Here is a 72,089-nt window from a genome sequence, read left to right as displayed (position 1 = left end):
GCAAAGGCCGTTAAAGTCCAGGCAATGAAGTCAAGTGCTCTCTCCATATGTACACTCTCAAAAGCAAAAAAGAATCTGTTAAATTTAACTGAAATTCTGTTGTCTGATTTATACTAGAATGCATGTTGTTATTACAACATATTATTCTGTCATTGCAGCAGATTATTTTGTTAAATGTAGCACACATATTCTATTAATTCAACATAAAGATTGCATTACCATATATTATGTTGAATATGACACAACATCATGTTTTAATAACAAAACATATTCCTGCAGCACTCAATCAAAAGACTTTCTTTTGAAATGAACAGAATAGTTTTCAGATCTACAGGTTTGGCTGTGGCCTTACGTCCGGTATCTTTTTGTCAAGGTGGGTGTGTTTCTGCCGGGCTCATTTTTGTTTTAGGTATTACCTCAGGTATTTTCTTTTCAAGTAGCGGGTGTTTCCTCCAGGCTCATTGTCGCTCTGGGTATTACGTCAGGTATCTTCCTGTCAAGGTACGGATGTTTCTTGAAGGTTCATTTTCGTTTTAGGTATTGTGTCAGGTATCTTCTTGTCAAGGAGCAGGTGTTTCCTCCAGGCTCATTTTCACTCTTGGTATTACGTCAGGTATGTTCTTGTCAAGGTACGGGTGTTTCTTCAAGGTTCATTTTCGTTCTAGGTATTACGTCAGGTATCTTCTTGTCAAGGAGTGAGTGTTTCCTCAAGGCTCATTTTCTTTCTGGGTGTTACACCAGGTATCTTCTTGTCAAGGAGCGAGTGTTTCCTCCAGGCTCATTTTCTTTCTGGGTGTTACACCAGGTATCTTCTTGTCAAGGAGCGAGTGTTTCCTCCAGGCTCATTTTCTTTCTGGGTGTTACACCAGGTATCTTCTTGTCAAGGTGCGGGTGTTTCCTCCAGGCTCATTTTCGTTTTAGGTATTACGTCGGGTACCTTCTTGTCAAGGTGCGAATGTTTCCTTCAGGCTGATTTTCGTTCTAGGTATTACATCAGGTATCTTCTTGTCAACGTGCGAGTGTTTCCTTAAGGCTCATTTTGTTTCACGCCATTAAAATCTGACCGCTGTCATCAAGATGGAAGCGAAATCGGTTTATACACAACTTAAATATTAAAGCGTGTACAAGATTCTTCGCTAAAAAGGATTATTTTGGTCCTAAAGAAAAGACATGAAATAATATCCAGAGTTAAGAAAGACAACGGCAACAGCCGCATTTTTTCTGATGTGCTTCGTAACACTGTAAATAAACTTTTAATCTGGAATGTTACGAGACTATGGGATATGCCACCGCTTTGTTGCGTTAATAGTGTGTCATGTTAAATTGCTAAATATTATCTTTCTTTTCTTTTTCGATGAAATTCTTATTGCTGTTTTGCTGTGTTGCATGTCCTATACCTGTACCCTGTATGTTTCTATAGATATGGTACCTGTTTGTTGCTGGAAAACAGATTATTATGTTAAATGTAACACATATATTCTATTATTTCAACATAAAGATTCTATCAGTTTAACACTCTATTAGATTATTAGATTTTAAAAATCTTAATTTCAGTGCCATATGGAGACTGGTTTGAATACATGCAAGAGTGGAGTTCGGCCATTACAGAAGGAAGCCCGTGTCCAATACACGTCATGTATTATGAACAACTGAAGCAGGTGAGAAAACATCCTACATGAAGCAGGTGAGAAAACATCCTATAAACTAAAATCAGTCTTACAACCGTTGAGATGGCGATGTCCTCACGTTAAAATACCACGCCAACTCGCATGTTTTCCAATATGCGGAGTTTCTATGAACACTTCCGACATCTGCTCAGTTATTTCAAATTAGAATCACACACTTTCCTACAGTAACATTGAATTCTCTTTCTCCGAATATAATTCTACAACAAACATACAAAGATTTTTTGAATTTGTGGGCTTGAAGAAAAAAAATAACTCGAACTATTTTCCTGGATAGTGTTTAACGGTCTTCCATCTGACACATACTTCATTTTAGTGTTTCGTTTGCCTTAACACCCGCACTACCACCGCTGTACCGCTGAGATCGACTCTCATTACTTTATACATATACGTTGCTGGAATTTTGTTTTGCAGGATTTCGTACCAACCATATCTCGACTGTGTTCTTTCTTGAACTTGACCAGAACAAAGGAACTTTTGGAGAAAATGGAAAAAGTGACATCCTTTGATTCTTTCAAACGTTCTGTGGATACCACGTTCGGCGATGCTGCTAGTGCCGGATGGAAAGGGGCTCCAACGTTTATCCGTAAAGGTGGGAAATCATACAGCACATCATACTCATCACAGCCCATGTGATTTCAAATTTGATTTACTTGTTTTATTCATTTGTCTGGTGTTGTACGCAGCACTCAAGAATATTTCACTGATACGGGGGCGGCCATCCAGCATTCTGATGGGAGCAAACCGAGTAGAGCCTGGGGGGAACCCACAACCATGTGCGGGTTGCTAGCTAACATTACGACCGAGAGGAAGCGATCATGAGCTGGACTTGAAGTGACAGCGATGGCATTGGTGAGAGGTTCCTGAAATTTCATATACCTTTTTTTTATACCTGCTAGCCAGTTGCCTACCTCGAAGCATGTTGTCTACTGAAAAACGTCTGTTAACGTTATAAATGATGGAAAATTTATAATTTCATTCATCGCCATGGCTGTTGTGTTCTTTATTCGAATGTTGCATACTCGGCAATTTTCACTTCTACGACAGGACTTGACAATTGGGTGAGGGATAAAACATACCGCCATCTCATTTTTTCCTATTCAGCATACAGATTTCGTCTGGAAAAGTATTCCCTTCACTGGTAATTTCAGGACACTAATACTAGCAAGGAAGAAATTCATTCTGTTCAATATTAATACATATCGACCTTAAGTACCGTAACTTACGCTGTAGCAGAAATCATTGCAACGTGTTTCACCAAGTTTCCGTGTTATTTCTGTTACTAGGTGTTATTGGAGATTGGAAGAATTGGTTTACTGTTGCCCTGAACGAACAGTTCGACGAGCTTTATCAACAACGCATGAAAAATTCTTGTTTCAAGTTTTCTTTTGAGCCTGATTTAGCAGAGAACGTTTAGCAAAGAGAAAAAAGGTGGTGTATCCTCTTGCCATTGCACAGCTGGTTCACCGTCTTGATGGGAATCTCAATTACAGTTACGGACGATTTAAAAGCGGATGTGATATTATAAGTGCAAATACTTTGTTATTGAATCTTCAGTCTACACAAAACATGAAAATGTCTTTTTTCTTCAATCTGCGTTTTCTTCAATTCTCAAGGCGCTCAGTTGTCCAACAACCTATAATTGTGTGTGTGTGTGTTTTTTTCTTTTCTTGTTTTTTACGAAGATGTATTGCTAGGTAAGGTGACCTCCGTGGCCTGGCGGTTAGCACTCTAACGTAGCACAATGGTCCAAGAGCCTTTCACCAATGCAATCGCTCTGGGTTCAAGTCAAGCTCATGCTGGCTTTCTCTCCGGTCGAACGTGGGAATCTAGGGATGGTCATGGGTGACCCCTGCCTTCTGCCCGGTTTCCTCTCATCATAAGGCTGGGCGACATCGTGAAATATTCTTGAGGCGTTAAACACCAGTAAAAAAAAATATATTGTAAGGTAAAGGTAGAATTCTTAGGGCCCTGCCGTGGTGTGCTGTCAGGCCATACAAAAGAATTCTTTTGACGCTTTACATATTGGTGTGCTGTCAGGTCATACAACATAATTCTTAGGACGCTGTGGTGATTTGCTGTCCGGCCATAAAACAGAATTCTTAGGACGCTGTTGTGTGGGGTCAGGTCATATAATAGAATTCTTCGGACGCTGCAGTGGTGTGCTTTGAGGCCATACAACAGAATTCTTAGGACGCTTTGGTGGTGTACTGTCAGGCCATACAATAGAATTCTTAGAACGTTGTAATGGTGCACGGTCAGGCCATACAACAGAATTCTTAGGACGCTGTGGGGGTTTACTGTCAGGCGATGCAACAGAATTCTTAGGACGCTGTGGTGTGCGGTCAGGCCATACAACAGAATTCTTAGGACACTGTGGTGGTTTACTGTCAGGACATACAACAGAATTCTTAGGACGCTGTGGGGGTTTACTGTCAGGCGATGCAACAGAATTCTTAGGACGCTGTGGTGTGCGGTCAGGCCATACAACAGAATTCTTAGGACACTGTGGTGGTTTACTGTCAGGCCATATAACAGAATTCTTAGAACGTTGTAATTAGTGTGCTGTCAGGCCATGCAACCGAATTCTTAGGACGCTGTGTGGGTTTACTGTCAGGCCATGCAACAGAATTCTTAGAAAGTTGTAATTGGTGTGATGTCAGGCCATGCAACCGAATTCTTAAAACGTTGTATTGGTGTGCTGTCAGACCATACAACAGAATTATTAGGGCACAGCAATAGTTTCAACCCATACAGTAGAATTCTTTTGACGCTACAGTAGAACTCTGAGGATACCGCAAAAATTGTTTTGTTATCTTATGCTAATGATGGCCGTCAAGTCTAGGTCACCTTTCTAGGTTTCCATTCTGACCAGATCACAGGTTTTTGGCCACTGAGGTAGCGTGAATCCAAGTGTGGGTCATTCTTGAGTACCGAAACCTGCAGTCAAATATAGGATAAAGCAATTATGTCGATTCACGTGATCGCAAATCTAAACATACCTTTAAGTGAAAGACAGCACCTGTCTAACGTTTATGTCCACTGAAAGATTACCATTTAAAGTATCTTAAACCGCCATTAAATACTTTTAAAAACTTTTTTCAACCCAGTAAATATTTAGTGAAACTTCGTCCTGTCACGGCTTCAGCACGTCTCCATCATTGACCGCAAAGCGACGTCACGTTTACTCTAGCTCTCTAACGTTGAAGGTATTTCCCGTATAATTGTCTAAGAAGCCTTTGGCAGATTGAAGTTGTGGACCTCGCCGATGAACGACCAAGTGATAAATAGCTTCCTCGGAATTTGGACATGCTGGCAGGATATTTTTTCCACTGCTTGAAATGTTCATACAGTAGGCCTACTGTATCGTTTATACAGTTTAAGAGTAGCCTGCAGATGCACGGCCAGGGTATTCCTGGTCCAGGTAGTAGCCTCCGCAGGGATTGTGCTGGTACCGATAATTCTGACCCCTATTAAATGTTTACAAAATTACAAAAGGATTGTTGTACAACTGGATTCATGCTCAGTTCTGACACAAATGGAAATAAATATAAGTACCACCGAGACTCATCTAAGCATTCGACTGTCGCTGGATTTTATACTTCAATTTTGTAGTGGTGCCTTCTGCGATGAAAGCAGTGCTGACCTACTTACCGCGGACGTCAGAGAAAGCACCTTGGCTTAAGGCGTTTCGATAATTTTATTGTATTTCCTACAACAGTAACAGAACAGAAAAACACCCTTTGTATGCCAGAAAGGCAAATGGCAAAAAATAAAATCTTTAGTTCTAATAAATTCAGAGAAAAAATTATATCATAAAATTTAATTAATCTTGAGCATTGTCTGATGAGATGCCATCTTCTCAGTCACATAAACCTTCAGCATCCCTTATAAAATTTTCAGGCTCTGATGCATGTATTTGTTATTTAGCAACTGCATGCTGACTAAACGCAAACATGAGCGACAAGAAATGTATTTGTATAATTTGAACAGCGTGTCTAAGTAGGCTTAAGGTCTATTGGGGAGATGAATGCTGTTTGGGCTGAGACGGCATGCTGCTGTCTGGAATCCCACAATACTGCGTGGAATGGCCCAGCTGCTACACGTAAATAAATGTTTTATAATGTTTTATCAGCAGCTCTGTGTTATGTCACTTCATGGAGTGAATGGGTCAAGGTCACGTCTGGGCTTAGGCCATGCAATCTGAAAGCAACGGGTTTGATTGGATAAAATTCTCAAGATACCTGCCTCGATTCACACCGGCCTTTTGTGCAGTATTGTCTTTTTGTTCTTCGTGTTATTCGGTAAAATCTCATTAAAAAAATAAAGTATGATACTTTTCACCAAGCTTGATTATTCTGCTTTGGATTGAAATGTGTTGCCAGGTGCTGTCTTGTCCTTTAATTTACCCCAGTTTACTTTTAATTACCGTACATCTGGTATTGTCTGCCCTGGATATGCGGCTACATGAATGCTAACCGGATCTTCATTCTTATAAATATTACAACTCATGTGCTTGCAACAACACCATGCTAATGTGGAATAGCTTATAGCAACATGAAACCTGGGCAGTATCAAGGTCGGATTTGGATACAGGCAAAGGCATACATATAGATGTACATGTATACATGACATCATACTGATTTGGTAGTCTTTACTCCCGTATAATAAAACACAACTTGGTATATGATATAAACACACCGCTCTCCATTGTTACCATTGTAGCGCTGTCACTCCCCAAGGCTCGTGAAGCTGTCATAATGCACGACTACATCTATCGTTATAAAGGAACACGATTATCGTTACAAAAGTACACATGCAAGTGTACTTACAAAGGAAGACAATAATCGTGGGAATATTAACACATGCCCACGACCATCGTAAGACATGACCAACACCGAGGTAACACATGAGCACGCGGCTACAAAGAGCCTAAGTTATAGAAGATAGGACAGAATACATTTAACATCAAGAAGTGCTCATTCTTGCAGGCGATTTGGTGACCTACAAAGATGGTAACATGTAGTCCAGTCAATTGACCTCTGAACTTGGGTGCTTGGATCAGACTGCATGTGCTCTCAATAGGCGGCCAAGACTAAGTAGATGGCGTTGTATTCTTGGTACAAAAGTAAGCGCCCGGGGGATAACAGAACAGAGCGGTGCTTAGCTGAGGACAAGGCTGTGGTGTATAGCGTGGAGGAAGGGTCGGGTCTGGAGAACGTCCCTCTGATAGCCCAGCCCGTCAGAAATACCGTAAGTGACGGCTAAAAGGTAACGTCTTCTACTAAAGTATCGGTACCACTTCCTAAGAAAGAGTTGGTGAGTTCTTGGTGTTTAACGTCAAACTTAACAATTTTCCAGTCATGTGACGACGACCCTGGATCTACACACACACACACACACACAAAAACAATACTAAAGCCTGGACATCCGAGCATTTGCCATTTTTACTCGCATTGTTGAAACATTGAAAGTTAATATAAAACTCTGCTTCACGGTGACATAAATGCAAAATAGCGCTTTGCTGGTGTTCCTGATGTTATCAGGCAAAATTCTTTGTTTTAATACTATAATTTCCTGATATTATCAGGCGTAATTCTTTATCTTTCAATGTTCTTAATTTCCCTATGTCATATGCCTCTACTGCACTTGAGAAAAGTACACGAATGTGTGCAGTCTTGGATGGAGTTAATCAGTGGTTAAATTATTAAACTGAAAAAAAGTGCATTCATACATGTTATGAATTTTGTTGCTCTGGTGAAGGACACAAACGTGTTGATCATAATTCGTAATGCTATTAAAATATTCTGATGTTTGGCCATTTTATATTGGTTTCCACAATGTAAAAACAGACTGCGGTATGCTTAAAGATGCCACTTATACACAGAGTGGATGTCCCCTCAAATACTGCAACGATATCGTTGTACTAATTCAAATCACTTCAGATCCTAAAATTTTTCCTAGGAAGACTTTTTTTCCATTTTCCGACAATATAACAGGTCTTTGAGCTGAATTGGGTCAAAATAAGTTAAAGTTTAGGAAACAGTATGGCCGCTAGATTTCTATTATTTGTTTTTACTGAGTGATACATTGGTTAAACATGAACAGTATTTTCGGAAATTAGCACTAAACCTAAAAAGAAAAGTTCATGCTGATTTCAGAGTAGACCAGATATGGAGAAGGTGACCGTCCCAGACCGAAATGGTGACCAAATCACCCTTAACCTTAAAGCAGGTCGATTGTGGCCAATGACGATGGAGCATGTGGCTGACGTCTGTGGATTTACTGCCAGACCAGATGATGTCTTTCTTTGCTCCTATCCTAGATCAGGTATCCTGTGGCGCAAATTTGTTAACTTTCGAAAAGCACTCACATTAACGGTTAAAAGCACTTATTGTTTTACTGGCAAAACCCCATTTCTTTTCTTTTTAGGGGGGGGGGAGGAGGGTTATTCATGTAACATGTATAAAGTCTTTAAAAAGTTGGACTTCGCAGAGTACCATTATCCGGGTAACACAACTCTCTCGCATTAACAAATTGCATACAGAAATCCTTTTTCTTCGTTTGATTATGGTTTAACGCCGATTTCAACATTATTCCAGTCATACAATGACAGTGTCTCCTTGTCTCTTTGTCGGGACCAAATGCCGACTTATTTATAGGTCCTGCTTCACTGGAACGCCATGTTGCAGACACAAGATAAGACAACCCACCTAGTTAAATTATAGTCTACACTGGCACCGGACCGACCAGTACTTGATCCTTCCCTTCTGCCGTTAGCGCAAAGCGAGGCAGTGCCAAAATTACCGATGTTTAAGTCCTACGGCTCTAATTTGTATTCATCTTCGAATCTACCGATGAAGCATCAGGCCATCCGTTTTGAGATCGGACCTTTGTTAGATGAACGTTATAATATACGTTCTCTCTGACACCGGTATGGCCGTGTGGGGTTCCAATCCAGTCAGCTCCCATACTTGCCTGGCTGTCTCGTCTTTATGTGAAGACGTCCATCGGATTACTGGCTTTCACCCCAAAACTACAATATGGTCTGAAGTCTACTTTAACATTATCGGTTGGTATTTTAATGTTTTCTTCCATGGGAAGAACGTCTGCGTTGCGAGTCGTAGATCCGCGCGGTTCATTTCCGAACAGTTATAACTAACTTAATCCTAAAATCGACAGACCTAAGTACAGCCGTATGTCTTGTCTGCATGGTGTCTTCGACCTGGCGTTCCACTGAGGCAACACCACAAATATAAAAGCAATGGGTCCAGTCAGCTGTACAAGGAGACACTGTCGAGATATCACCAACGTAGGTTGAATCCCAATCAAGTAAAGTAACAAGTATTCTTGAGGCTGATTGAAGTAACATTTTCTACAGCTCTAAAATGGGGTCATTTTATACGCTAAGGCACAAAGCAAAGAATATTGAGAGAATTTCTAGACTGAACTGTTCGCTTTGTGAGCGGCAGACTCGGGTTCAATCCCGTGTTAGGGCAAGGCGGCGGCTATACAATTAGCAGTTTTGATAATTCTTCACTTGGCTATCGGCATTAAGAGACAGACCAAGTACCGCTTGGTCCACTATAAGAACGATATAAACTATGTCTGTGGTCTTGCGTCTTGCGCTGTGTACAAATATATACAGTGCTGTTTACCGTTACATTGCTGTGTATATGTCGTGATATGACTGAAATAAACTTTGAAACTGTAAGATACAAATATCTTTGATAGGAACGCATTGGGTCTCTGATCTCCTCGTGGTGCTGATAAGTAATCGGTTACAACTTCAGACGGCTCTCAAAGCTGACGCCATGTTGGAGTACGTTGGTTGTGACCACCTGGACACCAAACCGTCTCCTCGTGTAATCAACACCCACCTCAACTACCACCTGCTACCCAAAGATGTTTTCCAGAAGCAGTGTAAGATAGTCTTCGTGTATCGTAACCCCAAAGATGTGGCATTGTCGTACTACCACTTCATCAAAGAGAGAAAGCATTATGGATACAACGGAAAGTTTCCTGCATTCCTGGAGCTCTTCATGGAGGGGAAAGGTATCCAGGATGGGAGATTTTTGTCTGACTACAGTTCAAAGAAATATAGCATTCACAAAGAAAATTGAAGGCCTGAACACCCCTAAAACGATACGTTTCAGTCATACGACAAGTGAGGAAGTAGGCATGACGATTAATTAATTTATTTATTTATTTATACAAATTGGTGTTTTACACCGTACTCAAGAATATTTCACTTATACGACGGCGGCCAGAATTATGGTGGGTGGAAACCGGGCAGAGCCCGGGGGAAACCCACGACCACCCGCAGGTTGCTGGCAGACCTTCCCACGTACGGCCGGAGAGGAAGCCAGCATGAGCTGAACTCTAAGCGACCGCATTGGTGAGAGGCTCCTGGGTCATTACGCTAACGCGCCAACCGACTGAGCCACGGAGGCCCTCGGCATGACGATTAAGGAAAATCACATGACAAGTGAGGAAGTAGGTATGACAAGTGTGGATGTAGGCATGACAAGTGAGGAAGTAGGTATGACAAGTAAGGAAGTAGGTATGACAAGTGAGGAAGTGAGGATGACAAGTGAGGGAGTGAGGATGACAAGTGATGAAGTAGGCATGACAAGTGAGGAAGTAGGCATGACAAGTGAGGAAAGTAGGTATGACAGGTAAGGAAGTAGGCATGACAAGTGAGGAAAGTAGGTAAAGACAAGTACGGAAGCAGGCATGACAAATGAAGAAGTAAGCGTGATAATTAGGGAAGTAGGCATTATAAGCGAAGATACAGGCGCAGATCCAGCTTTCGCTGATTTGGTTTTGCTTTTAATGTGTTCAATGCAATGCCATTTAACGCCTTACACAAAAGCTTATCTTTACCTCAAAATAACAATACGTTTCGAGAAATAACTTTATTGAAAACAGGTGTTGTTATTGAACGGTTCAATTTAATTTCCGTCGGTAATGTTTAGCCAAGGAACCATGTCTAAACAGTTAAGTTAGCCGACCAAAAGGAAACTCGAAAATCTCCATCCAGCCTGTACAAGACGGTCTAAAGCCATGAACTTATTGGTTCTTTCCTTGAAAACTTCTTACCACGTAGACTTCAACGCGACACCTTTATCTGTAAAAACTTGGAAACAGCTGTTAGCGTAAGTGTATGCACCAACAATGTACTTACACGTAGACGGGGAAAAGTATGAAGTTAGAGGCATACTTTTTGTTAAAAAAAAATACTTAGGATTCACCAGTGTAAACAAAAGTCTGATTTTTGGTTCTATACAGATAATCATTGATAAAAGTAGTTTTTGTCGAACAGTATCATGTTTGTCAAATTGGCCTAGTTAACGGCAACATACTGTTGTATTCAGTAAAACTTTTTTCACTGCAGTGCCGTACGGAGACTGGTTTGAATACATGCAGGAGTGGAACTCAGTCATTGAAGAAGGAAGACCCTGCCAAATACATATCATGTATTACGAACAACTGAAGCAGGCAAGGAAGTCCTAAAATAGGACTAACCTTACAGCCGTCGTTAAGGAGACCCTAAGCTATATAGAAGTTTACACGCCCACCTTGCGCCACATATAATAAATCCCCTTCATAAACGCTCATTGATTCAAAATTTTGCAAAACTGCACAATTTGATTCGTCAGATCCGGACACAAATACAGCTGTTTTCCATAATGAGGGCGTTGTACTTTTTAAGGTATGGCTAAAGCCTTTTTATGAATTTGTGGCTGTGAACTCAAAAGAAATCTATCTGTAGAAAGTTATGGCCGTAAAAGTTCCTACCACCAAAAACGTGTAAGAAAATCATGGTAGGTTGCCATGGTAGACATAAAAACAAGTCATGCTTAACGATTAATTTACATATTTTGTTTTTGTCTTTTTTCATTTGCAGCACTTTTTACGAGAAATGTCTCGCCTGTGTTCTTTCTTGGACTTGACAAGATCAACGGAGTTTTTGGAGGAAATGGAAAAACTATCGTCTTTTGATTCTTTCAAACGTTCCGTGGATGCCCAGTTTGACAACTCTGCTCTCGACGAGTGGAAAGGGGCTCCACAGTTTATTCGCACAGGTCGGCAATCCGATAGTTACAAACTAACATGTAACACTCTGAATCAAGAGGCGCAGACTCGAGTTACAATGCGAAACGGGATCAAATGTGTTGTGGGATATTTTACGCGCAGCAGAACTGAAGTTTACTCTGGCACCTAGGCTAAAACGAACTATTTTGCGATAACTGTGCAGAAGTGAGTGGGATTTTACAAAATAGCGAGTAAATTTTCAGAAAAAGTAGATATTGTGCACATGCGAGCTTTTTCCTGGAGTTTGTCTTTGCTGTAAGTGCTCGAATACTATGGGCGACTACCAGTGACAGTTGTGTGGAAGAGGTCGTTGCTATCATTTGAAGATATGGCGCAACATAATGCTCCTTCGGCGACTACGACAAATTAGTAGGCGTTTCACATTGTAACTCTCGTGGCTGTGCCCTAGTTTATACATTTACAACCAGATCAGTTAACCTCTTCAAGAGAGATATGTAGCCTACTCGAACCCCTATTATATGCTAGTCCAAAATGTGTCTTCTATATCTTATATTTATTTATTTATTTATTTATTGGACTGGTGTTTTACGCAGTTCTCAAGAATATTTCATACATACGACAGCGGCCAGTATTTATTTATTTATTTGATTGGTGTTTTACGCCGTACTCAAGAATGTTTCATTTATACGACCGCGGCCAGCAGTATGGTGGGTGGAAATCGGGGAGCCCCCGGGAGGAAACCCACGCCCATCCACAGGTTGCTGGCAGAACCACAATCCTATAATATATTTCTTTAAATGCTTGGTTATTTAATGTTCACCACAAGAATGTTGCACTTTTGCGAAGGTGGTCAAGTTATGGGTAGGTGAAACAGTAGTGCTGGATAAAACCGTAGTGCCCGATGAAACCAGTGTTCTTAACAAGGTCCATACATGTATTTAGCGTCTATTTTAAGATACAGCCTTAACACAAGTGAGTCGATAAGATAAATAAAAATACATATAAAATGATAAATAAAGCGATTCTAATGTCAACAAATTTTAGTAGACTAAAAGGCGCCTCAAAATTGCTTAATTGTTACAAAGAGATTAAAAGAGATGTAAAACCCTGTGTCTTATGAAATCATAATTCACTGTTAAACTGTTTTGTTGAGGATACTTGTACATGGGAAGGTCTGCAGCTACATGCGGAGGGTCATGCATGGGAGTTCCCCTGCATGCATGGTTCCGCCCGACCTCCTTCCACCACCATGTTTGTTGCCGTCGTAGAAGCGAAATGTTCTTGAGTACGACATGAAAACAAAACCAATCAAATGAGGAAATGAAGTTTGACTATGCGTATAATAAAAGAGTTGACCTCGCGCTAAAAAGAGCGAGGGCTGGATTTGAGCCTGTGACGGGCTTTGAAAACACTCTGTAATAATATGCTTATCATCAGATTTATCATAATACATAATGTACCTACAAAAATAAAATTTACTTTCACGTGGCATTAATGGAACAAATATTTTTAACTGTGGAACTACAGGCCCTGTGTTTACAGTATCATAAAAACTGAAAATAGAAGGGTAATTTTCCTCAATCAGCGTCCAAATCTCGTCTACAAATTTCATCTTGCTTTGATCATTTAAAATATTACGGGTACACTAGGAATGACACATACACGTATACGAGAATGACTCATTTTGCTCTGTACGGTATATCCTTAGTTTTATTTTACGTATAGCAAAAGCCATGGCTACATTTTTCACAAAATTTCCGTGTTATTTCCAGGTGTCGTTGGAGATTGGAAGAATTGGTTTACTGTTGCCCTAAATGAAGAGTTCGACGAGCTTTATCAACGCCGAATGAAGGGTTCTTGTTTCAACTTTTCTTATGAAACAGATTTCACTGAAAGCGTTTAGGGAATAGAAGCTACTTGGCTTCCACATGGTATCTGTAGGAATCCTGAATCTACCGACGATTTAAGAGTGGATGTAAATAGTCAAATCTGTCAAAAAATTACTCCTCAATTCTGCGAATGATGTAGAAATTAGTTATCATGCAACCAGACCAGATTCCAAAGAAAATGCGGAAATTAAGTCAAACCAACAGAATTCCTTGCACGCCGCTGACAGGCAATGTAACAAAGTTGTGAGGATATTGCGGAAATCAGGTGTCGGTAACAACATATATATTTTTTTTTTTTTTTGATACTGTGGAGGAGACGTGTCAGATGGCATCACACCAGTTATGGTGACACTGCGGAGGAGTGGTATCAGGCAAAATCGTACGGGTTATGGTGACACTGTGGAGACTTGGTATCCGGCAATATCACACGAGTTATGGTGACACTGTGGAGGTTTGGCCTGGCGACATCGTACGAGTTATGGTGCGCTGTGGAGGTTTGGTGTCAAGCAACATCGTACGAGTTATGGTGACACTGTGGAGGTTTGGTGTCAGGCAACATCACACGAGTTATGGTGACACTGTGGAGGCTTGGTCTGGCGACATCGTACGAGTTATGGTGACACTGTGGAGGTTTGGTGTCATGCAACATCACACGAGTTATGGTGAGACTGTGGAGGCTTGGTCTGGCGACATCGTACGAGTTATGGTGACACTGTGGAGGTTTGGTGTCAGGCAACATCGTACGAGTTATGTTGACACTGTGAAGGTTTGGTGTCAGGCAACATCACACGAGTTATGGTGAGACTGTGGAGGCTTGGTCTGGCAACATCGTACGAATTATGGTGACACTGTGGAGACTTGGTGTCAGGCAACATCGTACGAGTTATGGTGACACTGTGGAGGCTTGGTGTCAGGCAACATCATACGAGTTATGGTGAGACTGTGGAGGCTTGGTGTCAGGCAATATCATACGAGTTATGGTGACACTGTGAAGGCTTGGTGTTAGGCAACATCGTATGAGTTATGGTGACACTGGAGGCTCGGTGTCAGGCAACCTCACACGAGTTATGGTGACACTGTGGAGGTTTGGTGTCAGGCCACATTGTAGAAGTCATGGTGACACTGTGGAGACTTTGTGTCAGTCAACATCACACGAGTTATGGTGACACTGTGGAGGTGTGGTGTCAGGCAACATCGTACAAGTTATGGTGACACTGTGGAGACTTGGTGTCAGGCAACATCGTACGAATTATGGTGACACTGTGGAGGCTTGGTGTCAGGCAACATCTCACGAGTTATGGTGACACTGTGGAGGTTTGGTGTCAGGCAACATCGTACGAGTTATGGTGACACTGTGGAGGCTTGGTGTCAGACAACATCATAGATTTCAATGGGGCTCTTATCAGTGAGGTCATGGTATCATTTGAGAGGCTTGTCAAGTACATGCCAAAATGTACAGATGTGTGAAATTCATGAGATGGCATACATGTATAATATCTCTCAAATAAATACAGTGATGTACTTTGATATGGGTAAGCTTGTAACGTTTAGGTGATCTTTAAATCACAACAAAGTTTCGTGTAAAACATGGCTTCATAAAATGTTTCAATATTGTTTTTATGACCATCGTTATTTTCCACTCATGTAATATTATAAGCTTTAAAATACAACAAGGATACACACTGTGTTTCTCCAGGTTTGTTTGCTTACTTTTTCATGGAGTTTAACACTGAATGGTTCAAATGCTAATTGCGCAGGTGAATGCTGACATGCTTAATTATTCTGACAACTGTGTTTGTTTACAATGTGAAGCTGGACGTATTTTAAACACAAGTCAAAGGCAGTGAGCTAACCAAATCAATGCAATGATGTCATCATTTTGAAGCCGTGCATCTTGTTGCGCCAACATTTGAAAAAGTACCATTTACCAGACGGACATGTACATGTAATTTTAAACAGCAATACTACTATGGCTACCCTTATAAGTTACTATGTTAATAATGTTAATATCTAACATGAATCCATGCAGTGTAACTTTATGGTACATAACTGAACAACTGTCTAATCCAGTACAGAATAAAGGTTTAGAAGAATTAAAGTGATGGTTCGTAGAAAGGTTCGGGGATAAGAAGATTTGTTCATGTTCACCGACAACCACACAGTGGTTATGCCACTACATACTTTGTAAAAACTGATCTGCATGACAGGACAGATTAGGTTTTGAGATGAATGACATCATCCGGTCATAATACAATGGTGCAGCCACCCGCTCAATTTGTGTTGATAACGTACTTTATGTATTGTACGTTATTTTTGTGACGCCTTGCTGTTAATCACAAATGGTGCAATCAAACATTGCGAGAGTCAGTCTCAGGTCCATCTGTGCTTTTGATAATCATCCACCATATCCTATGTATACATCTACAATCAAATATATTCAGCGTACTAGTACTAGTTTGAAATACCTGACCGACTAAAAGATGCTCATCGTGTCTCTGAACAACATGCACACCTGTGTCATTGTCATTAACGACCTTGCCTTCCCTGCGGCAGGTTTCAATACGCCGTGTCACCTCTGTACCATATGCACACCTGTGTCATTGTCATTAATGACCTTGCCTTCCCTATGGCAGGCTTCAATACGCCAGGTCATCTCTGTACCATATGCACACCTGTGTCATTGTCATTAATGACCTTGCCTTCCCTATGGCAGGCTTCATTACGCCAGGTCATCTCTGTACCATATGCACACCTGTGTCATTGTCATTAATGACCTTGCCTTCCCTATGGCAGGCTTCATTACGCCAGGTCATCTCTGTACCATATGCACACCTGTGTCATTGTCATTAATGGCCTTTCCTTCCCTATGGCAGGTTTCAATACGCTGTGTCACCTCTGTACCATATGCACACCTGTGTCATTGTCATTAATGACCTTGCCTTCCCTATGGCAGGCTTCAATACGCCAGGTCATCTCTGTACCATATGCACACCTGTGTCATTGTCATTAATGGCCTTTCCTTCCCTATGGCAGGTTTCAATACGCTGTGTCACCTCTGTACCATATGCACACCTGTGTCATTGTCATTAATGGCCTTTCCTTCCCTATGGCAGGTTTCAATACGCTGTGTCACCTCTGTACCATATGCACACCTGTGTCATTGTCATTAATGACCTTGCCTTCCCTATGGCAGGCTTCAATATGCCAGGTCATCTCTGTACCATATGCACACCTGTGTCATTGTCACGAATGGCCTCTCCTTCCCTATGGCAGTTTTCAAGACATCATGTCATCTCTGTACCATATGCACACCTATGTCACTATCATAGTAGGCCTTTCCTTCCCTATGGCAGTTTTCAAGACGAAGTGTCATCTCTGTACCATATGCACACCTGTGTCATTATCATTAATGACCTTGCCTTCCCTATGGCAGGCTTCAAGACGTTGCGTCATCTCTGTGCCATATGCACACCTGTGTCCTTGTCATTAATGGCCTTTCCTTCACTATAGCAGGCTTCAAGATGTCGTGTCATCTCTGTACCATATGCACACCTGTGTCATTGTCATTAATGACCTTTCCTTCGCTATAGCAGGCTTCAAGACATGTCATCTGTGTACCATATGCACACCTGTGTCCTTGTCATTAATGACCTTTCCTTCGCTATAGCCGGCTTCAAGACGACGTACCATTTCTGTGCAATTTCCACGCCTGTGTTACTGTCATTAATGGCCTTTCCTTGCCTACAGCGGCTTCAGGATGACATGTCATCCCTGTACCATACGCACACCTGTGTCATTGTCATGAATGGCCTCTCCTTCCCTATGGCAGGTTTCAGGACGCTGTGCCATCTCTGTACCATTTGCACACCTGTGTCATTGTCATTAATCGCCTTGCCTTCCCTATAGCAGGCTTCAGGACGAGGTGTCATCTCTGTACCATATGCACACCTGTGTCATTGTCATTAAAGGCCTTTCCTCCCCTATGGTAGGCTTCAAGACGTCGTGTCATCTCTACCATATATGCACACCTGTGTCATTATCATTAATGGGTTTTCCTTCCCTATAGCAGGCTTCAATACACCGTGTCATCTCTGTACCGTGTGCACACCTGTGTCATTATCATTAATGGCCTTTCCTTCCCTACAACAGACTTCAAGACACTGTGTCATCTCTGTACCATATGCACACCTGTGCTATTGTCATTAATGGCTTTTCTTCCCTCTAGCAGACTTCAAGACGCCGTGTCATCTCTGTAACATATGCATACCAGTGTCATTATCATAAAAGACCTTTCCTTCCCTATAGCAGGATTCATCTTCTCTGTACCAATGGTCAATGCTGAACTCAGGGAAGAAGAACGCAATTTCTTTGGCAGCAGATTCTGGTGAGTCTGTAACAATATAAAGCTCAGTTAACTACCAGTTTTTGTAAAAAATTTTATTTACTTATCTGATTGTGTTCAACACCATAATCAAGAAATAGACACTGTATATGTCGGCGGTCAGTTTCATGGGTGGGGGAAACCCATAGAAAGTAGTTATGTTTACTCCAGCGTTCAGTTTATTTTAACTTTAAAGTCAAAGAAAGCAAACCTATAAAGCAGGATCAATGGAAAGATTTAAGCAAAGTATATGGGCTATTTGAAAAACATCACAAACTTTATTCACTGAAAAAAAAAATAAGAGAAGATCCTTTCAGTGGGGATACAGTTTTCATTCAGAATCTTTCCACATTTCAGTAATTTTGTTGTCTATCACTATTAATTAATAAATGATAATATTTATTAACTGTTTACTCTCACAAATGCAATTGCTGTGAGTTAATGTTCAGCTCAGCTTGGCTTCCTTTCCGGTCATATGTTGGAAAGTCCTCCAGCAACCTGCAGATGGTTGTGTGTTTTCTCCATAATGCCAGCCCCCATTGTATAAGTGAAATATTTTTGAGTTTAAGTTCAAACTAAATATTATTACTTCACAGAGGTAGGCAGTAAATGATCTTACATTTGGCATGTCTGTTACTTTGAGTGTGGCTGAGTTGGTGGTGAGATGATAGGAGATGGTGATTACACACTCACCCCAACCACCTCCACCCAACCACCACCACCCAACCACCCAACCACCACCCCCCAACCACCCCACCACCGACACACACACCCATGTTTCATTACCTCCTACATGGATCTGTCAAGTGTCATGACCAGTCTGTAAGAACCATAATGAAGCAGGCAAGGACTTATGGGATACACCTAGTAAATCTCAGGCCAAAACCATTCTTACAGTGCAGGTTTACCTGATCCATGTGTGCAGTTCCTGGTATCTGTCAATCCGTACATTCCGCGAATACTGTCCGCATCCTCATGAATCGTTCTGCAAATATCAGAGGTTACAGCATCTTTAGGTTGAAAGACTATATGAACATGTACAGAAACTGTTCACTATAAAGGTAAGGTTCTCACTACTTCACTTGGTTCTAAGGTTCTCACTAGTTCACCTGGTTCTAAGGTTCTCACTAGTTCACTTGGTTCTAGTTTCATTTGCAGCTGATCTGCTTTGACAAATGAGGTCAGGGGCCAATTCGACAAAGCTATTTCTGACTTAAGTCAAAATTTGAAATACAAATTTAAAGCTTAGTTTTGTTCTGTAGAAATTAAAACTTTGTTCACCCCAGGAATGTTCTTCTCAGATACTTGCAATCAAATTTCAACAAAGCATTGTGAAGAAGTTTTAAATTTTGACTTAAGTCAGACATGGCTGCATGGAATCGACCCAAGGTTCAGTTCCCTCGCTCATAAATCTGAACTGCCACCGTATAAAGTTAAATTAAACATCTGAATATGGCATTAAACCTTAAACAAATAAATGAATGAATAAATAAATCTTGAAAAACTCTAGAACCAACTTTTTCCTACACCAAGAGGCTGCATACCTGTTAGTGTATGAGGTGACCATCTTCATTTACCATCTTAACCTCACTTTCAGCCATATCTCATGCACGTGACATTGATGTCACCTTGTTGGTCGTTGGCTTCAATGCTGGTCTATCCAACAAATATCTAGTGCTCCCTCACTAGAATTTCACACAAAAGACACCAGACATGATCCACACACATTAGCATACAGGCCCATAGGCAGCATTCAGGGCAGGGGAACCGATGTGAATGGAGCTTAATATTTGTAAAAAGTTGAAAACTGCAAGCTAAGTTGGAACTCAAGCTGCCTGCCTGTAAACGGGATGGCCTTGTTGCAGGTCTGGGAAAGGGCATATCCAGGTACTTCACATTCAACCAATTGTTAAGGAAAAAAGTCTAGCCTGACATTGACAGACTTTCTCACATCATCACAACAGCTAGAAAATGCCAACAGACCTGCACACATGTACAAGTTTTTTCTTCATCTTCTCCTCTTACAAAAAAAAAAATGACTTCATTTCTGACAGCATGAAGACAGTGTAAGACTTTGACAGTCAACAACAAATTAAATGATGGAGTGAGGAATTCTCCAGCTCTTCACCTCAACACTTTGGTTGGTCCCATCAGTCTTCTCCACTCCTGGACTGCATTGTCTCGAGCCAGAATGTGAGCACTCAGGGGGCCGCTGGCCATTCAGAAACAAAAACACAAAAATCAAACAAAGCAAAACCCTGATCTATCAGATCACATCATGAAATAGGCTTAATTATAGACTTGAATTGCAAGTTCTCTCCACTTAACTGTTAAATTTAAATTAAGGGAAAGAAAGCACAAAGAAGGAGATACAATGTGGCATCAATTAAAAGATAAAAACAAAATGGAAATTTTTTATGTGTGCATTATAAGGAGTATAGGAATAATATATGATGCCAATGAAGTGACAACTAACCCCACCCCCACCCCCTACCCCTACCCGGTGAAGAGTATTCATGACTGCAAGAAGCTATTTTCATATGCAATTTCACTTTGCCTACTATATGTACACTTCCCCTTCAAACCACTCATGTGGAAAGCAAATATTTTGCTGTATTTATGACAAGAAAGAACAGCTCGCGTAAGTTCTGTTTTCAAATTTCTCACTGCATATTAAAAACTCCATTTCAACTTTGTACTATAATCAATGTTACATAATTGAATGTATCCACAGATTTTTACAAATATTGCAAAGAACTGGACTCCTACCTGGACATGAAAGATACCAGTCTGTTGAGGAAGAATTTACCTGTAATATCCAAATAAAATGCGACACGTACAAATTGCAATACTATTAAGCCTGTCAATTGTCACAAACATTGTATCTAATTTTCAATGAGGATCGAAACTACTACACCTGGGATAACCATCACACCTTGGGATAACCACCACACCTGAAGATAAAAACCTCACCTGGGGATAACCACTACACCTAAGAATAACCACTTCATCTAGGGATAACCACCACACCTGGAGACAACCACCTCTCCTGAGGATAACACCACACCTGGGATAACCACCTCATCTGGGGATAACGTCCACCACCCTTGAGGATAACCACCACACCTAAGAATAACCACTTCACCTGGGGATACACACCACATCTGAGGGTAATCACTTCATCTAGGGATAACCACCACACCTAGAGATAACCACCTCTCCTGAGGATAACCATCACACCTGGGATAACCACCTTACCTGGGGATAACCACCACTCCTGGGGATAACGACCACCATCCTTGAGGTTAACCACCACACCTGGGCTAACCACCACCATCCTTGAGGATAACCACCATACCTGGGGATAACCACCACACCTGGGCTAAACCACCAAACCTGGGATAACTAGCACACCTGGGCTAACCACCACACCTGGAATAACCACCACCATCCTTGAGGATAGCCACAACACTTGAAGCTAACCACCACACCTCAGTATAACCACCACATCTTTTTATGCATCTGACACACAGAACCTGGAGGTAACCAACACACCTTTCTACGTATCTGACACACAGAATCTTGGGCTAACCACCACACCTTTTTATGCATCTGAAACACAGAACCTTGAGGTAACCACCACACCTTTTTACGTATCTGACACACAGAACCTGGAGGTAACCACCACACCTTTTTATGCATCTGACACACAGAACCTGGAGGTAACCACAACACCTTTTTACCTATCTGACACACAGAACCTGGAGGTAACCACCACACCTTTTTACCTATCTGGAACACGGAACTTGGAGGTAACCACCACACCTTTTAACGTATCTGACAAAGAGAACTTGGAGGTAACCACCACACCTTTTTATGCATCTGACACACAGAACCTGGAGGTAACCACCACACCTTTTTTACCTATCTGGAACACGGAACTTGGAGGTAACCACCCACACCTTTTAACGTATCTGACAAAGAGAACTTGGAGGTAACCACCACACCTTTTAACGTATCTGACAAAGAGAACTTGGAGGTAACCACCACACCTTTTTATGCATCTAACACACAGAACCTGGAGGTAATCACACACCTTTTTTTCACAGATCTAACCCACAGAACCTGGAGGTAACCACCACACCTTTTTTTCACAGATCTAACCCACAGAACCTGGAGGTAACCACCACACCTTTTTACCTATCTGACACACAGAACCTGAAGGTAACCACCACACTTTTTTATGCATCTGACACACAGAACCTGAAGGTAACCACACCTTTTTATGCATTCAACACACAGAACCTGGAGGTAACCACCACACCTTTTTTTCACAGATCTAACCCACAGAACCTGGAGGTAACCACCACACCTTTTTTTCACAGATCTAACCCACAGAACCTGGAGGTAACCACCACACCTTTTTTTCACAGATCTAACCCACAGAACCTGGAGGTAACCACCACACCTTTTTTCACAGATCTAACCCACAGAACCTGGAGGTAACCACCACAACCTTTTTTTCACAGATCTAACCCACAGAACCTGGAGGTAACCACCACACCTTTTACATATATGAATTACGAATACTGACGCACGAATGTGGTCGCTGTGAGTTCAAGTCCAGCTCATCCTGGCTTCCTCTTCGGCCACATGTGGGAAGCTCTGCCAGCAACCTGCGGATGGACATGGGTTTCCCCCAGGTTATGCTCACCTTCCTTCCACCATAATGCTAGCCGCTTATATTCTTATTGTAAAATATTCTTAAGTTTAACAACCCCACATTTTCCTAAGTATCTGAAAGAGAACACCAGAGACTCCGACATAGTTATCACACCAACCTTTTATCTTTCAGCAACAAGATGAAACACAGACAATGCCTTTAAAGTCCATGTACTAACAACGTACATGCACTTATTAAAGTACCTGAACTTAAAAAATTAAGTGTAGCAACAAATGTAATTTTACACTTTGAGAAATATCATTTTGAGATTCATCTTTGAAGGATTTGTTTATTTCATTGGTGTTTTATGCCGTGCTCATGAATATTTCACTGATACGACGGCGACCGCCATTATGTTGGGAGGAAACCAGATAGATCCCAGGTGAAACCTACGACCATCCGCAGGTTGCAAGCTAACCTTCCCTAGTACGGCCAGAGAGGAAGCCAGCATCAGCTGGACTTGAACTCACACCGACCACACTGGTGGGGGCATCTGGGTCATTACGCTGCGTTTGCGTGCTAACCAACTGAGCCACGGAAGCCCCTATCTTTTTATCTATCAGGAAATACTGATATTTCATGTCAATAACTTATAAATAGTTACTATATACCTTTATGCTCTTGATAAAATTCCTCTGCCCGCTGCCTTGACAACCTCAGCTCCTTTGACCGAATGAAGTAAAACTTGTGTTGCAGAAGCATGGACCTCACTTCCTGCAGGATTAAAATGGAAAAAGAAATGGTAACAAGTGCAGCAAAAATTGACAGTAAAACACAGGCAAATGTCCTTGACCTTGTACTATACCTGTCCCATAGAAAGGAAAACAAGAGTAGACATTCACTAAATGAGGAAGAAAACAGAAAACATATGCATGTACATATGTAAATACATGAATAACATTGAAAACTAGGCCACCATACAGGCACATGTACATCTGGAGATTATTCCAAGGATAAGTTATTTTGGACATCCTATCTTATTATCTTTATATAACATCAATTAGCTCTTTTCATGACACTTTTCTAGCATTCAGTATTTGACAGGTGAATCTTATTTATTTATTTATTTGATCGCTGTTTTACGCTGTATATATTTACACTGAACGTTTCACTTATACGATGATGGCCAGCATTATGGTGGGAGGAAACCAAACAGAGCCTTGGGGAAACCAAAAGATGCTGCCAGGCCTTCCAGGTACAACCGGAGAGGGCACAAGCAGGAGGTGACCTTGAACTCACAGTGACCACATTGGTTAGAGGCTACTAGGTCATTGTGCCACTTTGGCACGCTAACCGCCTTGGCCACATTTGAATTTTATGAAAATATACATTATCATATTAGCCCATACAATATCTTTACAACCAGTGCTTTTAAAATAGTTTGGATGAAGTACATCTCACTCTGTTCAGACTAAATTTCTGCATTACAAACATAGACGAGAAAATATAACGAATATGTAGATTACCTTAATAATATGAGGTTGGGCTGTAATGTCAGGCTTAAAAATAGCTAGTGTCAACTGTAATCTCTTCAAAGACATTCTTCACCCACACAATGTCAGTCTGGAATGTTGGAAATATTCTGAAAAATTCATCAAAATGCAATATGTGACACACATTATATACTATGGCCTCATGCATCCAAGGTGCCAGCTGTACATAATAGTCATATTTCATAGGCCTACATGAATTTGTATAATCATTGCACATATACGTTTGTAAAATTGAGGTTCAAATTTATGGGATTAAATTGTGGGAAATTTTAAAATCATCATCTTTGTTGCAAACTGACATACAAGTCAACTGATTAATTCATATTAATGTAGAGATATAGGCATAAAATTCATTTATTTATTTATTTATTTGACTGGTGTTTTACACCGTACTCAAGAATATTTCACTTATATGACGGCGGACAGCAGTACGGTGGGTGGAAACTGGGCAGAGCCTGGGGGAAACCCACAACCATCCGCAGGTTGCTGCAGACCTTGACATAAAAAGCTTGATGATTAATGTACCTATATAGTGTTACACTGATCAATATTAATAAAGAGCCCATTGCAGCTAGATATGAAATCATCCAACTTGCTTGAATATGAAGCACAATTACTGAAGAACACATGGCTTGAAACTGTTGTGTCGAATAGGATAATGAGTTCGATTCCTATAACTGCATACTTTTCTTTTTTAAAGTGCCAAACAAAGTGAGGTTATAGAGGGGGGGAGGGGGGTGATAATTTGAACCACACAAGGAAATTCTCATAATATTTCATCACATACCGCCAAGTTATATGTCAGATAAGTTTAAAAATATTACTGTAAATCTATACAGATTGTATACAGTACTTTTCCAATGAAAGCTCAACGCTATTTACAGCAGCTAACAGCATATCGTACAATTACGCTGAGAAAGTAAATATATTCACGATACAATTCGTAAGACAAACCTTGTTTCAAATACCACTATTAGACGGGAAAAGATATTATCCTATGCATTTAACCGCCTACAGTTGGCTAATGGTTAGCGACGAATATTTCAGCCTGACCTATACTATCTGCTACGTTGCACGTTGAATAACAACTTCAACCGCATAGCGGGGAAACCCATGCGTCGTTTTGCAGACGATCTGTCACTATGAACAGTTTGGCAATCGATCTGAGAGACAGACGGACGTTTCCCCATTTAGTTGCAAGGGTAGAGATCCTTTCCAGCAATTTTTTTACATTGAAAGATTTGATTTGATGCCATTAGGGCCTACTTCATTAATAAAATCTACCGGCGCATGAAAGTCGTTAGGCCTACGTAGTCCTACAGTGTAGAGTAGATGAACCGATAAACAAATGTACATGGTATGACCACAGACAGCCTATCTCATTTCAAGAGTAAATGTGTTTCACTGGTTGTCAAATGATGAAGTAAAATTATGATTTGCATAAGTTCCTGTTATGTCTCATTTCATCTACACGCAGAAAAGCCTGGAATCGCGCGTCTACAGCCGCGAATTAAACATGTCATACAAAAACCAATACCATGGACATAGCCGAAAACGGACTTCTTCAAATAATAACAAAAAAAATCTAAATCCATCTTAATTTGGATCGTTTGGACATCATAATGAAGTTACACACCGCAAAACTTTGCCCCAAACACATATCGATGACGATCGTCGGGGTCCATCGAAAAGTACGATTATATAGGTAAACTTTTCATAAATTAAGACTGTATTTATAAATTTATCATAATGTGACATGGTGTATCTGGGTCTAACACAACAATCCCAGATAACAGACAGATCTATACAGTCCAACATGCCTGTTATTATTTTCCCTTTAAAACTCTACTTAAGATATCTCACTTTTATGAAAATTCAGAATACATAATATGACGTCGCTAACAAACCAGTCAAGGACGCTGTAAAGGCTAACAGAAAAAAATAATTTATGAGGACTATGACGTCATGCCAGTGTCACTTTGCCCTTGTTGCTAGCTGTCAGTCAATAGGGCAGCGGTTTGTCACGTAGCCTCTGATTGGTCAGATATGGGGGTTTGTCCGGGGTGTGTACGGAACACGTTGGTAATGTGGGGTTTTTTTTCTCATGGCGAGCATGGCGTGATAGTGTTTGACTGCCAGCTGACGACCTAGAAGCCGTGCAGGGGGTACGATCGGGACTAAAGTGACTCTACCAGACTCGTCTTACTCTCGCCCTCAGGTAGGAATAGCTTCATACTTATATGGATCCACGATCAGTTTGATTTTGATAAAACCACGGTTTCATGTTGTAACCATGGAGGTAGAAGGGGGAGGAGTACAAAGAGTGGTGGTGGTGGGGGGGTTGTGGTGGGGGGGGGGGGGGGGTGGCACAATTATGAGGCTTCTTAGTGCTCAATGTACGTTACCTACTGCACGGGGGAGATTAGAGCTGTCTGACTTGGCCAGGCCTAGGCGATATATGCACTCGCGCGAGGTTGTCGCAGGCAAACAGCCGGGACACGTGTTTTGATAAAGACTTACGTCAAGGTCGCGGACGTTTGCCGATAACGCCTGTAAGTTTGTGTACTTTAGTTTATACTTTGGGGTTGAAATTAAAATACATGTATATATATGTTTTGGACACCGATCGCAGATGGAAGTTGGATGGAACCCAATAACATCATTGCAAATGTCAAGTTGTGAGAACTTCTCAAAGTCACGCTGATATTTTCCCTTGTTGGCGATTCGGATTTTTCCGCAAGTAATTTTTAGTAATATTCCCCTTTTACCACCATGACAGTATTCGGATAGCTTTTCTGCGTGAATATCCATTCTCGAGAGTCTCGATCAAAGACAGGCAAAATTCTCCCTGAGAAAATTGAGGCTTAATGCTTCATGTTTTTCATTTGTATTGATACAGGGAAGTGTCATTTGTCCATAGGGAAATGAAAGCAAATAATTTGCTATTGTATATAAATCTATGGGAAATTAGGTTCACGTAGAGGGATTACTTCCAAAAACCTGGAATTTGCGCTTCCGACTCCCAAATAATGTATTATGTATACACATTTCATTTTGCTCGTTTGGGTGGCGTGATTTTTTTTTTTTTTATTAAAGCTGATCGGTAAGTATATCAATACTCTGTCAAAGACAGGCAATATTCTGATTTTCTCACTTATTCTAACGTTAATCAAATGGGCCTTTCTTGGATTTTTGAACACCGACTTTCTCTGGCAATATACTTTCGTCTTCCAATTCACTTAAGCAATCAATAACTTGATATGTTATCTACGTTCACACGAAATTGTATTTTTCTCAGTTGAAAAGTATCAGATTTTAATAAGTGTTTTCAGATTCCTTATGTCTAAATCTAGGTCTAAGCAACTATCTGCACCTGAATTAATCAAAAACATTGAAAATAAATATGAACTATTTACTCACGTATTAGCTAATGAATATTAAGTTATTCAACATGGCGGCGCCCACCAAAGTCGGCATGAAAAGGGTAGTGTTAAGATTCCAACACTTACTCTAGGTAGGGGTGGCTGAAACAATAGTCAGGAATATTAACGAGTACGATGTACCCATGAAAAGAGAGTTCGAAGAAGTAATCGCGTATGCCAAAGCAAATGGTAGCGTTTCTGTAGTTTAATCAGCTTACCGAAAGACAAAGCAGATCATCGCTTTTCGTGCGACATGCGAGAAGAGATGTCGTTGCAGTGTAATCGACTGGATATGGCAAAAGTCTTGTATATCAGCCTATGCCTCGGGTCATCCATGGTCGAGAACACAGTGAAGAACTCACGATAACTATTGTCATAGCCCACTGCTCAACAGTTCGGTACGTTCCACACGGCGCGCAGTTGTTTACAAAAGGCGAAGGTAGCCATCTCAGATCAGATGACGTAATGCACGAGCCTAGCTTTCGACATCGTTGTTGTAAAAAGTATGGCGCCCAAGTCTGTTAAAGATGTAATCACAACGGAAGCAGTAGGTACATCTCTATTTTAGCATGGTAACGTGCAGTGTACATCAAAGGGGGACAAGACTGCATAAAGCCGTTGCATAACTCAATAGACCAGCATGCAGACGGCGTATCGGTCAACCGTGATCATGCCGAGTAGTGCCTCCTTCTATTCTACCACCATGTTGTAACTAAATAATTCTAGGTAGACGTGAAATATTAGCGTGGAACAACATTCGGCTGAAGTACTAGGGATATGGTGAAAGTAGGCTTATAGTAGCAAAACACAACATCTGTCACGTTCGTGTTCGTCGTTATCGGGGAGTTACGACTACTGCCACGCTGTCCGGTAACTTATTTATCAACACTATGGTAATTAAGTGTAAGTTATAGGCCTATGGTATGTGCCAATAGATGTTGAACAGTGACCTAGTTGGCTACTTTATACGGTACCGGAGTATTACAGATTCAGTTGTGTATCCTAATGAGTTAGCTTGTAAGTCATCCACGCCAAATATTGCTTGGTAGTTTAACGATAGACCCAGAGTTCCCTTTACTTGATCAATCACCATATAGGCCATCTATATGTATAGTTTCGGTGCTGTTTGTGGGTATAGGGTTAAATGTAGAGGCTATATAATGTGAAAAATTGATGTCACGTGGTGTTTGAAATATATATTTGTTGCATAGTCTGTTGTGTTGCGCTACATAGTCAATAAAGCAAGGCTAATTACGTGAAGCGTGACATTGTATAAGATACGTCCTGTTCAAAAGCTCTGACCGTCAGGCATGAATGAGTTAAATGTAACAAATATTGTCAACAGTACGTCGCACACTTATTATGCGGGAGTGATGGAAAGTGATGTAAGCGAAATGTACCCAGCCATCGTGCATGACCCGAGGGCGTCCTGAAAATCATCTGCATTAACCCACTTTCCCGTTTAAAACGTTCTTATTTCGGCTGCTGTAATACGTGCAAAGTGAGATTACACAATGTGTGGAGCCTAGACGATTTTTAGGTCAATATTTCTGTCTTCGTTGCTCTGTACAGTTTTTACTCCTGATATCAGCAGGGGCCGGTTTCATGAGACATACTTAGTGCTAAGTAGCCTTTAGCTAAGTGCACTTTATATCTCTAGCATACGTCGTCATGGTATTTAAGGGCAAACTCAGCTATAGTGAGCATGAAACCGGCCCTTGGACTATTATAAGGCTAGCCCTAGAATATCATCGAGATGTGGAGCTACAGGAATACGAGTAGGGATTAAAAGGGGTGACCCCAGATTGCTGGCCTGTAGAACTGTGTGTCTTTCAGTAGCTCGATTTTACTTTTAACCACTGTAATGTTGTAACAGTTGATAGTGAACACATGCTTTGTTTATATTGGTATTACATTAACCTTCCTCCAACAACAGAGGGCTCTCCCTGTGCAGTAGTCATACTGCGTAACGATTGGATAACAGTAGACAAATCCGGGACTGCACTGTAATACTACCTCTGCATTCTCCTTTATTCCACCTCTGTCAACGTTCGCTTCACATCACAGTTTATCTAAAGTAAGCTCAGTGCAATTCTGTCGGACATCTGAAAAAAATATTGGTGCATGCAGATTATTCTGTAAGACGGGTCGGAAGTTGGGGGTCACGTGACCACCTTTTCGTGTCTAAAACAAAATGGCCGCCTACTGTTAAAGCATGGGAAAAAGGTCACTAGCGACCAGTGAGGCCTAGTTGTACAAAATAACGTCATGAACGCTCTGTAGATTTATACAGATTTCACACAAATTATACAAATCCAACGGATACAAGATCGCTCACAGCGATTCAGAAATAGACATTTCCCTATGCAGTGACGTTGGGAGGACCGTTTTCTTCACCCACGCCGTTTGTTACTAAGGAGATAACTTGGTCTCTAGCTTCCGATCCGTCTTACAGAATAGGACCGCGTGAAGATATTAGTGGTAAGGTGCGTTACACAAACTCCAGAGGTGAAACTAGTATAGTTGTGACGGTGATGTAAAGCGAACGTGGTGAGCGGCTCATCCGCCTCGAAATAAGGATGTCAGATTTGTATAAGTGTGGTCTGTTGATTACTCCATTCACGTCAATAGACGCGACACGAATCTTTAAAGCCACATAAACACTACACGGGCTCATTTCAGAACAAACGTACTTTTTCGTTCAAATTTCAGAGTGTTTTTGCCCTTGTTGAAATCGTAATAATTTCGGCCTTCACTCAATTTTTGATGCTTTTTATCCCTCGACTCGACTGAGGAGCAAACAGTGGTGAATGCCATCTTTATAGAGAATCGAACCAGCACATTAACAGCTGGCCTTTACGAAGTAAAGCAGGGTGTAGGTCGACTTGCGATCGTTAGCAACTGGGTACAACTAGACGCAATCTACCTACGCGTAGCGCTTATGTCGAAAAGTTTGACAAAACCAGATCGTCAGTAACTGGCAGTGTCTGACCAGATTCATTTTCGGTGCGCGTAGGAAGCTGTGACTGGCGGCAAATATAAGCATACTTAGCAATTTGAATGCCACGTGTCCCTGTTCATGATGGCTGGGCCCTTGTACATGGTGTGTGGATATACTTGACCTTGTACTTTATACTTTTTTTTCTCAAGCACGCGTAGATCAACTAAAACCAGCGCTCGATCGTATGCTCCCAGCTGCTCCCGGTTGCTCCCAGTTGCTCCCGGTTGCTCCCAGTTGCTTCCAGTTGCCTCCAGTTGCCAAAAGCCCATATGCTCCCTGTCGCAAGATTGATCTACGCCCGGCGTAATGAGAGGTATTGTGAGAGGGGGATCAAATGGTCCCAGTATTCTCTGAATGCCTTGTTTGATATGTTGTAGATAAAAGTGCCGTCGACCTTATGTTGGTTCACGTTTAACTCCACGTCACAGGCTCGCTCGACTTAACTGGGCCGCAGGTCATGGGAACTGGCGCAATAGGCAATGGCAGAATATCGTCTTTTCGGATGAAAGTCGATTTTGCATCGACGCAGTGGACGGTCGAGTGAGGGTATGGCGACGTAGAGGTGAAAGGTTCAGTGATCCATGGGTATTTGAGAATGACCGTTGGGGACGGCCTTGGGTCATGCTTTTGGGGGCAATCATTTCACTTTGGTACGTCACACTCCGCCTGTGATTTTCCAAAACATTGGAGAGGGGCGTGGTAGAGGCGTCACGGCGCAGCGCTACGTCGATGAAGTGTTGAGGCCTGTAGTCGTTCCATTTTTTGTTCGAAGACGCAATCCTGTTCTATTGCAAGATAATGCAAGAGCACACACCACAGGATTGTCACAGACATTTCCACTGAACAACTGCATCAAGACGATGGATTGGCCAGCTTTAAGCCCGGATTTAAATCCTATCGAGCACCTATGGGATGAAATTGAAGGCCGCATTTGCCATCAACTCATGCAGCCAGTTATCTTGCAACAACACGCAGCAAAGCGCTGTTGATACTTGCAATAACATTCCTCGGAGGTTCATCCGAAATGTCTTCAACAGCAAGGGTAGAAGATGTGCTGTTGTTGTTGATGCTGATGGGGGTCACACTCGTCATTGATGTTAATTTTAATTTCATCAGAAAAAACATCTCAAAAGGCGTGGCTGTTGAGCCAAATTAAATGAGTTCTCAAATTTCCATTCATTCAGAAGAATCAGCACGATATGAGCTTTTACTTGAGTTATTGTCTTGTGTAAGAGAAGTACGTTTTAATAAAGTCAACCGGCTCTTACTCATTTGCAGATTATACTATTTCTCCCATTTCCCATTCAGTACATTCTTGAGATTGAAGTTGACACATTTCCTACATAAAGAGTCCAAAATCAACGCGCTCGTGTAAAATTTTCAAAATCTGACCGATAATGCATTTACGCATGCTTATTGGAGTACATCTGTATCTACAGGGTAATCCTTTCCACAGTGTGTTGACTTGATTACTGAAATACTGTGTGCAAAATTTCAAAACGATTGAGCAAATATCTTGGCACACGTCACTTAGAGTTTTAAGAGGAACTTACTTTTGATGGACTGTTTAATTGAAATGATGCAGATTAATAGGACCAGAAACAAGCATTGTTGCGGAACAAAAACTTGTTTAGGGGAATGGAAAACTGAAAATGGAATGACTAGTTAGAAAATCACTAGAAAATATCAGAACTGAAACATGTTTCGGATATTGATCAATATCCGCAGGTCCCGTGTTAAGTAATAGTTTGCCCCCCCCCCCCCCTAAAAAAAGACCCTTCGTATTTGAAGAAATGAGTTTTTATGAAAAATGGGTAGTTAATATGGGCGCATACCATAATGGCCTGGTCTAACCTGGCGCATCCGACCATTGCAATTGTGGTGAGTTACGCGAGGTGCATGCAGCACGCTCTTTTTTAAAAACGCGATTTTGCACTTGTAAAAGGGCATGTATCTGAGCACCAAGACGTGTGTAGAATTTACTGGTGATCAGAAGAAAAAAAAAACAATACTCTAACAATCCCTGAGAGATAATCAATTCTCTTGGTACGCCTTACAAATGTTAAACGTGAACGTGCAGTTGATATGCTCCAGGCTAACCAGTCTACCGTGACTGTTGCACATGGAATGAGCTGCAGTAGACGGACAATTCCCAGCTTGAGGATTTTTTTTTTTTTTTTCATTGGTGTTTTATGCCGTACTCAAGAATATTTCACTTATACGACGGTGGGTGGAAACCGGGCAGAGCCCGGGGGAAACCCACGACCATCCGCAGGTTGCTGGCAGACCTTCCCACGTACGGCCGGAGAGGGAGCCAGCATAAGCTGGACTTGAACTCACAGCGACCGCATTGGTGAGAGGCTTCTGGGTCATTACGCTGCGCTAGCGCGCTAACCGACTGAGCCACGGAGGCCCCCCCAGCTTGAGGACACGTGTGCATTAAACGTGTCCACGTCAATGACAATCAGATTGGGCTTCGTCGTTTGTGTAATCGTTTAACTGCCGCAACGTCAACCAGTAGCGCACTGCTTAGGGATCGCATAACTGCCCATACCATAAGCGCCTGCGCGCTGCTCATATTCTTACCCGGCGTCCTTCATATGTTGGACCAACGTCTACGCTGGGCACAATTTCCCCTGCGCTGGAACTAGAGACAATGGAGTAGGGTCGAGCTTAGTAACGAGTCACGTTTTATGCTGTGATTTGTCAGCGGAAGGGTGCGAACGTGGCGTCCGAACGGTGAACGCCACGCCCAGTGCAGCGTACAGGAAGTTGTTACATTTCGTGGCGGTAGCATATTGGTTTGGGGGGCTTTTTGCCGGAAGTGCGCTCACGTCTTCTCGAAACTCGTGGGAACCTCAATGCAGCGGGATATGGTGAAAATGGGCCAATTCCACGAAGCCATTTTTGACTTAAGTTAAATTTAAAATTCGATCTGAAAGCTTATTTTTAAGCATCAGAAATTAAAATTTCGCCGACCTCATCAAAGTTATCTTAGGACAAATGTGTCTGAATTTCATCTTCAGTACCAAAAAAGTAAGCAGAGGGTTACTAAATTTTGACTAAAGTCAGAAACGGCTTTGTGGAATCGCCCTCAGGTTCTTGTCCCGGTGTTGGGGCCGTTCATGGCTGCTCGTGGCCCAGACCTCCCATTCTAACATGACAATGTGACACCACACACAGCTGTTTTGACACCAACTTTCTTGCAAAATACAGGTATTGACCGCATGGAGTGGCCATCGAGATTGCCTGACCTCAGTCCCATGGAACGCGTATGAGGGATGCTCTTGGAACGTCAACCCCGGAATGCTTAAGAGCTGGGCACCATCTTGGTCCAGCAATGATGTGTTCACGGGTGTTAGTCGATGAAACAGCGCTGTCTTGCTGTTGTGAATGTTGGGCATACGTGGTATTGAACAGAGTTTTTTTCACCACCAATAAGGTAGACACACCATTCAATGTTGGATGACAATGTGGCGGGAAATTAAACCAATATGGCTTGAGTTATCCCTGATATTATGTCCAAGGAATTACTTGATTGATCATTTTATATGCTTGGTGAAATAGATACGAAAACATTTTTGTATATGTACCTATCTATGTAGCAAAGACGTGATCAAAACAAAGAACATGAAAAGCGAAGCTATGATATTCAGCGTGCTACTACTGCTTAAGTAAAAATACTTTTTAGGCCATATTTAAAAGTGGACATTGATCATGTTAGTTTAAGGTTTATGGGTAGCTTATTCCATACATCAGGGCCTTTAATCTTTGGACTATGCAGGGACAATGAAGATCCATAGAAAGATCTATACAAATTTAACGTGCTTTCTCAGATCTGAAAACAGTCACATTTGAAACCTTCTTGAAATACCCTTTAAATAATTCCGGTATTTCACAATGTTACACATAAATTTTTGGCACATTTGCAAGCACAGAAAATCATTTACCCGAGCAGGAGCTAGTATCTCAAAACTGTTTAGCTAACAAAGATGAACTGTGGCAACGGTCGGAAAAATTAATAATCTGATAGCTCTTTTTTTAAGAGTAAAAATAGATCTAAAATGGATGGAGAAAGTAATTACCCAAACGATGTTAGCACAGAAGAGATTTGGATCCACAAGTAATTCAGGATAAGTATTTTCATATTAAGACATTATTTTAACAACAGACCAATATTGCGTGACAGCTTGTTTGACAAGACATTGATATGCACTGTCCAATTTGACTGATCATACATGATAACACCAAGGAACTTAATACTGCTTACTTGCTCAGTTTCAATGTTTTTTATAGTAAGTTCAGATTTCTGTTATTTCTGAATGGTTTTATAAACATAAATTTGGTCTTCCTTACATTAAGCAAGAGCTTATTTGCAGAGAACCAAATAAACAGTTCAAGTTTCTCGGTAACAGTCGTCATAAGTTTGATGGGGTCATCGTTCAGATAACACTAGTGTCGTCAGCAAACAGTAATACATGTAACAATGTGGTCACATTCTTAAGTAATTGATCTATAAGATGAATAGTGGTGCCTCCGTGGTTGAGGGGGGTTGCAGATTAGCTCCCACCAATTCGGTCGCTGTTAGTTCAAGTCCAGCTCATGCTTGCTTCCTCTCCGGCCCTACGTGAGATTGGTTGGTTTCCCCTTGGCTTTGCCCTGTTTCCTCCCACCATAATGCTGGCCGCCATCGTATAAGTGAAATATTCTCGAGTACAGATCAAACACCAATACTTGTAGCTCGCCTGATTGAGCAGTTTGTAAAACTGCTCGCCTGAACTGAGAAGAACTGACACTGTATTTTCGTCCATAAAGCTAAGGCTTCAAGTGGATACTGCTTTTTCAAGAATTTTGTTGAAATACGGAAGAATGAAAATGGGCCGATTGTTTTCAATGTGAAATACACTGCCGGATTTAAGTATTTCTTATGTCGCTTTTGATTGTTAAGTTCATTCGTTACCTTCCATGTTTGTTTGATATCAGAATAACAGTCTTAAAACTTTTTTCACAGTATTTGTTTTGGCTAGTCTTATTGTATGATTTAATCGGTTTCGAAAATTTTTGTATTATTTAGTTTATTGAAAATTTTTGATGCTTACATGTAATGCAAAAAAAATTTTTTTTAATTGAAGGAAGAATGCCACGATTAATCCATGATTTTAATATTGTTAAACCCCCTGTTTTGGCACTTATTATAACTTTTAGAAAGCAGGGCATTGAATAACTGATTGGACTCGTTTTGGTCAGAGTTATTTATAACATCGCTCCAATCAGCCTTACGGGTTTTTGTATCAATATTCAGCTTATTTTCTGCCGATATTTTCTTGTCTATGAATGTGGAGCGCTCGGAGGTATATTCCCGTGATATGTTATGTATATAGAACACCAGGAAGTGGGCGCTGATATCAGATAGAATAATTCCACTTAGGCGACTCTGTTCATGAAAATTCATGAATACATTATCTATTAAGGTAGCTCAGTTAGATTTCACTCTGGTGGGCTTGATTATCTTTGGGAAGAAGTAGTGTGATCTCATCACATCAATAAATTCTTGCGTAAGGCCATGTTTGCTAGCTTTAAATAATATTTCTATTCTGTAGTAAAATCGCCTATGAGCAAGCAATGCTTCTTTCAGAGGCATTTAGGAATTGGGATGGTATAGATTGACAGAGGCATTACTTATGGATAACAACTCCTGGATTTATTGTGTTGGTGACGTTTCGATGTAGGTTCTTACATCGTTACCAAACCATATGAACATACAGAGATACAAGACAACATATATACAGTAAGAGAGTGAGTGGTGTCAAAAACAGGCTACAAAGTAACATTTCCGTTGCCTTGTCTGTAAAAAATCCCAACAATATACTTATTATTTTCTTTCCATATCTGGACAAAAATGGATTCACATTCATTGGATGTACCTGACAGATGATCTCTGACTATAAGCTGGTTTGGCCGGCCGGCGACATGGTTCCTCGATTTTAGTTTATGAGCAACTTCAGTTGATTTTACGATTTCTTCACTGGAACCGATTTTATTGGTAAACAACATTTCAGCAGTTTTGTCCACACACGATTTGTCGTCAGCAACACGCAAACCATCCACACGAATATTGTACGCACGGGAACGTCTTTCATTTTCCATTCAGATTTGTCAGCAGCTTAACCCCTAACTCTGACGGAGCAGCTTTCTCCCTGGCAAACTCTGATCGAAGAGACCGAATTTCTGAATCAATCTTATCAACCCGATTAGAGACTGCCACTGTCTATCAGTCTATCGACGACTATCAGTTATGGATTCCATAACATAAATTTAAAATTGTTGAGGGCAAGGGTAAATCGATGGCTGAAATCTTTCATAGGTCTGATAATACTGGCTTAATTGGGTGTTTGCGAGGGGGTTGATCTCTTCATGCTGAGCAGGTATTAAGTCCGCCGATCGGCCATGTTGTTTTTAGAAGACATGTCGACTGAACTTTTACCACTGAAGTGTGTGGCTCGAATACCTGAGCTCGGGATAAAGTAGCCAGTAATTCCTCTTAAAATTTAACTCGCAATAACACTGTATAAGAATAGATTGCTCTCCGAAATGAACAAACGTCTTCACTACTCGACCATAACCGGATGTTCATAAGAGGCACCAATGCAGATGGCTAGTTTGTGTAAAATAAAAAAGTGACCCCATCATGCTACTGTTAACTGTAGAGGGTGCACCTAAATGCCTAGAGCTGTTTTATTGTACTTTCATTACGACCATAAATCAGATATATCCACTAGCTATACACACTTTGTTCTGTATGGTCATATTTGGATCATATGTGATTTTTTTTTTTAATTTAGTGGGGAGGTGGGTCAGTATATTAATATTTAGCGAATCTGAGCAGCAAATACAGTTGTATAAAGGCCAAATATAACAGCGGCAGATTTAGTTTATATTTAATGTAGGCCTACTGTTGCACTATATAAATTTTGACAAAAAGTTTTGGCTTTCAGTTAAATCTGGTATGAAGTCTCAAGACACATTTGGACAACCTGTCCCTAGTTGGTTACATCTACGTAACGGTAACACATAAATGAAAAAGTATTCACTCTGGGGTGGAGGATGGGAGTTGTATTCTGTTATTTTGCAGCAGATTATTCTGTTAAATATAACACACATATTCTATTAATTCAACATAAATGCCCGATTAGACCGACAGTAGACAAATACAGGTTTTAAGAACCAGAGTATCCGGTGTAAACCACTGGCTTTTTATACTGGCGAACTTTTCCTCGTGTGACATATTTTATATTGGTGCAGTCTTCAGCGAACTTTATGTCAGACTACAAAGCTGAGCATCAAGGGCAAGAGAACAAACAATGGAAGCCAATTTTCCTGGGGCCTCGGACAGCAGCAGTTGTAGCGGGTGTTGATTATAAGTACCATGGCAACACACGTTTTTAACATGTCTTGCCGGAGTAGTCACAGTCACAGTTGTGAAGCGGACCCAGGGATAGTAGGCTTAGCGACCATAGATTACTATACAGACATAAATTTAACACAGCCATCAAAGGTTGGGCCATCGAGACGAGGGGTTTACCCCAGATTGCCTACAGACGAGTTTTCAGCCCTTCAAAGTTAACTGGTGCCCCGAGATGTATGGTTTAAAAGAGTGAGGAACTTTTTAAAACGTTTTTAAAAGCAGGGCATCGCGTTTTAAAACATTTAAAGTGAGTGCCCAGAGTCAAGGTGTTGCGACTCCAAGTGAAACGTTGGGACACCTAGTATTAGTATTATCTTTATTCACCATATTTATAAGGATATACCGATGTAATCTTTTAGATATGACAATCGTATGGCGGGAGTAAAGTGTGGTGAGAGACTTTTTGTGTCCCATACAATGTATTGTTGAGAAATAGGCCATGAGTATATGGTGATTAAATGAATCTAACATATAACATAACACAGAACATAATTACACTTGAAAATGCATTGAGAAATATCAAGGAGGAAGCTTATATACAGAAGGCGAGAGTGGTGGAGTGGTTTGCTATGAAACCAAATTGTGAATCGGATAGTATATTGTTCGCCGCGATGAAGTCTGTTATCACATTGGCTGCTAGCCGTTCATAAATTTTACTATATGGAGGTAGAACACAAATTGGGTTCGTCGCTTTGTTTGTAAACAGGTGTAACTTTAGCTATTTTTAGATTACCCGGGGTGGTGAGATATTGTCGGATGCTTATTTCAGTATAGACATACTTATTCCATCAAAACCAGGGACAGAAGACTTCAAGAGAATGTATTATTGTAGGAATGTCACTTGCTTTAACTGTTTTCGAGGAAAACTTTTCCGATTGGGGATTCTTTACAAAATCTTGAGGGCTACAATCTGTTGCAGCAATTTCAGATTTCAACGTTTGGAGCACAGAACCAAAATAATAGCCATATTTATTAGCGATTGAAGGCGATATCAGATATTTTCATGCCATTACAAATGAAACTGTTTGGAAGTGAAGACATTTTAATAACTTCCACGTTCCTTTAATATCATGATTACATTTGTTAAATTTGCCTTCAAAGTAGGATTTCCTGGCTGTGGATAGACGTATTTTATAGTTATTGTAGACTGCAGGGTCATCGGTTTTCAAATACTCGCGATAAAGTCTATTTTTATGTTATATTGAATTTAGTAGTCCGTAAGTTACCCAGGGTTTAATTATATGCTGCTGTTTTGGTTCCACCTCTGTTAAAGCAAATATATCATTATATACTGAGCCCAAAGTACTATTGAACATGTCGAAAGCATGTCGAGACGTTTCGCAGTGCAGTAGGTTTTCCACATTCATTCCGGTAATACTCTCAGTAAAGTTGCGCGTTTGTTCTTCAGTTATTCTGCGATGTTGGAGTGATTTCAGTGGTGGCTTATGGCCGGAATTACTTTTGTGAACATAGAAGTTAGGAAAAAGGTCAGTTATGTCTGTTAAATATATTCCGGAAAGTATACTATCTTTATGAAAAATTGTGAAAATATTGTCAATTAGGGTAGCAAATCAAAAAGAGACACGAATAGGTTTAGTTATAAAAGAGAAAAAATAGTTCAGATTTGCCCAGATTTAGAAACTCTGTTGTAGGGTGATATTGATCCGCCTTGAAGACATCTGTATTGTACTCACCAATAGGTATACATTTCCTGGATATGCTAGTAATTTTTGGTGGGAGTAATTCGTTGAAATGTGAAATATCTTTGCCCGGGGCGCGATAAATGATTCCAACTGAATAACAGCAGTTGTGAATTTCAACGTCAACAAAGAATGATTCATCATTTGGTTGGGAAGCTGATAGGGTTTTATTAACTGTGCAGGATTGCACTTTGTTACTGATATAAAGAATAACACCCCAACCTTGCCTATGACTTCGTGACGATGAGTAAGTAGTGTGACCTGGAATTGAATATAAACCGTCAGGTGAAGGATTCAGCCAGCTTTCTGTAAACCCCAAACCGGTGAACTCAGAGTTTGTGTCGTGAATTAACGCCAGTTATTTCATCAGAATACTTTTTCATGCTACGAGCCTATAAGTATAAAACAGACAAGTTATCTCGATCCGTACATCTGAAAATCTTAATCTGATGGGGGGAAAAAGCTGTTCCGGTGGAATAAGTGGACTGTCGAGAATTGATTTCAATCCGGTGAGCTATTTCATACTCATTGTCTTGTGTGGCTGTTTTGTGGTTCTCAGTAGTTTTCACGATTCACTCTTCACGATTAAAGCACATATTGGCAATGAGCTCAAAACTTACAGTTTCGGCAAGAGGAGAAGGTGTGACAGAGGGGTAATGGTCCTGACGAAATGGTAACTGTCTAAGGGCATTAGGGAACGGGGCATTTCAGCAGTGGAAGTTATAGTAGAATTGTATCTTTGTCATTCGGCGTGAGGAATTTTGAATAGTAAAAGAACTGTGGATGCACTCTCCATGCACAGGATTAGAGCAAAACATAACAAATATTCTCTCAGCATAAATGTACATATGTAAACACGATAATGTGAAAACCAGAAAACAAGACAGATATGTACACCAACTGTGGTGGGCTGTGGTTTAGCGACTCCACATTATTTATGAATAAAACATGGTATGGTGGAAGCCCGATTCCGTCATCTCAAATATAAGTGATGTTATTCACAGGGGTCATTGAAGAAGTAATAATGTAAGGATGCCTATTCCAGGGTTTGGAAAATTGTCAGTATAATAAAAATATACCTATATATAATCACACAAACATACGTACACATCCACACCCACGTATCTATACACTATTGTGGTAGTGGTGCATCCAGGAGGGAATACATGTGAATACCAAGCATACATATATTTTCGATGTACCGAAATGTATCCACATGAAAATGCAAAAAATAAACATAAATAAGGATATAATATATAAGATATACGTACTTGTACGTACTGGGTCAGCAGTCAGTTCATGGTACTATCTATGTTGTGGGCGATCAATTGACAGTACTTAATGCAGCATATATTACACGGAGTGGGCGGAGAATGAAAAACGCTCATGTAGGAAATGTTACCAACATGGCAGTGTCGCGGCCAGTAGACAGTAGTTACATATTGCCCAGGTTTGGAGGTCAGTGAGTAGAATTGTATATAGAGCAGGCTTCATGTTATTTAGATACCTATACATTATATTCCACAATACTGTGTTAACCATTGACTAGGTTTGGGTTGTCTTTCTGGCCAAGTTCCAGAGGTTGACCAGTGGTGCACGATATCCTCCAGTGCTTCTGGTCTGACACGTTTCAGTCATATCTCCGTGGGATTTAAAAGATCGGACTTCGACTTTAATAAGACAGCCACAGATAGGGGTCTTTGATGGGCGAATTTTGTTGACTATGTCCATTTAAAAGATTTGGTAAAAAAGCCTTAATTGATCTCAAGGATATAAACAATTTCGAAATTCTAAATATGATTTTGAATACTTTCTTACTTGGCATTATTTGTGAAAACAAAATAGAATCCAGCTCAGAGGCAGTTGTAGATAAATAAGAATCATTCATGTCAGCAGTTATTATAAATCTGTTTGATGTTAGGAGCACTGATTTTAATTTATCTATAATCTTTGTTGATCACTTCAGTACAGTAAATGTGAAAGGATTGAAATTTTAGAACGAGACCCTGCAATATACACTTTGCATTTTCTGCTCGATCAAATTTTGCACGTAAAATTGGACAAGGATCAAATATATATAACTGAAACCCGCGCTATGTTATATCCTTGTTTTAGATTTGACTATAGACTATTCTCACTGTGGCTGTCCATCGGTCAACATATAAAAAAGGAGACGTAGTTCTGTATTCAGTAATGACAGCTACTTGGAAACCGTGAAGCTGCATGCAGCTCCAGTCTAACGTGTTGTCTTTATTATGTTACAGACTCCGACTAAGACCCCAAACACACTAAAGAAGCACTGGGAGTGACAAAAGTTGGTCAGCTACAACCAGGACATCATTTGGGACTTAAGACACCGGTTTGTGTTGTCATGGTTATCTGTATATTTTATTTCAATTCTTTTCATTCGTATAAGTGAAACGTTCTTGAATATGTCGTAAAACACCAAGCAAATAAATAATAAATAAATAAATAAACAAATAAATATTTTCCGTATAATTATAAGAGAAATATACATACACATATATGTTAGCTTCTAGCGAGAGTATAGTTCCCAAAAACTTCGTCCCAAAATCATTAAACATTGAACAATGGAATGCAACAGCTATATACAAAGTGAATAATTCCGATGTGTAACAATAAGGTAGAGTAAAGCACGGGAAGCAAACCGTTAGTTATCAAGTAAATGATCTGTCAGTTTAGATTTAAAGAGTGATATAGAATTGATAATTTCATTGATGTTTTATACCGCACTCAAGAATATTTCACTGATACGACGGTGGCCAGCATTTTGGTGGGAGGAAACCAGACAGAATAGCGGAGGAAATTCACGACTATCCGGAGGTTGCTGTCAAAACTAATTCGCACGTATACGACATGCACCTTTGATATCTTGATTTATGGCTGTAGATTGGCGTACGCAGTATGGTTTTCGTGATAAAGATAGCAATGTTTTAAGCTTCTTACGGTAAGTTCTGTATTGATTAGCAGTATGAGGATGATTTGATTAGCATTTGATTGGCAGTGTTAGGATCGTCAGATTGGCAGTATTAGGATCTTTTGGTTAGCAGTATTCGGAACTTTTGATTAGCAGTATTAGGATCATTTGATTCGCAGTATTAGGATCGTTTCATTAGCATTATTAGGATCGTTTGATTCTCAGTATTAGGATCGTTTGATTCGCAGTATTAGGATTGTTTCATTAGCAGTATTAGGATCGTTTGATTAGCAGTATTAGGATCGTTTGATTAGCAGTATTAGGATCGTTCGATTGGCAGTATTAGGATCGTTCCATTAGCAGTATTCGGATCGGTTGATTGGCAGTATTAGGATCGTTTGATTGGCAGTATTAGGATCATTTGATTCGCGGTATTAGGATTGTTTCATTAGCAGTATTAGGATCATTTGATTCGCAGTAATAGGATCGTTTGATTCGCAGTAATAGGATCGTTTGATTCGCCGTATTAGGATCGTTTGATTAGACGTATTAGGATCGTTTTATTCCCAGTAATATGGTCGTTTGATTAGCAGTATTAGGATCCTTTTGATTCCCAGTATTATGGTCGTTTGATTCGCAGTATTAGGATCGTTTGATTCGCTGTATTAGGATCGCTTGATTCGCTGTATTAGGATCGTTGGATTAGCCGTATTAGGATCGTTTGATTCCCAGTAATATGGTCGTTTGATTAGCAGTATTAGGATCCTTTTGATTCGCGGTATTATGGTCGTTTGATTCGCAGTATTAGGATCGTTTGATCGTTTGATTCGCAGTATTAGGATCGTTTGATTTGCAGTATTATCATCGTTTGATTCGCAGTAGTAGGATAATTTGATTAGCAGTATTAAGATCATTTGATTTGAGTTTCTTTCGATGGTTTTGATTATACAACGTGCATTTGGTTCTTATCTCATAAGAGGAAAGGATCTGTCAAATGGTTCATGAACAGTTTCGTTAAATGCATCAAGAGCTTCCTAGGCGGATAGTTTACATGTACTATAGATGTAATCCTAATTAATGATAGATATTTGTTGTGTCAGTTTTAATTTTCTGTGACTTTTATGTATATGGAAGATGGGAAACTGATGAATGATATCAGAAAGATTAAGCCCGCATAAAAGATGACTTTCATGGAAATCAGTAAATATGGTGTCAATTAACGAAGCGGTTCTATTATATGCACGGGGCCTCCGTGGCTCTGTTGGTTAGCGCGCAAGCGCAGCGTAATGACTCAGGAGCCTCTCACACCAATGCGGTCGCTGTGAATTCAAGTCCAGCTCATGCTGGCTTCCTCTCAGGTCATACGTGGGAAGGTCTGCGAGCAACCTGTGGATGGTCGCGGTTCCACCCGGGCTCTGCTCAGTTTCCTTCCACCAAAATGCTGGCCGCTGTCGTATAAGTGAAATACTCCTGTGTACGCCATAAAACACCAATCGAATAAATAAATAAATAAATAAATAAATATTATAGGCGAGGCTCTATTTGATAATTAGTGGAAGAAATATTTTCAATCATCTGATCTAAACACTCCCTTGATGGTATATGGCTGGAAGTCTTAAATATATCACCATTGAAATCTCGTAATAATATGCATTTCTTATGTTTGGATATTTTGAGAAAAAATAGTGTCAAGAGGTGAGCACTTTGTCAGGAGGCCGATAAATGATACCAACAAATTACCCCAATGGAAACTGAAGTAAACAAACAGTGACACAGAAGAACCATAATTAAATTATATTGAAAGACATACTAAAGTATATATTTGCTGACGTCATCTTGATTCGACGCAGGCGTATATACCAGCATGATCCGTAGGCTGTGCAGACGAGTGGCTCCGATGGCATTGGGACAATCAAACGGACTGAAAATGTGGAGGGGGACAGGAGTTGTCGGGTCTTTCCACCAACCAAGCACGAGAAACGGCACGCTGGAGACAAAGAAACACCTGAGCTCCCAGCCACCCGAGTCTCAGTTCAGAGACCCACCTAGGGTACTGATTACAGGTGAGTCGGGTGTAATCTATCTATTGTAAAACCTTCTTCTCATACGGACCTTGGTGTCTGAAATAAAGCATTATTATATTATAGTATATAATATTTGATATGTACAAATAGTGTATATATAATAGGGTACAACCCTCAGACACCGCTGATAAAGGATTTGACATAAGTTTTTGTCGTCCTTTAAATACCCTACATAAATCTATGGAAACTAACCGACAAGGGTAAATGTAGATATCGAAATGCACCCCCCAACAGATTCACAGCTAGTTGTCCGCCTTACCAGAAGCTTTGCGGTGTACAACCGAGACAAAGATTACATTTTCACACCTTTCTATCAACTAACATTACACGCATTTTAACTCTCGTTAGTTTCATTCAAAAGGAAGATATTCTTACGGTTAATTTCAGCTGTCATTTGTTTTTGAATTCAGCCATTTACCCTATTTAATATTTGCTGGTCATCAAAATCATTGTATGGGGAAACTTGCCTCACACGTGTGCAAACATTTCGACCATTAATGTGTACAATCATCTGGGCCTCTAACCCGTACTTTGTTGGGAAAATAAGGGTTCACGTTACTGGGCCTCAGTCCGCAACTTTCACCTAGCTTTCACCTTATAAAAAACATCATATGTGTTTTGCCAACACTTCTGTCACAATACAAAATTAACGCAAGACAAAAACAAGGATATTATAGAAATCACCCGCCACCTTACGCACACCTCTTCCACCCTCCACCGTGCCTATAAGTTTGACATGTAGGTTTAATATATAATATAAATATAAATATTAATATATATATATATATATATATATATATATATATATATATATATATATAATGTTGTTGTTTTTATTACCTCTCGGCCAATATTGGCCAAAGTTTTTTGTCGTAATGGGCGGCGTTCGTCCGTCCGTCCATGTCCTCGTAAACGCTCTAATTACCGTTTTCTTCAACGTAAATAGGGTCATTTAAGTAAAATATTATAAAAGGCTTGTGAACGCTCTATCTCTAGAACTGTTTAGCCCAACTTCACCAAACTCACACCACACTCACACCATGGCATGAGGAAAAACACTACTGATTTTCAGCGACCTTGACCTTTTTCTTCAAGGTCTAGAGGTCATTCAAGTTAAATTTTAAGAAGTTGTTATCCTAAAGGGTATTCTCCTGCTTCATGTTTCACAATTTTCTAAACGCCACTCGAAGAAAGAATGAACGACTATGGCTAAATGCTACACTGGCAAGCTACTCGAAGAAGATCTACACATTATTACAAACCAGCGTTAAGTTGGATCTCTTCGTTACATTGTACACGCACTCAAGACTGAGGGGTTTTAAGTGCATTGCACGTTGTTTTTAACATCGTCTGTTCACAGGAAGCCTGGGTCAACTTGGAACCGGACTAGCAAAATTACTCAGGTAAGCGCAAAATAATCAGAATCATCACTCATCATGATCTGTCACCTGTCCTCAGCCCTCAAGTAATAACCACCCCAAGCAATAGCAGTACCGTGATTTACGAAAAATCTGGTGCCGCCCAAATGTTTTAATTTGTACCTAAATGTGTTTTTGTGAAATGTTTGTCCAGTATGTCTTCTTTTTCTCAATATGCTTATATGAATATACACATATAACAGACGAAATAGCAAACGTAAGTTGCGTTGAAGTGTTTTATCTATATTACTAGAAGGAGTAAATGAATGAGTGAATGAATGATTATGGTTTAACGCCATATTGGCAATATTTCGGCCATGTCGTGGCGAGAACAAGGTGAAACACGAGGCTCTTGAGTTTTTTCATATTGTAATGAGAACATCAAAAAGGGAACAAAAATTTCGGACATATTTAAAATCAGATAAGAGATTACCAAAACAGCTAAAACACGAAAACCAGCATATTTTAAAAATAGTATGTCTCAAAATCTATGTGTATATAACTTTGTAACTATAAATATTTATGACAATTAAAATTTATATTTACTCCAATTTACTCTGGGGCAGAGGCCCCAATTACTAGTATCTGAAAGAGTGAATAAAAAAATTAATGTATGAAACCCTTGTTAAATCGGTGTGCTTGTCAGATGCCTGGTGAAAGGCGGTGGTTTTATGGGCACACCGGCTTACTAAAGGAATTCCGATTTATCCGGCCATTCCGGTTTATTCTGGGCATTCCGGTTCATTCCCGACATTCCAGGTATAAACCGGAGCTCTGTTGTATAAGGGAACATGAAAGTAAGAGTATGTCTTTAAATGCTATTGAAATAAATGACCAAATGAAAAAACTTCAAAACCCTAAAATCACCTTGATATAACCGCCTTCTATTATGATGACCTGGTGGTGCGAGAAATTTGGAGTGCTTTTACTCATAATATCTGGTGCTTCATTGTTCGTAGAACGACATGGGCGTGATAACGTCATCAGGTCTGATGCTTCATTGTTTCAGAACGCAGTATTGCTGTGAAAATGTCATTATATGTAACACATCGTCGTTTCAGAACGCGGTGTTGCAGTGAAAACGTCAATATGGCTGATGCTTCATTGTTTCAGAACACGGTATGGCCACGAAGACGTCATTGTATGTGATGCTTCGTCGTTTCAGAGAATTGTATTGTAGTGAGAAGGATATTGCAGTGAACACGTCGTTATGTCTGATGCTTCATCGTTTCATAGAACTGTATTGCAGTGAACACGTCATTTTGTCTGATGTTTCGAATCGTTATTTCAGAGAACGGTATTGCAGGTAACACGTCATTATGTCTGATGCTTCATCGTTTCAGAGAACTTATTGCTGTGAAAACGTCATTATGTCTGATGTTTCATCGTTTCAGAACCCGTTATGGCCTCGAAAACGTCATTATGCCTGAAGCATCTGATATTTCATCGTTTTAGAGAACTTATTGCTATGAAAACGTCATTATACCTGATGCTTCATTGTTTTAGAGAAAGGTATGGTCGTGAAAACGTGATTATGTCAGATATCGTCAAGGCACCACGGGAAATCGCTGAAAGTGGTGAGTATGTCTTAGGACGTTTCGTCCCACGCATTTTTGCAAGATTCTAATGCTTCATTTGTTTTCCGGCTCGTGGAGAAGAGACCGCTTGCCTTTTCCAAGATGGCTTACGTCAGACGTGGAAATTAAAGTTCCCATGTAACTTGTAATAAATTGGTGGTTTATTCCGGGCACTCCGGTTTCCTCGGGTTTTCTCCGCCCATAACACTGGTCGCCATCATATGAGGGGCAACTTCTTGAGTAAGGCATTAAGAACAGGGGTCAGATCAATAATCAAATCAGATATCTGACATATGAACATGTACTGTTGCTCTTGTCTGTTTCTAGGACCTTATTTGTACGCCGATGTTCTCGATTTCAAGAATCTGCAGGAGATTGTCGTCAATCATCGAATTGATTGGATAGTCCACTACAGTGCCCTCTTGAGTGCTGTTGGCGAGAGTAACGTCCCCTTGGCCATGAGGGTTAATATTGAAGGTCTGCATAATGTCCTGGAATTAGCCAAGCAGTATCGACTCAAAATATTTGTTCCTAGTACCATAGGTAAGAGTACAAAATATCGTTTTCGAAGAATGCTGAAATCAACTTTCTCCAGTGTACTTTCGTAGTTTACAGTGTCATCCATCCATTTTCAGCTTATTCATTCATGGATTCATAAATTTAGATTTGTGTTTTACATACTGTACAGAGTATAAATCTGGATGACTTACACATAGTTTGCCTAGCCTAGTTATGTTCATCGAGCCATGTGTTGTACAAATAGACCTGTCAGGCCAAGCATAAGTCAGTTTATATACATAATATGTAACTGTGAAATGTTTCAGCTGAAGTTGATTATGTTTTTGAAATGTTCTTAAATAAGGGTGTTGGAGGAAGGCATGTTTTTGCCATATGTTTAAAAAATTAAATCAATTCATGCTTTCATTAGGTTTAGTTAAGTCATCTTGGTTAACTTTTCAAATTTCAAAAAATATTGAAAATATTGATTTATTTATTTATTTCATTGGTGTTTTACGCCATACTCAAGAATATTTCATGTATATGACGGCGGTCATCATTATGGTGGGAGGAAACCGGGCAGAGCCCTGGAGAAACCCATGACCATCCGCAGGTTGTTGGCAGACCTTTCCACCTATATTGAAAATGAAGCGTCCAACAGACGCGTTAGGTATGTATGGCAACTCCGGTGGTTATTTTCTAGTGGGAACGTTTCTATGCCGTGCAAAACCTATACAATAGTCGAGTAAAACATGTCACACACAGACATGCCACAACTTTACTGGATTCCAAAAATGCATAAATCTCTATGTAAAGCTCGCTTTATTGCTGGGTCAGGAAGCTGTAACACCAAATTTGTAGCTACTCTCTTAACAATGGCACTACAAGAAGTAGAGTCATTTTGGAAAAAGTGCTGTCATGTAGCTGAAAAGAATTCTGACCTTAACTGCATGTGAATCCTTAAAAAATCAAACTCTCAGTCTCAGTGAAGGACTCGGCGTACAGTATAAAGACATCTCTCCTTGGAGTTTCTCCACTCTGTATGCTACAAATTCCTGACAGATTTAATTGAGAGAATTCCATCACTAATTGTATCGGTGTTTAATAAAACTTGTCTCCGCTACAATAACAAGGGTTACCATTCATGGGATGTTTCGTTGCTCATCTAGTTGCTTGAATTTCTCATTAATGACATCTATGTGAAATTCGGAAAAAACATACATCAACAGGCCACAGGTATTCCGATGGGTACAAAGCGTGCCCCACTTTTGGCTGACCTATACTTGTTCTCTTATGAATATGGCTGTATGCAGAAACTATGCGTCGAAACAAACATTCATATATCAGCCGTCAAACAGTAAGACTGTTAAATATATATATCCACCTTCGCTGGTTATAAAGGAAGTCTTTTACAGACTGTACGAAAAGAGGGATAGTTTCAGTTTTGACATTCTAAATTATCCTTACTTGGACAGAAATATACGGCTGGGTCCTGAGCATGGCATGTACATGTCTCGTCTTTTAGCATTTGTTCTATCCTTTGAGTTATGTGAAGATTTCAATCTTCGTCACAGAATCTCTGGCATCAGATAATTATTTTCATAATAACTCCCGTTCAGGTACTTACTTAGTGCAGTAATGGATTTTCATGTACACAGATTCTGTCGGTCCAACTCCTGCTAAAATACAGCACCAGTTTCCATGGAACTTTGTGTATATCTTTTATATCATCTAAACATCTACATGCTTAGTAATAATGACAATCTGAATATTATTTTATATTCTTCGAAATGTTGGGGAATGAAACGGGGAGAGTATTTCTGACATCCGCATGCTAGTTCTAGATGTTGGGTAAATTCTTTAATAGCAGCAAATTACACAGCCCCTAGCAGCATTGCTTAGGCAGAATTGGGTACAAACAAATGCAGTGATGTTAATGGCAGTTTATTAGACGATTGGTTTTTACGGCACCTGATGTTTCACAATATTTGACGTGTTTCCTGATTGATAGGTGCATTCGGCCCTGACTCACCTCGAAACCCCGCCCCGGATATCTGTGTGCAGCGCCCTCGAACAATCTATGGGGTGTCCAAGGTTCATGCTGAGCTCATGGGAGAGGTACATGCATACAGTTGTTCTGGCAATCCAAGTGGACAGCGTGGGAAATGTGTCCATGCAGATAATAACCAGAAGATGTTATCCATATACACACGCTGAGAAACGTGTCCATGTAGATTATCAGATGTTGGTATCCATACACAAGCCTTGAGAAATGTACCCATCTAGATAATCAGAAATTAGTATCCATGTACAAACCCTGAGAAATGTGCCCATGTAAATAATCAGAAGTTGGTATCCGTACGCAAGTCTTGAGAAATTTACCCATGTAGATAATCAGAAGTTGGTATCCATATGCAAACCCTGAGAAATGTGCCCATGTAGATCCTATTCAGCAGTTGGTATCCATATACAAATTCTGAGAAATGTACCCACGTAAATAATCAGAAGTTGGTATCCATACACAAGCTTTGAGAAAATTACCCATGTAGATTATCAGAAGTTGGTATCCATATGCAAACCCTGAGAAATGTGCCCATGTAGATCCTATTCAGCAGTTGGTATCCATATACAAATCCCAAGGAATGTACCCACATAAATAATCAGAAGTTGGTATCCATACACAAGCTTTGAGAAAATTACCCATGTAGATAATCAGAAGTTGGTATCCATATGCAAACCCTGAGAAATGTGCCCATGTAGATCCTATTCAGCTGTTAGTATCCATATACAAATCCTGAGAAATGTACCCACGTAAATAATCAGAAGTTGGTATCCATACACAAACTTTGAGAAATTTACCCATGTAGATAATCAGAAGTTGGTATCCATATGCAAACCCTGAGAAATGTGCCCATGTAGATCGTATTCAGAAGTTGGTTACCATATACAAACGCTGTGAAATGTGCCCATACAGATCGCAATCAGAAGTTATCACGATATAGCCGCAATGGTGCCAATTTTGGCGTAAAACCGTAATCATTAGTGAAATGTTGATCTCCTGTTAGACCTTTTTAAGATCAAGTAGACTGCATTGTTCTTACTTGTGGTACAATAATACCAACAGAACTTCGCTATACCGGAAACCAAACTTTTTTCTGCTATTTTTTTTATATATGTTAAGTATAAGTTGAATAATATGTATTATATAGCATTTCTCGCCTCAGAGTGTATAGATAAGAAATAAATCCAGTACATGAAAACAATTTCTTAAAAATAATGTAGTTTCCTTGTACACCTACATGAAAGGTTGTTGAAGCCGTTTTAATATATACGTTTGTGATTTTTTTATATTACAGTACTATTATCACAAATTCGACTTGGACTTCAGGTGTCTACGATACCCAGGCGTAATTTCGGCGGACACAAATCCTGGGGGTGGAACAACAGGTAAGCCTTTAAATATAGATCCGCGAAAGTCTCACTTCACTGACAGGAAAGGTTTAATCCTCTGTGCCTATTTTGTTCACCTTTCTTTACAGTTATTGTGGCTTTCAACGTTATATTTCCATCACATCTTTTTGTGGTTTGTCACTATAATGCTGCCTTACTGGAATTTCATGTTGATGACACCAGATATTACACCCGACTCAGTCACATTATACTGAGACGAAGCCAGCTATAGTTTGTCCTTTGTTCTATCTTAAGCGCAATGCAGTAAAGGAAAATACCAAGTTTGTCCCCTCTGGTTCGAGTTTTGAGATGACGGACGCTGTTCGACATCTCAAAACTCGAACCAGAGGGGACAAACTTGGTATTATTTTATCATTGAGAAGAGGTTTGTAATTTTGGCTGAAGTCAGAAATGGCTTTGTGGAATCGGCCAGTGCAGTAACACAAGTTCTCCGTCAGACCGACGGCCATGGAATAGCACCAATCAGAATCTTCGTTTCAATACACAAATTGAAGTGTGAAAAGCACGGATTTCACTTCACAAAATACAGAAGGAACATTCCGACTGGACCATTAATCGTACAGATAAAGTACATGGGTGTCTTCTGGGAACTGGTCAGCAAGTCAGCAAAGGGACTGGCGACTATATCTAACAAGCGACTCTGTGGTATTTTCTTGACGCATTTTTTTTAAATTTACACTGTGGTGCATGGAGAAATAAATAGATCATGACGGACGCTGTTCGACATGATCTAATTATTTACCTGTTTTTGCTGGTAACTGATCTCTCATTATTTGGTAACATCTTGGTTACAGTTTTGTTTTGAACTCGTTTTTAAGCCTAGATTAACCATCTAGTTACCATTGGGTTATAACTTGAGAAACTGATTTGGTACTATGCTTGAGCTGGGTGGAGTGGCTTGTAGTATCACTCAGTTCGTGGCCATTTGGTAACCAACCTGTTATCATTTGGTATGCGTTGATCAGAGTTTGCCTCTATCGTTGTGCTCAAAAAGCAAAGATGTAGTTCACAAGCGCTGCAGTGTAATAGCAGAGAGGGATGTGCTTTACACAGCTTGGAACCGACTTTGGGCGGGAAAGTTCCCCATTGTCTCAGGGGTATAGTTTCAACTCACATTTCTCACTACAAAAGGAATTATGTATCCTCTGCGGATGCTTGAGGGTTTCCCCCAGAGCTCTGTCCGGTTTCTTCCCAGCCCAGTGAAATATTTTTGAGTACGGCGTAAAACACCAGTCTAATAAATAATAATATAAATGTTATCTTTTCACAAGACTACGCCGTTCACATATTCCACGACGCCGTCAGAGGCGGCGTATTTAACTGTTTCCTGAGACCGGACACCCGCCTTCCCATGATGTTCATTGATGACTGTCTGGAATCGACCGTCAAGTTCCTGGAACAGCCGAACGAGTCTCTGACTCAGAGGACTTATAACGTGAGTGCCATGAGCTTTACACCTGAGGAACTCGTGAATGAGGTGCGGAAGTTCGTTCCCAATCTACAAGTGAACTACAACGTGGACTCCAGACAAGAAATAGGTAAGATATTGTTGTCATGTTTTCCTGACACTTCTGTTTTTAAAACGAGTCATCTTATTGAATTAGAACTTGGTGCATAGCTCTACGGTGACATGTTAGACCAAGTTTGGGTTTCGGGCTGTTTTGTCTATTTTCGTCAAAAATGTTGGCTTTTCTCTTCTTTTATGGACTTGGAAATAGTCATTATTCTCTAAGAGCTAAAGCAAGTGGTGTACGTGTATTGCGAATACTTTTAGAACGCTTGTTTCTATTCTCACAAATCATAGAACGTGGTACATCAGTGAGAGCACATTCGTTTTCACAGTGGCCATCTTTGTTATTTCAGTTGGTTAACATTGTAGTAACTCCAGAACGGTTTGGCTTAATGGTAAGATATCATTAAGCAAGGGTGCGGTTAGGATTTGTCTTCAGCTGTGTGCATGAAACGGTATATAGCCGCTCCGAGCATCTTTGTTTTCCTTTCCTTAAAATATGTTCAAACTAACTTGAGCACTTTAACAGATGGGATTCAAACATGGAGCGTGGTACATATGTATCATCACTCAGGCAACAGCTGTAATTGCGCATCAGTCTTGCGCAGAATGGCTGGTACAGCCATCTTCTATTTCTATACCTTAATATCGTCAGCATTGTTATCAAATACCGGCATGGGATATGCTCATCCAGTTGGCCCTCTCCATCATGCACATGCATTTTGATAAGGATGACATTTTGGCGACTGTCCAGGATTCAACTTATCTCTAAATTCTTAAGTGTGTGTGTTTTTTTTTTTAAGTTTTCGACTTGAGTCGAAGTAAGGCTTCAGGTGTCTCAAAGATAAAGGCATTAAATGTACCAAATGGCTTGTGTCTGCCTATGTTTACACTGCTTTAACATGGACACTAAGCAGCAACGTGGGTTTGTTTTGCCGGCTGCGAAATCCCGGTCATGCGCACTGCGATCGGCTATCCGACTTACTAGTATCAGTCAGAAACCAAAGTGTATGTGAATGACGACTTATTTTCTCCGTCGGGTTTATAACTCATGGCTGTAGGTATTGGCATGAATTTACGTATATGTAAAAGTTACGCGGGGTACAGGGACTGCGGTGGGTTTTTTTTTTCCTTCAGTGAATGTTGTATCGTATATATGTACTAACCGATGTCAAGAGTTGTGTTTAGACATCTTGACCCTAAGACCATTAAGGTTAAACCCTTGCTGGTTGCGACAGTGAGGCCTTTGAACAATTAGATGGAATCTTAGGGTCGAGCTCCCGCCTTTTTGGAAGATGATTTAAGTCAAGTGGTTTGTCAGGGTGGCGGTTTTCATAGGCACTCAGTACGGGAGAGAATTTCCTTAGAGTGGCTGCCAAAAAGTAGGTCTTACGAGAGCATGACTCATCAGTTTATAATAATAATGATTATTCTTTTAAGTAAAAATGTCGTATGAAACTTTCTAACCATCTGGTAGCAAACGGTCGAAGATTTTGTGTTTTATGACGTCATCACGTATGTATATGTGTGCTACTTCTTCAGCGGATTCGTGGCCGGAAGTGTTGGATGACAGCGGTGCACGCCGGGATTGGAACTGGTGTCACAAGTACGACATCGAGGATTTATGCCGTGTCATGTTTGAGGCCTTGAACTTCGAATCTGCACAGCCCGGCCAAATTCAGGCGAAAGGAATGTAATTTTAAATCCGTCACGCATATATTATTGGTATGTATAGAGACAACGACATGAGTGGTTAATATTCCCTTCTAGTGTGAAACTAGAAACATGAAATTTCCACTCTGGAGTCACCAAGAGATTTCAGTCGGCTGTGTATTCTCCAGTTACATATTTGAGAATGGGGAGAATAGGGATACAGTGGTTACGGTAATATCATCTATACGCTACGGGATCGCGTAAATTAGAGATACATGGGTTACGTCAGTGCTATCTATACGCTACGGGATTGCGGAATATAGAGATACCGTGGTTACGGCAATGTTATCTATAGGCTACGGGATCTTGTTTGATGTAAAAATATATAGTTTTATGAAGCGGAATCACGTTATTTATTTAATAATAAGAAGGCTTAGGAAAAGCCATAAGAAAAGTTGAATTGTGAATCAAAATACTCAAGATACACGGAAGAAGGGGGGTTTTTTAACAGTTTTGCCTCTTGGCGTTATCATTGTTCTTGCTTAATATACATTCAACATTTTTCTTGTTTTATCATTTAACATGGAGAATCTCACTTTAAAGAATGATGTCATTTTTATTCCATTTTAATCCTGAATAAGAGAAAAGAACGTTTCTTTTCTCTAACTACATGCAGTACATCCACATACATGGTGGTCATCTGTTCTGCATGTAGTAAATATCGTTGTGCCATCTTAATGTTTTCAGTATGAAAAACTGTTGGATTTCCTTGTCTTTGGAAGTTATTCATAAATTTATTCATAGTATATGCTTTTCGTTAAATGAACTCATTGAATACGTGAATCTCAGTGAATTGATCTGAATTCATTCCATTTTACACAGATGTTTTCCTTATTATCTAGGGCCAGAATCGTGAATTTTAAACAGGGTATGCTAAATACTTTCATGAAACGTACATTCCCTAACTTTTTTTTTCTCTATATTTTTGAGCTATTTTTACCTGTGTTGAATTTTTGGATTGCAGCGCTTCACTTTTCTTTGTTGATATTTTATAGGCCTTTATCTATTGTTTGGTGTATAAGCTTATTGATTTTACGGTTTCTTTGAAATGTGTTTCAGTTTTTGTAACTTCATTGACAGAACTCTTTCTTTTTTTTTTAAATGTTCTTTCTGTTAAATGTAACTACATGTATCAACAGGTCAGATGCTGCAACCATCTTTATATACAGCCTTGAAAGAAGGGAAAAAGTTTATTCTTAGTATACATTTTGTTAATTGTTGTATATACTTTTTGGTTTGTGATAGCATCAACATTCCTTCTCAACAGCAATACTATTGTTGGAGACAAATGTAGTGTTTCTTGCGGTGATCTGTGTTTAAGGAAGTGAAATGCCATCTGATGTGACTTGTAAATGAATGCTTGAGAAATCTTTGAAGATGACTTAAGAAATGGCACTGTTGTGTAAATATGCATGGAAAATAAACCAGTAGCAAAAGTGTCATTACCGTATTTTTGTTTTAATAAGGCAACGTGGAATTTTGTATCACTTTAAGTTAATGTAAGATCTTATAATATAGAAACTTTAAGACTACAAAATACCACAGTAAAACAATAGCAGCGACTTGGTTTACTCAGTACTGTTACTCTGTTCACAACCAAGCTATAAATGGTCGTCTGAGTTACGTACAATATACATAACTGATCTTAACGTTGGAAAAAGTTTAATACGGGGAGTTGTCCACGCCACGGGGCCTGTGGCATTCCGGAGCTACCAGGAAACGCGTCTGTTGGCACACACTTGTTCGTCGGAGTTTAGATATGTGTACACCTGCATGTAATTAGTCTATTACATCAAAAGAAACCATATAACAAGTGCAGAGAATAAAGGCGGTAATTCCAGGAGAGACCAGTGTTCAGGTATGAAAAGCTCAATTTTGTTTTTTGTACCGGTATTTGTTTAACACGTGTGTGTTTTACCTTATTTCCAAGGACAACTTTTCATGTAGCTCAAACGTATACGCCCCCTAATATCATGGCTTACATGCAGAATCAGAGCCGCGTCTCCCTTACCTGTGACTACCGTTACACAATACTACTCGCGCCCCTTACCTGTCTCTCTGCATGCTGTCTCTACCATTACACAATTCTGCCAGGGTCCTTATATGTCACTACCCTTACCAGATACTACTGGTGTCCCTTACCTGTCACTACCGTTACACAATACAGCGGGTATGCCTCACCTGTGGCTACAGTTGCACAATACGGCTGGTGTGCTTTACCTGTTTCTACCGTTACACAATACTACTGGAGTGCTTTACCTGTGGCTACCGTTACACAATACTACTGGATGCTTTACCTGTGTCTACCGTTACACAAACTACTGGAGTGCTTTAACTGTGGCTATCGTTACACAATACTACAGGAGTGCTTTACCTGTGTCTACCGTTACACAATACTACTCGAGTGCTTTAACTGTGGCTACCGTTACACAATACTACTGGAGTGCTTTACCTGTGGCTACCGTTACACAATACTACTGGAGTGCTTTAACTGTGTCTACCGTTACACAATACTACAGGAGTGCTTTAACTGTGGCTACCGTTACACAATACTAATGATGTTCCTTACCAGTTACACAATACTTCTGGAGTGCCTTACCTGTGACTATCGCCACACTATACTCCGGGTGTGCCATACCATGACTACCTTCTCACAACACTACCGACGTCCCATACCTGTGACTTACACAATATTAAAGGGTCGTTCAGCTGTGACTACCTTTACACAACGTTTGTGGCGTCCCATACCTATCACTTGCACAATAATACTGACATTCCTTACATGTGATTACCGTTACACAATACTAGTTGTGTGCCTTACCTGTGACTACCGTTACACAATACTACTGGAGTGCCTTACCTGTGACTACCGTTACACAATACTAGTGGTGTGCCTTACCTGTTACTACTGTTACACAATACTACTGGAGTGCCTTACCTGTGACTACCGTTACATAATACTACAGGCGCCCCTTACCTGTGACTACCGTTACACAGTACTATCGGCGTGCCACACCTGCCACTACAGTTACACAATGCTCTTATCTGTCGCAATATAAATAAGTTTACACAACGACATTTATTTCAATGGACTGTTCGATGTCCGACATCAGCGACTCTCCTTTATGGGCACAAAGACGGCATCTCCCAATGACTTTGGTTCCCAACACAACTGCCTGAGAACCCGACTGCTGAGAACTAAAAGTACTTTTACGGCTAATTAAAGGATTAGTGTCCAAATTTAGGTACTGGTCCTAACTGTCAAGATTATAACCTGTTTAAACAGTATGTAACCGGCTTCTGAGAAACATAATAATGACTTCAAATCCACACAAAAAATAGACTTATTGTACAGCTGAGCGGGTGACGTTAGATATGGCCAACCCAAGTCTAGCTGGCCTAAATGACCTGGGAATTCGTATCAAAACGATATTTTCGAGATGGATTCTAGCTACACAGAAGCAAATATACTGACATATCCACTATAATGGACAACGTTGAAGTTCCTATGTATCACATTGACATCTCTGGCCAGACTTCAGATTCCCATTTTTCAGACGTTGAATTTGATCTTTGTCCAGACATTTCCAACCGCAATACGGACTAGTAAGCTATAGCTTTATCCTATGTCACACTATACATGTCGTGTGTTTATCTTAATGTTTAATATTTATTTACTTCTCTTTCCCTCTGTCCGCTTCACAACAAATATCATTCTTTTCCCCCCAGTGATTTTAAAATTCATACATGCAGGCGATGACAACGGCACGTGATTGTCTGCATTCCGAAAAGCCTATGTCAATACGGGCTTATAGTCGTGTATAGTATAAATATATGCACACGAACGATGTGGACGTCGGTGTTACTATCTATCAGTTTTCAGTTCTGTTAAAAGTATTATACAACTACTATGTGCAGGTGCCCTTGTGGAAATTCAACACTATTCCTCTCGCAGAACACGGCTGTGTTTGGTGGGTACAAAATCCTTCTGTCTTGTGCTGTCAATCCCCGCCTTCCCAGGGGCCATATCGACTGGAAACTTGAAAAAACAAACTGGCTCCAGGGCTCTTGGACGACCTGCCTTTACAACCGTATGCAGAAGACTAAATCATTAAGTGGATAAATTCGATATGGCTGTTGTCGTTGTTGTAACTTTTTTTTAACCCTGTTCTAAATAGGGATGCTCTATAACTTGTAAAGATTGGACTTATATGACGTAATTCGGTGGAGACTACCGAGTATTGGCGGAAAATGCATAAAACCGGCCTCATTATGTGATGATTTTAAATGTCATATTACTTCGATTAATGTGCCTTTTTCAATATTTTTTTCACTCAGTTTAACAATGTGTACAGGGGTAGCTAATTAAGAATAACTAACCAATCTGGACACTAATCATTTCAAAAAGCTATGACTGGCCCTGAATGCACATGCCCGGCATTTTTCTCGCTGCGGGACAAGTGTACCCAAGTGGCAGATCAGCATTTACGTTAAGGCATTGTGACCCACATCAGTCAAACAATCATTTTCGGCCAATTCCATGCATTTGAATATATCTTTGTGGCACCTGAAACTTCACTTGGACTCAAGCATAACTTCATGTCATAACTTTAGAGAAAATACACATAAGAATGTAGAGATGAGTTGAATGCCGGCCTGTAGTCCAAGGTTTGTAGTAATGTTATAGTAATGACAGGGTGCTGTGATGTCAAACTTTAACATGTAAGTAAATGAACAGTTGTGGACTGTGGCCATGCGCATTGTTTTTCTCGTGTATGACTTCTTCTGCCCATGCGTTCTGATGCACAACTGAGAGGAGGTGTGTATTGCCCACTCTTTTGCCATAACGATACCTTAAGAGTAAATCGATGTAAAAACGGCCAATGAAAATGTGGGTATGGCATCACGATACGAGATCTGTTAAGCGGCAATGTTCGAACAAATTGTGAAGGGTGCTTAATCAGTTATATTGATTAAATTATGACCACAACCAACTATAATACTTGCCACTGGCCATGTTCACATAGACTGCCTGCAAATGCGCACAGCAGGAGGAGAATTTTGCTTATGACAGATGCAGTCATAAGTCTAGTACTGCCTTCGGGTTTTCGTCCACTCTGTTGGGTTCTTAAAATTTTGTCTTTCCTTCTTATATTTTTCGCTTTTTTTCTACCCAAATTTCAACGACTGCATTTAGGGCAGGCATTAACCAAAATGTACGATCCAGTTGCATGCGTGGAGAACTTACAGTGGCGTGTGGAAGAAACTAGACGGGGTGAATTGTGGAGAACGGACAGCGCATTGAGGAAACTAAAACCGCGTGAATGTGTGGAAAAAGGACACCGAATGAAGGAAACTATAGACGGCGTGAATGTATGGAGAACTAACAGTGGCGTATTCAAGAAACTAGACGGCGTGAATGTATGGAGAACAGACAGCCAATGAAGGAAACTATAGACGGCGTGGATGTGTGGAGAACTTACAGTGGCGTGTGGGAAAAATAGACGGCGTGAATGTGCGGAGAACGGACAACGTGTGGAGGAAACAATATACGGCGTGAATGTGTAGAGAACGGACAGCGCGTTGAGGAAACTGTATACGGCATGAATCAGTAGAAAACTTCCAACGTGTGGGGGAAACTAGACGGCGTGAACGTGTAGAGAACTTACAGTGGCGTGTGGAGGAAAATAGACGGCGTGAATGTGTGGAGAACGGACAACGTGTGGATGAAAGAATACACAGCGCGGATGTGTGGAGAACGGACAGCGCATTGAGGAAACTGTATACGGCATGAGTCAGTAGAAAACTTCCAACGTGTGGGGGAAACTAGACGGCGTGAACGTGTGGAGAACTTACAGTGGCGTGTGGAGGAAAATAGATGGCGTGAATGTGTGGAGAACGCACAGCGCGTTGAGGAAACTGTATACGACGTGAATGTGAGGAGAAACGCAGACGGAAACACAATGAGACATGGACACACACACACACACACACACACACATACACACACACACACATATGTATATATAATCTTGATACGATGCCCATTCTGTCACACCAAAATTCCCCTATAACTATGTATGCCTACATTTCCCTCCAGATGCATTAATGGCATCCACCACACAAGCGTTTTGGCTAGGCCGTTGAATACCGTAAGGCTCCACGTATTCCGGGGTATGCTGTATCTATGCTATTGAAAGATATCGATCGGTGTTTTGGTAGCGGAAAGGAGGAGGAGAGAGGCCAAGGAAGTGAGGAATTGCCTTGCAACAAGACGTCATAAACTGGTGGCTACACGGAGTTGCTCCTATAAACAATGGTACGCTCTCTGTACAGGGTATTCCCAGACTGAGTAGTGGGGAGTCCTCTGTGAACAGACGTACACTGGTATGTGTATCCGACAATAGGCTTGGGCAAGATGAACCACAGTTACATACAGGTTCTGATGGGAAGCTTCGCCTGGAAGATTGTTACATCATCGTAGGTATACGCGTGTGTATTGCGAGACGGACATCACAGTAAGGCAGTCCGTAGCTCGCCATTAGCCAACAGTATAGTGCCATTTCGCATGCAATATCCCAGTATGATCTCCAAAAAGACATCTATATTGAGCTCTTCCAATGTATATAGACAGTATATGGGCAGTCGCTACAGCAAAAAGCGAATACAAGCTTGTAATTATTTACTTGATTGGAGTTTTACGCCGCACTCAAGAATGTTCACTTATACGACAGCAGCTAGCATTATGTGGGGAGGAAATTGGACAGAGCGGAAAACCATGACCATCCCTAGTTTGCTGACAGATCGGAGAGGATGCTAGCATGAGCTGACTTACGAATTTTTATTTTGATTGCCTCCAGTAAGCTGACATGTTACTCACCCAAGGATATCCCATCAATTAAACGCGTTCACTGCAAGTTTACAATTCTGAAGTGAGTATAACACTTGTGTTGGTCAATATAGACATAGTTTTTAGGACATCTTCGATTTGTATCAAAGTTTTCATAACTGTATCTAATTCTTTTTAACCCAGGGCCTCCGTGGTTGAGAGGTTAGCAAGCCAGCACTGCGTAATGACCTATGCGGTCGCTATGAGTCCAAGTCCAGCTCATGCTAGCTTCCTCTCCGCCGTAAGTGGGAAGGTCTGTAAGAAACCTGCGGATGGTCGTGGTTTTCCCCAGAATTCAGCCCGGTTTTTTTCCACACGGTTTCCTTCCTCCATAATGCTGGCCGCCATTGTATGTCAACTATTTTTGAGTACGGCGTAAAACACCAATCAAGTCAAATCAAAAAAAAAAAAAAATCGGTTTAACCCGGGTCTAGAGCTGTATAAATACCCACGGTGTATTAGGCTTTGTTAACAGTTGAAATGAAAGCTCGAAAGAGATACCGATATTTGTATTCGACCTGGAAATTATCCACGGACCAAAAATGATTTGGATTGCGGAGAATATCGACTGTCTACCATTACTGATTATTTCTTCTGTTTTACGTATTACCAGCCTTATTTCATGTACCTTTGGGACCCAATGTTTAAGGTTTTCTTGGAAATGGGTCTTGCTACTATCAACTTGGAAACGCTCCGTGTGTTGTGTGACAATTTCAATCAACGTCACAAGTTTTACTCCAAAAACTAGTGTGTCAAGGTTATTCCATCAAACCACCTGTACAGTTGCAATCAAAGCGCATCTGAGATACATATTTTGTTATCGACAACTGATATTCTAGCATGGTACAAGATTTAAGCACTGATTTCACTCAGTCGCCTAGACCATACCTTGCGTCTTTCCTGCATCAATGAAAACTGTTGACCGCTTCTCTTTGTATAATTCTGTCTTATTTTCCTACTTTATATACTTTCTTAGTTCTTTGGTTATTTGTGTTAAACGTCGTTTGGAATTGACCTTGCGATCAGTGACCCGCAACGTCCTTTTTGGTTGACAGCTGGTATACGAATGTCTGTTTCGGCGCATAAATCCTTCTATGATTTAAGAGTGACACACGAACGTAGCCTACGCTTAGACTGGTATATATACCTTTTGTATTAGCAAAACAGAAGACTACAGCATGGAGAGTAACACCAGAGAAGCAAAAACTGTGTGAAAGTTGACAAATGGTCAGAAATAAACGATGAAATGGCTTAACTGGAATTATAAGCAGCTATATGGTATTCCTGAGTAAACAACGAAGAGCAAATGTACGAGTTTCTACAGTATTATTGTTATATTTGGGGTTGCACTTTCTGCCGGGTATAGTATAGATTCTAGTGCTAGCTTCCTCTCCGGACGTAAGGGAGAAGATCTGCCAGTAACCTGCAGATGGTATTGGGTTTTCCCCGGGCTCTGTCCGGTTTCCTCCCACCATAATATGAACTGATCACTAACGTACTTCATGACGGTGACGCAAAAAGTACATTTCATTTGTCGTTGTACCTACAGTCCACGAGGTGAATCCTCCTATATACATGTATACATTACAATTCACGAACAGTCTTATCTTATTTTGTGATTTGTACTTACACTACGCTAAATTACCCAAATGACCCAAAATCTGTACATCTATAATGATCATTGATAACCACAGCATAATTACTTATGAACTTCCGCAAAAAGCAGACGTGCTGTGCCAAGGCTAAACCTACAGGGTCTGTAGGGTTGTGATTTTACCATGTGCACATACTGAGCGCTTTGGTACAAGAGGCTTTCATTGTAGTAATGTTTTATTATTTTTTTTTTTTTTTGTTTTTGACATGAACAAATCGTGAGGGGCAGGATACGAACATCATTCTTCAATGAATATATAGGTTTCATCTAAGGCAATCTAGACCATGCATCAACCGGCTTTGTTTTAATCCCCCTTTGAATTTTAATTGTACCAGCTTTAATTATTTGCTTTGATTTCGGTATTTGCTGAATACAGTGTTTTTTTCCTTGTTTTATTTTTGTAGCTGAAGTTACATGAATGACAGCGACCGGCCCCGCACTATGGAGAGAGGGACGGTCCCTTTGCGTCACTCGTCCTCCGTCCCATTCATGGTGCGCTTACCCCGACGGTACGAGGTCTATCAACAACAGCCCCTGAGGAGGGCGATCCAGTTTGCAAGCAGATCCCCGGGGTAGAGATGGAGACCACGTGGAACAGAGACGATCCAGTTTACAGCTGAATCCGGTGAGCGATGACGACAACGTCAGAGTCCATGACCTCAACATGGCTATACAGTGGCTGACACAGGAGCTGGTGAGTCAGAAAGACGCAAAGTTTTGCCGCAGTAACAAAAAACAAAGGGTGACAGAAAAGCAAAGGTTTGACGCAGTGGTTAAAATAGGAGCTAATGAGTTAGAAAGAAGCAAAACTTTAACTCAGTAGCTATAACAAAGGAATTAGTTCGTGGGTGACAAAAACGCAAAGGTTGCCACCGTGGCTAACACAGGAGCTGGTGAGTTAGCAAGAAGCAAAGCTTTAACTCAGTAGCGATAACAAAGGGGCGAGATCATAGGTTAAAGAAAGAAGCAAAGGTTTGTCACAGTTGCTAACAGCGGTGCTGGTGAGTCAGTAGCTATAACAAAGGGGTGAGATCATGGGTTAAAGAAAGAAGCAAAGGTTTTGGTCACAGTTGCTAACACCGGTGCTGGTGAGTCAGTAGCTATAACAAAGGGGTGAGATCATGGTTAAAGAAAGAAGCAAAGGTTTGTCACAGTTGCTAACACCGGTGCTGGTGAGTCAGTAGCTATTAACAAAGGGTTGAGATCATGGGTTAAAGAAAGAAGCAAAGGTATGCCACAGTTGCTGACAGAGGTGCTGATGAGTTAGCAAGAAGCAAAGTTTTGCCTCAGTAGCTATAACAAAGGGGTGAGATCATGGGTTTAAAAAAAGAAGCAAAGGTTTACCACAATTGCTGACAGAGGTGCTGGTGAGTTGGCAAAAAGCGAAGCTTTGCCTTAGTAGCTAAAATAGGAGTAAGCTAATGGGTAACAAACAGCAATTATTTGCCACAGTGGCTGACACAGGCACTGGTGAGTTAGCAAACAGCATAGCTTTGCCCTAGTAGCTAACAAAAGAGTCAGCTCATGGGTGACTGTGGCAAAACGCAAAGGTTTGCCACAGTGGTTGACACGGGAGCTAGTGTCGAGTTAGCAAGAAGCAAAGCCTTGCCTTAGTTTGTAACAAAGGAGTCAGGCCATAGGTGACAAAAAGCAAAGGTTTGCCTCAGTAGGTAACAAATGAGTCAGGCCATGGGTGACAAAAAGCAAAGGATTGCCAGGTTACAGCTTAACTGGAACTACACAGTTACTGCTTTGTGCAGGTTGGTTCGCTTTTGCGGTAATAATGAATGATACATTTCGGTCCTTGTTCTTACTCTATCCTATTAAATTCAGTTGTCATCAGATTGTTTTTACTGAAATGTTAACAACGATATTATTCTTTTAAATAAATGAAAGGCACTACGCTTTATCGTTGAAATTGAAATATCAGTGTATGCTGTACGTTGTTAAAAGCTAAATGAGTCAGTATTCAAGAAAGTATTACGTACTGAACAGTTCTTTTGCCGGCTTCTTTTAGCGTCCATACTGGCACAATTGAGCTATTTCAACCAATGTTAATATTACTCCAATATGGCTGACTAACTAATTTCCTACTTTGTAGATGATTATATTGAAATATTTGGTATGTATGACATGCAACAAAATTCCTTGTCTCTCATAGTAAGCTATTAACTATACCTATTGCCTTTCAGATATTTATACGTCAACATGACGTGTTGCTAAGACGTCTGTTTCACCAGATCAGGAGGACTTTGACAAATCTAACGAGAAGCAAGGATTTAAGCAGTTCCTCTGACAAAACATCTACGGACTGTTCCGGAGAAAGCCCAGACTTTGACGATGACGATTCCCCGATTAGGACGTGTCTGTTACGATCCGCTTCCAGCAACACGCTCTACGATTCGGATGACTCGGATGATTCCGATGAGTTCCGTAATCGCTCGTGTTCTTCCGTGACTCACGAGAAATGGCCGCAGCAGCTAGAAGGAGAGGGAGTAAGGACTTGTATGTCTGATATTATGTAAATTAGCTCAAACAGGATGATAACCACTGAGGATATATATCCGTCGCAACTATGCATAATGTGGGGGTCAAGAGAAGAAAGATATGTATATACGTACAGTTATGGTGTGCCAATTTTTCAGTATAGTCTTATATAGTACAGCACAGTCTCGTTTATGACGACCCATACATATCCTATGCATTAGCTAACAATAAAGAAAAAAAATATACTATAGTACCTTATGACAGTTATAGATAATCAGGTATAAGGAAATTAGGGGAGAACGAGGGAGGTGCTAGGGTAGCTATGTAAAGCTTAACACAACTCGAGTCCTAAGCGCTCATGTGTGCGAAATGACGGCGTGACATGGCTGGAATTGTACTCCAATCTTTGCGTGTATGCGGTCAAGTTAATGTCGTAAAAACTATCCGAGACTGGGGCAAACGCCATGTGACCAGCTGAGTTGAGTTGCGTGACTCTAGTGTATGCCGAGCTTAAGACTACCACTCAGCCTACCGTGCTGGACATACAACTCGAACACCAGGTGTTCTGGGGCCAAATGTCTTTTCAGTTTATCCATTAGTGTGTTGAGTTTTGCGTGGTATGTATTAATAAACTGTGTTATTTCCTGAACAATCTGAAAAAGATTCATTCGAAATCTCTCAGAACGCCTCTCCGGCAATTTAAGGGTGTAGAACTTCCGGTGTCAAGGTGACCACTTGATCCCCACCTGTTGGAGGATCCCTAGCTGCATCATTCGTCTAAAGCAACGCCTCGCTGAAGACCATATACAGGCACCTGGCTAATAAGGTCGACCGTTGGTGTCCGCTTCCCAATGGCTCGGCTGTGATTTATGTCAGGATCTCTAATATAGAAGTAAACACAACAGTTTTTAAATTGAATTGTTCAATTTAACCAAAATTGTTGGGCTGGGATGGAGTAACCAAATCCCCTCCCCCCCTCTCCCCCACCATCCGCGCCTAACAATCATCAATTGCTTCTGCCTGCCCTGAGATAATACCATTATACTATAGATGTAATAAGCGCACAGATGTCAATTAGCTCAACCAACAGTGTTCTCGGGGGTAATATGTCAGCATGTCGGCTATTATTGTAGACATGATAACCGGAATCGAATTTGTTTATGTCAGATGAGAAATGAATAAAAACCATTAACAATGTTGGTATTTGAGATTCCCATGACTATATGCAGTGTATCCTTTCATGGAACATGAGGAAATATGCAAGCTTTTTTTTTTTCAAATCATGGAAAAAAGTTACTTCATAGCCTGAGTAGCAAGTAATGTGGTGTTGAATCGAAGGGTGAAGGCCTATGCCGAAAGTCCACTTACACAAGTACAGGTTCCAATCCAGTTTTCACTCGTTCGGGCAAAGATCTGAGTCAGGAAGTTTGACAGACACCTGGACAGAAGTTGTGGTTGTCCCCCGGGATCTAGCAATACTGGTACCAAATAAACAGAGACACAGGGAGACAGATGGACAAAGCGAGTGAGTGCTTGGGGTTTAACGTCGTACTCACAATTTTTCTGTCATATGACGACGAAGGAATCCTTATGGTGTGTGTAATGTGCCTCCTTGTCGCAGGACGGATTCCCATCGCTCTTTTATGTAGTGCTGCTTCCACTTGGACGACTTACCAAAGGCAAGTAAGCCGCCCCCGCCCAAGCCATTATACTGATACGGGTCAACCAGTTGTTGCACTATCCCCTTCGTGCTGAACACAAGCGAGGAAGTTACAACTTTTTTAAAGTCTTAGGTGTGACTCGACCCAGGATTGATCCTGGATCTACCGCTCCCGAAGCGGACGCTCTACCAACTGTGCTATCGGGGCGGTCAGATGGACAGAGAGACAGATTGATAAACAAATAGAGAGTAAGATGGACACACAGACAGTCCCTTTCTTCTGTATAAAGCAACCGCCCTCGCTGAAGACCACACTAATGATGTCGCATGTTCGTATCTACTTCTCTCAAGCAAATATAAGTAAACAAGACAGTTTTAAATTTGTTAATTTCTTTTTTCATGTTGTTCATTTTAACCAGAATTATTCACTGAGAGAAAAGCTTGGGTCAAATGAATCAAAAATATGCAATTATTTAGTTTCACAATTGAGCTAATTCAGAAAAGTGGGTGAGTTTTCATGACTCACTTGATCTGGTCATATGACTCAGTTTTCGGAGTTGAATTAGCTGAATTATAAAACTCAGATTTTTGAGTCAAACCCACCAAAACTTTTCTCTCACATGGAGTTCCAAATCAAACAAGTTAAAACGAAACTTGAATCGTTTCTTTTGGACGACAGTATAATATATACGGTACAATAGTCAACAAGTGTTGAAGTTTTTTATTAACTGGAAATTTCTCAATGCATTCTTTGTCGGTATAATAATGGATCAATGAGAAAATGTTACAGAACGTTGGAGGTCACATTTCCAGTGTGTTTCAGTTATACCATAACTATAATATGACTTTTTTGAATTTTCGTTACACCGTAAATCAGATTTTCATCTGAGCATCAGACGTTTTAACATGAGTCAGTTTTCATTTAAGCTCGATGTAGTCCTCAAGAATCTTTCACCTACATAGCGCCAGTTAATGTAATGGGTGGGTTTATTTATTTTATTGATGTTTTACGCCGAATTCAAGAATATTTCACTTCTACGACGGCGGCCAACATTATCACGTAATTGTATGTTCAATCCAGACACCCGCCAATAAATCTGCTAAATTCGCAGAGTAGAAAATTGTCTTTAAAATCAACATCCTAAATCAAAAATCACTGGGGAAAAAATCAGATATTCATTAAAATAGTTTATTATTCTCCAACACAGAAAAACACTTCGATAAAAGTTGGCTGGTGGCTAGTTTCAGATGTAATACAATTAAATGAAGGATTATAGAAAACAGCGGCCATTCTGAAAAAGATACATGAATGTAGCCAAAGTCGTTTAAGAGAATGCATACATTATATATTTGAGACGACGACGAAGATGACCTAGACACCAGTGACGTGGATATGTCTTTTCTTTGAATGCTCTAATCCGATATAAGAAGGATCATGAAGCTATAACAATGTAGTTACCAAAATTAAATAGTCCACATTAAAATTCTTGAATTATCGAAAACTAAATCAAAGTGATAACAACAGGTCCCAGGGAAGAGTATGCTACCATTCTGTCCCAAAGGCTCGTAGCGTCACAGCTACCGTACTTGTCCTAAACACTTGTCCAAAAGAGGAAAATAAAGGTCATGAAATATTACTGGCTGAAACTTAAACATTCCCTGGTATCATTCCACCTCCCAAATACAACTGAAAACGTCCAAATGTTTCAGGTCAATAGACCTCTCAGGCTAAGGCAAAATGAGGAGAAAGCCATGGTCGAAATTTTAGGTATGGGCGAAGTACTGAAATATTTACAGATGTGTAGAGAAAACCTTTTAGTTGTATGCTTCCTATGCAACATTGTTTTATTGCGCGAAAACAAATACACATTTGGCAATATCTGTTTGTTCACATGGTCTGTTTTACATAAAGTTACATTTTAGTTTTGAAACAGTATGACACGTAAAAATCTTGCATTTCTGTTTCACTGAGTTAGAATAATAACACTAAAACTTCGCCCATTCTTAGAAAAGGTGTTTTGACGTTTGCTTGGAAGGTAGGATGATATTTTTCTAAAAAAATGTTTCAGCACTAAAGGTAGCATTTTGTGACATTTATTTTCGCCTAAAAATACACATGACATTAGTTGCTACAGTTGACTAGACAATACTCCATAGAATTGTCCCATCAATCTACACCAATAATGATATAAACTTGACTCAGTGCATATTCTTTACAGTGAAATAGTAAATTTTACTGTCCAAGCAACAATAATGTTCAACAGTAATTAAACAATTGAAAAAACAAAAACAAAAAAAAAAAAAAAACAAACCAAAAAAAACAACAAAAAACACAACAATGAAGTACGTAATAAAATACAGGAATATATTTAATATACCTGCATATCATCTTAAGGGTATGTCCGAATAAGACAACTCTCATGCAAATCTTGTTCACTTTTCATTCAATGAACTTTCAGAAAGGCAAAAAAATCAATCAAAAATATTGCTTATATGCATATACGCCAACTTTAACCCTTGAAAATTCATACCCATTTTAAATTAAACGCCAACTCGGAGGGGTTGTTCCGTTTGCCTCCCTTCTGTAGAGGGGGTGAAATGGAACAGGTTGCTTGTCTCTGACTCTGTCTTAACATACAGAGCCGAGACTCTGCTCTGGCTTATTACATACCGTACAGTAAATGGCGCCCTTGCAAGCTCTTTGAGCAGCTTCTCTGTAACTATTAAGATAAAAAAAAACATAACATGTAATAAACTTATTTTTAAATACCAACCCTTTACAGTTCCAATGTACAAAAAACTTGATAATTAATTTCCCTGTGTTATCTAAACAGAAGGCTCACATAATTATAAACTGAGATCAACTGACGGTATACAACAAACAATACACTGGTACGTGTACTATTATTGCTGACTCCAAGCTCACTAACCCCTTACGGTGTGGACTTATAATAGCTCGTGGTATAAAAGTGATATACAAATAAATGTAAATGTACTCTTGTAATGTAAATACCTTGTAATATCCAACATTCCATTGGATTTCACCAAATTCCCTTAATGTGAGTGCCAATCTTTATTTGAAGCAGTTTGCATTTTGCGAAGACTCTTGTTTGTATCTATTCCTCACCTTTTACAACTAACGGCTGTTTTCCGACTAAATAACTAATATACTGCTTTCAGATATTGTATTTATCTTTCAAATCATTTCAATATTAAGTAATGGTAAGTATTAACAAGAAACATGGGTTTTTGGTCGTCAACATTCCACACTTATGTCTAACTCTGCTCAATGGGTGTATGGGTGTGATCAGTCACTGTGGACGGATCACCGGCCTTGCCTGTGATTTACCTGAGCTCTCCATAAGATGTCTACCAAACCTCTAATAAGCTTTCCTGCCTGCTTTGACTGTTAGTGCTGTACCGTGAAGTCATCTTTTGTGTCATGCGCCCTCCGCACAGTGGTGTTGCTACAGTAATTACCTGATTGGGCTGTTACAAGGACATAATGCTAGAAACTGATCTCAGAATAGTAGAACCTTTAAAAGCATGCAGAAGATTAGCTCTGAGATTGGTTGGTTGGCCCTGTTCCCAACTCAGCTTCAATATTATTTCTGAAGGCTAAGCCGAGAAGAATGACACAAATATGATATTTAGAACAATATGTACATTTCAGGAATGATGTACCAGCATTATTTATATCCACACGTCACACTTGTTTGATAGCAATCATGAACTTGCAATAGCTACGACATCCTCCAGTATAGACTTCTGTGTGGTATTGCAGCCAGGTTAAAAGATACCATAACAAACCATGGTATAATCCACCAACCACCCACCAAACAGACAGACAAACAGTATAACCTACTGTCACTACAGCAATAAGCTAAAAAAAAAGGGCAAAATCCTTTGTGTTCTAACACAACAAAATATACAGAAATATTTTTTTTTCTGATCAAACAATATTATATTGGTCTATTCAAAACGTAACACCCTTGATGATGAATGATATTACTGGCATATTTAACAAGTGCAGTATCGCAGTGGTTCATGACCTTGGTTTCGACATGCACATACACTTCTACCCAGAGTACTGGCATTGCTCATCTCTGATGCATACATGTGCACAATGTCATGGACATCAATATAACCGATTTATCCGTAAAATATTATTTACATGACAATAAAAACCTAGTATTTATTTACATACTTGTAGGCAAGTCAAATTTTTGGAGGATATTCAAATAAGTCAACACTGGTACTACAAACATTTAATTTTCCACAATTTTCAGTAGCAGTTCTTGAGATCTGAATCTTCTTTTCAGGTTCAGATCCATGAACTTATCGATGGTATCAATGTCATGGAATACATGTA

At 40.3% G+C, this 72,089-nt stretch overlaps 5 protein-coding genes across 8 annotated transcripts in view; 4 read left to right on the top strand and 1 right to left on the bottom strand.

The window, feature by feature from the left end:
* The window catches only part of LOC135470601 (sulfotransferase 1E1-like), a 4,490-nt gene extending 1,388 nt beyond the window's left edge, over nucleotides 1-3,102 (top strand). The window contains exons 2-4 of the mRNA XM_064749637.1: nucleotides 1,555-1,658; nucleotides 2,100-2,277; nucleotides 2,972-3,102. Coding sequence (XP_064605707.1) covers nucleotides 1,555-1,658; nucleotides 2,100-2,277; nucleotides 2,972-3,102 — 413 coding nt within the window. The remainder of the gene's footprint in view (nucleotides 1-1,554; nucleotides 1,659-2,099; nucleotides 2,278-2,971) is intronic.
* Nucleotides 3,103-6,788: 3,686 nt separating this feature from the next.
* LOC135470599 (sulfotransferase 1E1-like) lies at nucleotides 6,789-13,649 on the top strand. The gene is made up of 6 exons (XM_064749636.1): nucleotides 6,789-6,938; nucleotides 7,847-8,015; nucleotides 9,420-9,740; nucleotides 11,083-11,186; nucleotides 11,596-11,773; nucleotides 13,517-13,649. Exons 1-6 carry the CDS (start codon nucleotides 6,789-6,791, stop codon nucleotides 13,645-13,647), a joined length of 1,053 nt encoding a protein of 350 aa, XP_064605706.1. The 3' UTR covers nucleotides 13,648-13,649.
* A 4,228-nt stretch (nucleotides 13,650-17,877) lies between these two features.
* Nucleotides 17,878-28,421, bottom strand: LOC135470456 (nucleoside diphosphate kinase 6-like). Of its 4 annotated transcripts, none has more exons than XM_064749417.1 (7): nucleotides 27,871-28,421; nucleotides 24,204-24,319; nucleotides 23,349-23,451; nucleotides 20,784-20,823; nucleotides 20,143-20,226; nucleotides 18,923-18,999; nucleotides 17,878-18,023 (listed from the first exon to the last, which is right to left on the bottom strand). In XM_064749417.1, exons 2-7 carry the CDS (start codon nucleotides 24,276-24,278, stop codon nucleotides 17,878-17,880), a joined length of 525 nt encoding a protein of 174 aa, XP_064605487.1. In that variant the 5' UTR covers nucleotides 24,279-24,319; nucleotides 27,871-28,421. The 4 variants fall into 4 exon arrangements, with proteins under 4 accessions (XP_064605487.1, XP_064605488.1, XP_064605485.1 ...); XM_064749418.1 differs by lacking the exon at nucleotides 27,871-28,421 and adding an exon at nucleotides 25,585-25,697; XM_064749415.1 differs by lacking the exon at nucleotides 27,871-28,421 and adding an exon at nucleotides 25,497-25,685.
* Nucleotides 28,422-42,087: 13,666 nt separating this feature from the next.
* On the top strand, nucleotides 42,088-56,469 carry LOC135470009 (L-threonine 3-dehydrogenase, mitochondrial-like). The gene is made up of 9 exons (XM_064748690.1): nucleotides 42,088-42,177; nucleotides 44,607-44,819; nucleotides 46,201-46,243; nucleotides 47,765-47,835; nucleotides 48,163-48,378; nucleotides 50,345-50,451; nucleotides 51,690-51,780; nucleotides 53,076-53,342; nucleotides 54,857-56,469. Exons 2-9 carry the CDS (start codon nucleotides 44,621-44,623, stop codon nucleotides 55,009-55,011), a joined length of 1,149 nt encoding a protein of 382 aa, XP_064604760.1. The 5' UTR covers nucleotides 42,088-42,177; nucleotides 44,607-44,620; the 3' UTR covers nucleotides 55,012-56,469.
* An 81-nt stretch (nucleotides 56,470-56,550) lies between these two features.
* On the top strand, nucleotides 56,551-67,027 carry LOC135471729 (uncharacterized). The gene is given in 5 exon segments (XM_064751052.1): nucleotides 56,551-56,885; nucleotides 63,975-64,113; nucleotides 64,169-64,264; nucleotides 65,763-66,018; nucleotides 66,021-67,027. Coding segments are annotated over 4 exon segments (546 nt in total). The 5' UTR covers nucleotides 56,551-56,885; nucleotides 63,975-63,984; the 3' UTR covers nucleotides 66,086-67,027.
* The last annotated feature ends 5,062 nt before the right edge of the window (nucleotides 67,028-72,089 follow it).

Source organism: Liolophura sinensis, chromosome 7 (assembly GCF_032854445.1).
Source record: "Liolophura sinensis isolate JHLJ2023 chromosome 7, CUHK_Ljap_v2, whole genome shotgun sequence".
Lineage (NCBI taxonomy): Eukaryota > Metazoa > Mollusca > Polyplacophora > Chitonida > Chitonidae > Liolophura > Liolophura sinensis.
Note: the sequence above shows the minus strand (reverse complement) of the source record. Positions and strands in the feature narration are given on the sequence as shown.

Coding starts and splice junctions, on each gene's coding strand:
- LOC135470599 (XM_064749636.1), top strand. CDS start 6,789: ATGGCGTTGTATTCTTGGTACAAAAGTAAGCGCCCGGGGGATAACAGA. Junction 6,939..7,846: donor CCCAGCCCGTCAGAAATACC/GTAAGTGACGGC, acceptor TGCTGATTTCAG/AGTAGACCAGATATGGAGAA. Junction 11,187..11,595: donor ATTACGAACAACTGAAGCAG/GCAAGGAAGTCC, acceptor TTTCATTTGCAG/CACTTTTTACGAGAAATGTC.
- LOC135470456 (XM_064749417.1), bottom strand. CDS start 24,278: ATGTCTTTGAAGAGATTACAGTTGACACTAGCTATTTTTAAGCCTGAC. Junction 20,824..23,348: donor ATTTTATCAAGAGCATAAAG/GTATATAGTAAC, acceptor TGGATATTACAG/GTAAATTCTTCCTCAACAGA. Junction 18,024..18,922: donor GAACTGCACACATGGATCAG/GTAAACCTGCAC, acceptor ATATTGTTACAG/ACTCACCAGAATCTGCTGCC.
- LOC135470009 (XM_064748690.1), top strand. CDS start 44,621: ATGATCCGTAGGCTGTGCAGACGAGTGGCTCCGATGGCATTGGGACAA. Junction 47,836..48,162: donor ACGGGAAATCGCTGAAAGTG/GTGAGTATGTCT, acceptor GTCTGTTTCTAG/GACCTTATTTGTACGCCGAT. Junction 48,379..50,344: donor ATTTGTTCCTAGTACCATAG/GTAAGAGTACAA, acceptor CCTGATTGATAG/GTGCATTCGGCCCTGACTCA.